This window comes from Corylus avellana, chromosome 2 (assembly GCF_965113065.1).
Source record: "Corylus avellana chromosome 2, dhCorAvel1.hap1.2, whole genome shotgun sequence".
Taxonomy (NCBI): domain Eukaryota; kingdom Viridiplantae; phylum Streptophyta; class Magnoliopsida; order Fagales; family Betulaceae; genus Corylus; species Corylus avellana.
The window spans coordinates 20,879,082-20,951,170 of NC_142491.1; the positions used below are offsets into that span (position 1 = coordinate 20,879,082).

Consider the following 72,089-nt stretch of genomic DNA (forward strand, 5'->3'; position numbering starts at 1 on the left):
CAATTTGTGGCAGAGCTATCGGATGGCGTGGTCATGGGCGTGATTGGCTGAGCGTGCTGGCGTGTGGTTGAATGGGCAGAAAACTTTGGTGGGGTGTTGAGGTGCGTGAAGTTCCAGTTTTGGTAGATTCTATCCGATTTGGAGCAAGCGGTGGAATATTTGGTGGATGGCGTGGTTGACAGGCAGAAATTGTGGGTGGCACTTGGTGGCCAATGGCGGCGCGTGGAGGAGTTTGACAGTTGGATGTAGCAGAACAATGAGATTAATGTTGGAGAGAACACCCATAAACGTAATGATGTTTATTGAAGGCCACAAGAAAGTGGCTCTAATACCATGTTAAATTACCAGTTATCCTAAAAGCTTAAGCTTATAGGAAGAGGTAAATTTAGTCACATAATCATTACTTTAACACTCTCCTCATGTGTGGGCTCAAACTCCCTTTTAATAATTGAGGCCCAACACGTGGAATATTTAATTTAAATGGGGAGGGGTGAATTGATTGAATCAATGTTCAATCCATTAAATCACCAAAGCTCTTAAGCTGAACGACAACATTAATTTAAGTTTGACTCCCTTTGCTAGAAGTGGAATATTGTTTGACATAATGATGATGCGAAAATAAGTGGGAGCAATATAAAAAAAATAAACACAAAGAATTTACGGGTGGTTCGGTGTTAGACACCTACACCCACCACTCATAATACCTCTAAGGGCTATACTGTGCTCATTAACTTTTTTTTTTTTTTTTTATCTACAATACAAAAGGTCCCTTTTTATTGGGTAATGTCTAAATACAATTATAGTATGATTTGATTATAACCCCAATATTTGATTACAATCAGCCCATAAATAGAGAATATTTGATATTAACATAATTATGGAATATATGGAAAATATATACTGTATACTCTAACATCCCCCTCAAATTCAAGGTGGAAGATTCTGTAACCTTGAGTTTGAAATAAAAAACAATGATGACAGCGGTGGCGGAGGTCGGGAACAAGCCGTTGAAGGTGATGCTTACCGGAGGAGACAGCGGCTGGTGGGCGGCCAGTGACGGCGGCAGGTGGTGGCTGGTGAATGTAGATTAAAAAGGGCCGACAACGGTCCAAACTCTAGAAGGGGCAGACAACGGGTCTATGCTGACAATGAGCCAAACTTTAAAAAGAGGCCAACGAGAGGCTCGGGCTGACAATGAGCTAAACTTCAAAATGGTCGACTATGGCCAAAACTTAAAAAGGGACGACTTGGGCTAAAAAAAAAAAAAAAAAAAAAAAGAGCATACTTGGGCGGTTATTAGATTGGCGCACTGACCCTGACCGGAGCGTGGCACACATGATGTGGTCCACTTAGACCGGTTCTTTATTTATTTATTTATTTTTATTTTTTTTACAAAAAAAACTTAAATAAGGACTATCCTAAACCAAACTGCTAAATAGCTAGCATTTCTACACCAAAACTAGAATAGGAGAATAGCTATAACGGAATAGACTTATCCGGCAGAGGCAGTGGAGGCGCGTGAATCCTACGCGCACAGCGACAGGTGGTGCGTGGGAGCATGTGTAATGTCCATTTTGGTTGATCTAGGCGGCTCTGAAATTTGTTGCGTCTGATTTGTTGAATGGTGGGAACATCGAGGTGTTTGGATGAACTTGGAGGCACATGGCTGAATGGGTAGAAGGTGTGGGAGGCGCATGGTGGCCGGAGGCGGCGCGAGATAACTAGTGGTGACGCATGGAGGACCTTGGCACTTGGATGTAGTAGAACAATAGGAAACGTAAAGGACGTTGAAGGCCACAAGAAAGTGGTTGTGATACCATGTTGAAATATATATATATATATATATATAATGGAATATTTAATTTAAATGAGGATAAATTGACGGAGTCAATATTCGATCTCAGGACCTTTGACTTTGATAGCATGTTAAATTACCAATTATCCTATAACATAATAGATGATATCTCACCAGAAGCATATAGATATCCGGACTGCTGTTCCCAACCCACAACAGCATTCCTACTTCGCACACTAGGTTTATGGCCTTGAATTGAAGAGAATGCAGTTACACGCTTTTGGTTATTCTTCAGATTATAATCTTTCCAAATTCGGATATTTCCATGAGATGAAGCAGCAAGAAGTAAGCTGTCATCAAGCTCATTTACAAGGCAGAGCTTACTAATTCCTTTTTCAGGAAAATCATGATTATCAAAACTGTTGAGCAGGGTAGCATCCTTATAATTCCATACCCTGATCTGTTCATTCTCATCTGCAGCAATAACAATAGGGGAGAAAGGTTGGAGCAGTATTGTTTTGGAACCAGTTTCGACCTCATATCCTAGCTAACAATTGGATTATTAAGCTTGCTAATAGATGAGTGCTAGCATTTTGCTATGTGCTCCAACGCAAATTTCTCCCTCTCCTCTCTTCTAGCCTGTGTTTCTTCACTATCATCTGATACAATAAGAAGTGGCTTGGAGAAGTAGCCACAACTCCAATTGTAGATTGTTGATTGTGGAAGCAGACTGGGTTCTGAAGCCCCAGATGATCCCCCGGCACCACGAAGTGGGTCAGCTAGTCCTGTCTCTAGAGAATTCAACACATGAGGCCTGAACTCCAAAGAATAAACTCTTTGAATTCCCATTCCTACTAAATAATTATGTCGAAGAGGGCTGACAGAAGAAGTTTGAAAGGTTAAAGGCAAATGACTAGCATTCATCTCAAACCATGAAGATGATCAAGCTAATCCAACAAGAGGAGTTGGAGATGCTATTGTTGGTTCACCAAATTGAACACCACTACTGGACTTCAAAGGTTTTGCCACTACTTGCTCAATCCCTATAATGGACAGCACCCGTCGACCAAGACTCGCTATGCGTGGAGATGGATCCTTGGCTAATGTACACATAGCCAACACGTATTGTGAATACATAACATTGTCCAATGGTTTTGACCTTGAATGGTTAACAACCCCATTGCTGACACCATCATTCAATATTCCAGAATAAGAATGTAGAGATGAATCATCAGACAAAAGAGAACCATGCTTAATGCCTGAGTTCGCAAGAAGGCTGCTGGTGGAGACCCTTCCATCTCGAACCACTGATGGATTGTCATTGCTGACTCTCAACAAAGAACCAATCTGGGATGAAACAATATTTGCGTGCGGCTTGTACTGGTTTGAGTTACCATATCCACTACTGCTGCTGCTTATATGAGCAAAAGAAGGTAAATAGTTGAGCAGAGAATTAGGCAGAGGTTTCCAATATGCAGCAGCAATTGACTTGAGACATTTGTTGTGGCCGAAGGCAAAGTGAGACAGAGCCACAGCAACCTCTGCCTAATTCTCTGCTCAAATATATATGTTAAATATATTGTGGAGAGCGGAAGCTAACAATGGACTACATTGTATTATTCTTTTCTATATTATGATGATTACTTTGGCCTCTATATATAGAGAGGCTAAGAGTGATAAGCAAAAAACCCTAAACTAATTAAGGTATGGAATAAATCTAGAAAATAATATAAAATATTCTAACACCCCTCCTCAAACTCAAGGTGCAAGCCTGAGTTTGAGCTTGAGTTTGGGAAAAAAAAAGGGAAATTATGATTTTTTTTTTTTGTTTGGTCACTAGAAAATTCACTGAAGTGGTGGCCGGAGGCAAAGGACGGTGGCGGCGGCAGTAGGCTGATGGCTGGCTACTGGTGGACTTGGGCCAACTTGATGGAGTTGGGTCTTGAATTGGAGCCTTATAGGATAGGGTAGATTGAGCCGGTTTGATTGGGCCAAAATATGCCAAAACCAATGGACCATTGAATATGGTCTGACCCGAAATGATATGAATCAAGTCTGACCCGTTGAATTGGGTTGACTAATTTGGACTGCTTGGATAGATTCATTTGAACCCGATGACCCGGTTATAAACTGGTATTAGATCGGGTTTGGGTTGAGAAACCAAGTGGGCCGAACCGAATTTGAAACCCGTTGGATCGGGTTGAGGCCGTTCGAAACCGAGTTGACAAATTGGCTGGCTACATGGGCCAAAATGGCCGAAACCTGTGGACCGTTGAATGGGTCGGTCTGGCCCGTAAGAGATGATTCGGTTCTAACCCGTAGGATCGGGTCAAAAATATTGGATCCAGATGAGTATGATATATATTCGGATATGACATGTGGCAGAGGCTAGGGCTGACATGACAGCAAATCTAAAGGACACGTGGCAACAGGGAAGGAGGAGAAGAGTCTGGCGTGTGTGGTGCACGCGCCAAATGATGCGGCCATTCGCCACACATGCACCACATGCGCCAAACCCTAGCTAGGGTTTGGTGCACGTGAGGCGCTTGGATCACACGTGCCAGAAGGTGGCCGGCGCGTGGACCTGCGTGGGACGTGTTGCCGGCACGTGGAAGCGTGTGGAACACCATTGGAGGCGTGTGACTCTCGAACATAATGTTCTAGAGGCGCATGGAAGCCTAGATAGCTGAGATCTCTTTGGATTTGGACTAGGAGGAGTTGATCTATCGTCTTAAGTGACGGCCAGAGAAATACCGGAGAACGAAGACAAGCCGCTAAAAGAATCCGGTTAAGGGCCAAGCCAACACTCACAATGAGGCCGGAGAACGGAAACTAGCCATTAAAAATCTTGTGAAGAGCCAAACCTCATTGTGGCAAGATTTGCCAATGAATAGAGTCGTGGATCACAACAAAATTGGGAGATCGTCATACGATAATGCTAGAAAACACCATAGAAATGTGGTAAGACTTTTATTGAAAGCCACAGAAACAGAAACGTGGCTCTTATATACCATGTTAAATTACCAGTTATTCCAAAATCTTAAGCTGACAGGAAGAAGTAAATTTAATTACTTAATTATTACTTTAACACCCCCTTTACGTGTGGGTTCAAACTTCTTTTTAATAGGTGAGGCCCAACACGTGGAATATTTAATTCAAATGGGGGGGTGACTTGATAGAGTCAAGGTTCGATCCCAAGACCTTTGACTCTGATACTGTGTTAAATTACCAGTTATCCCAAAAGCTTAAGTTTGTCAACTGTTAAGCTTTTGGAATAACTGGTAATTTAACATGGTATCAGAGCCAAAGGTCCTGAAATCGAACTTTGACTCTTTCAATTCACCCCCATTTAAATTAAATATTTTACGTGTTAGGCCTCACCTATTAAAATGGAGTTTGGGCCCATACGTGAGGAGAAGTGTTAAAATAATGATGAAGTAATTAAATTTACATTTTTTTTTATCAACTTAAGTTTTTGGGACAAATGGTAATTTAACACCATATAAAATCATAATATTTGGAGAATAAATAAGGCAGTTTGCCAGTTTATAGTATAATGAATGTTCAACTATCAATAGACATGAAATATAATTTTACAATCAAAATCACGGTATACAAGAGAGTAATTCTGGAAGTCCCTCTTGTATTCTTTCCAGAATGATGTGGCTCTTAAAATTATCATTTGATCAAAATCTAATAATGAACAATCATAAGTCCAATGGTGATTTTAAGAGCCACATCATTCTTGGAGGGACAAAAGATGGGCTTGTAGCATTACTCGTGTACATGGTATCAATTTTACAATGAAAAATGCTTTAGGTAGCACAACTTTTACTAGAAGGTAATTTACAAATTCATGTGACAATTCAATTTGTAAGAAATTTACTATAAGGTCCTTTTAAATCATTAAGAATCACATGCTATTAAGAAAACATATACTCATGTGATAAACTCAAGGTTTTTGTAAGGAGTCGCACAACTGTTATCGTTCGATCGTCGTGGTGGTCATCGAATGACTCTCCACTGAGTTGTATTAGCTGCCGAGCCACGTCCATCTCCGACTCTAAGAAACCAAACCCTTTCTGGGTTCTTCTAGCTTTGCACGTTAACGCTGATTTTGCCATTATTTGCCGATTGAGAGAGAGAGAGAGAGATTGGGTATCATGCTTTACGTATATATATACACGAAGATAAGGCCTATTTGGGATTGCATTTGAGGAGCCTAAAAGTTTTTTTAATACTTAAAAAGTCCGTTTGAAGAAAAAAGTATTCGTTTGGTAAAGAAATTACAAGCGCTTTTAAGGATCCAAAAAGCCTAAAAAAGACCAAAACGCATTTTTGGCTAAAGCTTAAAAATGAAGCTTTTGCCTAAAAATGCTTTTTGACTTAAAAACTCTATTCCTCAAACACAATCTCAAATAAGCTTTAAGGGCCTGTTTAAGATTGCGTTTAAGGGGCTTAAAAGTGCTTTTAACACTCAAAAAGTCCGTTTGAAAAAAAAAATATTCGTTTGATAAAAAAATTAAAAGGACTTTTAAGGATCCAAAAAACTTAAAAATGGCCAAAACACACTTTTGGCAAAAACTTAAAAATGAAGCTTTTGTCCAAAAGCTCTTTTTGACTTGAAAACTTTATTTCTTAAATGCAATTTCAAACAGACTCTAAGTGTCAAGTTGGTTGGTTGTTGCTAGATAAGTTATCCGTAGTTAACAAGGAAAGAGGGAATTCTCTCTCTATATATGTATATTATTTTGTAATCTGCTGTACAATTTTTATTCAATTGAAATGAGTAACAGTCAAAATTAATCATTAATTTTTCTTTTTGCAATGCCTTTACTTATTCAAAATTTGATTTTCACTGACATGTTATCTCAATTATATAACAGTTATATAACAGTCTACAAAATAACATTATTATTATTATTATTATTTGGGTTTGGGCAAATTGAGAGGCTTATTTGGATAGATAACAGTAGGCTCACAAACATCATATACATGTCAATTGTCAAAGGTCTAATATGTTTTTTTTTTTTCGTCTAATATGGGTAATTAGGATAAATAATTGTAGTCCATTTTTCATAATTACTTTAGTGTTGAATAGTTAAGCCCCTTCTAGTAATAGTGAGGCCCATTTTAGTTGTCAGAGTTGTAAGCTAGCTAGCCTGGCTTGCTAGCTTGGCTGTTAAAATGGTTGGAAGCTGAGCCCAACCATTTGTTCAGAAATTAGGACAGCCCATTTGTTTTCCATTTTGTCCTTACATTTTCCATAAATGTAAGGACAGCCCATTTGTTTTACATTCAATCAGTCAATTTTCAGATTTCATTTCATTCAACCAAGTTCTTCATTCCTCATTTCATTTCTACAATCCAGATTACCATTTCCATAAAATCATTCAGAAATTATGAACAAAATGGAGATGTGTTACAGAATCAATTAATCAAAGCAAAGAGACATTATCCTTTTTCTTTCAGATATAAAAGGGAACCTCCAAATGAAAACAGCAATGAATAATTTAGCAACTTGAAAAGCTGTAAAACTTTGCTCTTGGAAGTCTATAAAGCTTATACATAATATACACATATTTTCTTCAGTCATACAGCATGATGAATACATTACACAGTAAATTCTCAAGCACAGAACCTCTGGGACCCAAATCTTCTGTAACACAAGATAAGGTTTTCAAACCAAAGAATTGAAATTTGTTTCTCAATATTCATTAAAAATAAAAAATAAAAATTGTTTCTCAAAGCTTCATCACTAATTTTCTTCTGGCTTTCCTGCACAGCAAGCCGATGTGCCAAGTCAGTATACAGGACTGCAAGTTTAGAAGCTACAGCTTGATAATCATAAAAATAAAGAGGTCTTTTGGATGTTAATAAAGAAAGCTTTTGTGCCCCAATTGTGTTCAGAGTTTGAATAAAATCATTATTGAAGGATATTAACTGTAAGACGTGTAAGTCATCTTTGCTGTGAGCAACCAGGACCCCCAGATTGAACCTTTGCTCAAATTCAGATTGTGTTGTATTTGCCTTCCAATTCTGTCATTGCCCTTTTCCATTAAAGCAACAAATTCACGATAATCGATCCTTCCGTCCTAAAACAACAAATATACAAAAGAACATCTGAGATTGGTCAACAAACTAAGAGCTCAAATAGATATAAAAAAGGAAATACATATTATTTGTAAGCTTTGACAAGCCATTCAAATTGTATTTGTTCAGTTTTAAAATTATATTAGAGTGCATGAACTTTTGTTGACAAAAGGTTCTCTGCTTAAAGAGAACAAAATGACTTACATTATCTTGATCAACATTTCTGATTGTATCTTCAATATCTTCAAGAGAAATACCACTCATGCTATGTTCTTCACAAGCCTGCTGGAGATCATCAATTGTAATGTAACCATTTCCATCCTTGTCAAAGTATTGAAATGCTGCAATAAGAAGTTCCCTGCCTTCTAGTTTGTTAAGAGGAATTGTTGCAGCTATAAACTTCCCATAGTTGATAGTCCCACTGTCGTCAACATCAACCTACACAGCTAAAATAACCCACATAAACAGAAAATAAGAAACCCACAAAACAATATTATAAGCACAATAATCCAATACAGCAATATCAACCATATATTACAATTTAATGTTTCTGTCCAATGTCCACCGATTTGCTGTTATGATAAAGGAAGAGACATCATAACTTCTTGAATTTCCCAATAAACTTTCAGACAATGCAAACATTATTGATTTCTAACCATGCAAATTTCCAATCAAAAGGCGCATTAAGTATGTTATGCAGAAATTGAGGGAGTCGACGTTCATCAAAAGTGGTACATACTTTGCACAAGTCTCCACCTTCAGAAAACCCCAACTAATATTAAAGAAGAACGTGACAAATAAGATACCTCAGCTCTAGTGCTACAATCACAAGTGCATACCATTAATGGAATGTGATTTTCAGGATCAACTTTAACCAAAGAATGATTTTCCAAGTCCCTCATCTAACATGACATCACCAACTTAATTGTCAATATAAATTACGAAATGATTATCCGAAACATAGAATTGATGTGGATTCCAATATCCTAAATTCAGCCGCAGACATGCAATATATCGGAACACAAATGAAACGATAGCATAGATACATTCAAGTTATGGACATAGGTCAACTAATTGAAACAAAAACAGAACTATTGAATCAAGAAGAAGAAAAAGAAGATGATGATGAAGAAGAAGACAAAGAAAATGAACAAAAAGAATTAGATGATGATGAAATACAAAACAAAGGCAATAAACAGATCACACAAGTATTAGCTATGAAACGAACTTCTTACGGCTTCCATGAGATGAAGTATTTCTGAATTCCTCAAGATAGAGCCATATCTTCGCAAACCAGCTTTCAGTTTATCAAATGTAATTTCACCACTGTTATCAGTATCCATCGCCTTAAAAATTTCTCTCAAACCGGCAAGCTCCTCCTCAGGAAGGCTTTCAGCTATTACCTGATAGCACAAAACAGAGACAAAAAAGTTCTGTCAATATGAATACTAGATTTGGTATTTAAAAAGAGCATGGAAAAACTCAACATCAAACATCAGTATGCTTTTCAAATAAACAGCTAAATTGGTGCAATCCTGTATCTAAAAGCGTACACACACAGCTAGCACACTCGGTGTGTGTGTGTGTGTGTGTGTGTGTTTTGTCCTTAATTATATTTTTATTCCCGAGTCATGCACCTGTACTTACCCATAAAGCCATCTTCTTTAACTTCTTCATTTCAGAGAACCGTTTTATACGAGAAAGTACAACTGGATCCGGTGCTCTATCAGGAGCAACTCCATCTTGACATATCCAAGGATGGCCTAAACAAACGCTTAAGAGAGATAAATCTCAATTCATCATGAAATTAGTTCAGATAACAAGTAAATGCAACCAGGCGCTTAAGAGAGATAAATCTCAATTCATCATGAAATTAGTTTAGATAACAAGTAAATGCAATCAGGTAGCAAACTACATTATTCTAATCTTTCAAAACTAGGAAAACTCTGAATCAGATGAAAGAAACATATTACAAATACCTATTCAAAAGCAGTAAGATGTAAATAAAAACAATAAATCACATATACTTGATTCAAACATATTACAAATACCTTATACAGTTCATTCAAACAGACTAAGGTTGCATTTATAAGTCTTTAAACATTGATTGCATAGTAGATCAACCTGCAAATCTACTTTACAAGGTCTAAAGTTCGCATAACACTGGAAAACACCCAAAATGTAGTGCCTCAGCAGCTTATACATTTTTTACAAAATGATGGTAATGCCTAGTAGTCATGCAGGATGTAATAGCAACATGGAAACACACATCAACAAAGGAAAAAATATCAGTTTAATGCATTCAGTCTACATTAGATTTCCAAATAATAGGGCAAGATCATGAAGAAAATGACAGAAAGGTTAAACATACATACAACTTCATGAGCAGTCAAACGTTCGGAAGGTTGAGAACATAACATTTTCCGGATTAGGTCCTTTGCACTGACAGATACACTAGGCCATGGGTTTGATTCTAAGTCAATATCTCCCATCAACACCACATCAAATATTCCCTGCTGTGTTTCTGAATTACAAAAAGATAAAGCCTTCAGCAAACACACACAAAATGAAATTTTCACTCGTTGGGGTAATATACCAAATCACACATACCTGCCCAAAATGGCGGCACATCACTTAGCAATATATACAGTATGACCCCTGCTGACCGTATGTCTGCTTCTGGCCCATAATGCCCATGGAGTACCTAGGGAGCGATGTAGCATGCGCTTGGAACCGTATAACAAGCACTTGGAGTCATATTCATGAAAACTTGGCCCTACAAATGAAGTGTTAGACTCAATAAAATTGTCTACAAGCAGGAAGCAGCAGCAATAACTTCACAAATTGACAATAAGTATCTTGTTAAGTCACCTGGTTTGAAGAAAGCAGAGCACCCAAAATCAACGGCTTTGAGAGAGGAATCATCATATCTGTCAAGCAACAAGTAGGTCTCAGGCTTTAGATGCCTAAGCATAACCCCAAACGATTGGCAAGCATCAACAACCTCTACAATGATCTTTCCCAATTCAGCAGCCTTCCTCTCCATGTAATGCCCCCTCTCGATGGTCTGGTCAAACAAGTCAACACCACTACAAAGCTCCATCACAATATGCACATCCAAGGGATCCTCATAAGCACCCATGATGGTCACAATATTCTTGTGGCCCGCCAAATGGTGCATTATCTGAATCTCCCTCCTCAGATCCTCCACACCCACCTCAGAAGTCAACTTCCCTTTTGAGATTGACTTACTGGCATACTCAATCCCCGTGGCAATGTCGATGCATAAATAAGTAGTTGCTAATCTTCCCCGTCGTAATTCATGACCAAACTCGTAAAGATCATGAACGTTAGCAGTCTTATGGCCCGACACATAATAAGCTTGGTTGTCAACGCCACGCTAATGATGGCTTCTTCCTTGGTGGGAATAATGGCAGGTGAGTTTTCATCGTTGGAGAAGTGTTGGGCAACAAGCTGCTGGGTATTCGAGCTAGAATTGGAGTGGTCGGGATGGGTGTTGCGCCGATAAGATTTCCCCTTGGTAGATTTGCAGATTCCCATGTATGGAAGATATTGTTCCAAACTTCCAAACGACACAGCCCTTGAATTGCTTACCCATCAGCAACTATATATGGAAAACAAATGTGACACCATATACCCATAAAATAAAATTTTGAGTAACCAAATTCTCAAAACTTTATTTTTCCGACGGTGAGAGATAACCCCCACACTGATCGATCTACAATCCTTGGCTAGTGAAGACGAGTAAATCTGAGTTTTAAAAACTAGATCTAGATCTAAAACAAAACCGCCAGAAACGGAGTTCGGAAGAGAGTACAAAAAAGACACCGAACACTGCTACCATGAGAAAGAGAGACAAGAACAAAAACAGGAAAGGGGAGGAGGGAAGAACAGCGAAGAGCCATTCATCCCTCCTTTGTTTTTTCTCGTCGTTGGTGTCTCACACTGATTTATAAACAATCAAATATTTTATTATTCTTTTAATGAACAAACTTCCTTCCATTTCTCATAAACATCATTTTCTTGTGCAAGTTTGTAACATGTGTTACAGCATGGTCCATTTTCGTATATTTTAAACTTTGAGCAGCGCATGTTGGCTTGTCCCAAGAAGCCATCACAGACTCATTTTATCATTGTAGGAGAGCTGCCGAAGTAGAAGCTTTCATAAGTGAATGATAATCGGCTGATAGGCTATGTGTGCAATAAAGTGTGGTTTTGCTATGTTCTCCACAAATCATAAACATTATATAGTCGACTTATAACAAGTAATTCAATACATGTTATAATAGAAACTAAATTTAGGATTCCAGAGAACCAAAAAAGACCATAATAGAAAATAAATCAAATATACAAGACACAAAGATTTAAGTGATTCGGCTTAACAAGCCTAAATTCACTGATAGAGGCGACTTGGAGGAAATTCACTATTAAAAGATAGAGTACAAAGAGTAACATGGAGAAAATCACTTAAAACCCCAAGTCTCAATACACCCAAATTTCACTCACACAAAAAAATAAAATAAAATAAAACAACAAAAGAAAGAAAAAACCAACAAAAGAGCAAACTCTCTTTTTCTCTAAGACACTACAAACTGTGAGAAAAATAACAGAATATATTCTAAGAGAGGTTGACCTCCTTGGCTGTTTGTTTGATCGTTTCTCTTCTTGAATAAAGAATCGTTTGGGAATGGTGACTGTGTGTAGGTAGGGCTGGCAAAACGGGTTGGCATGTCAAATTCGTGTCAACCCAAACACGAAACGTTGAAGTAAATGTGCCGAACACCCAAACCCGAACACGACACGACACGTGAACACGTTTAAACGTATATATACAAATTTGAGATTAAAATAAAAAATAATATATATATATATACGTGTCGACCCGCGGGTTGACATGACCCGACAGGTTTATTAAACGTGTCATAAACCCATTTATGACCCGAACCTGTTTAACCTAAACCCTAACCCTAAAATTACGTGTCGGGTTTGCGGGTCATGGGTTAAATTGCTAGCCCTATGTGTAGGTTGTCGGAGAACAACGCTTGGGCCCCACAAATCGGCAAAAATTAATGCTCTTTTAATAACATTAATAAAAAATAAGTAGATGGCGCCTCTAACAACAGAGAGCATAACACTCTCTTCTCTCTCCTCTAGAAATCTCCCAAGCTCCTCCTCGGCAACCTTGGACGGCTTCCTCCCCCCCCCTCCCTTTTCCCTCTATTTCCCTTTTCCTCCCTCCCCCTCCCTTTCTTGCTTCTTTAGAGGCCAAAATCGTCTCTTTAGAGATCCTATCCGCCTCCTCGGAGGCCTTATCTAACGCTTTAAGCGTTTTATCTCTATCCAAAAATTGCAACGCCCCATCCTCCACCGCAAAACCTCTGACCACCACCATCATCAGCTGCTCCAAGTTTGGGTTTCGCATTCTTCTTGAAAATTTTGGATATGTTTCTTTCAAAATCTGTTCTCTTGATTTCAGGAAGTCTCGGATGCTCACGAGCCACTCCACAGGGTTCCTGGCCGTCTCTGCCATTGTCTGCCACCAGCGTCCCCTCCATCCGGCCACCATGCGTCGAAGCGTGTTCAACACGTGCTGGAGCGTGAGGCATCTTTCTCGCCGCTCCACCTCCATCCACCACCTACGCCGGTCTCTTGGTTCCCTCATCGGCTCGTGGCCCTTTGCGTCTCCGACGTTGCTATTTTTTGGACATTTTACTCTGCTTTTCATCTTGTAGTTTTATTCTGTAACGTTGTTGTGTTGCTTTCTGTTAAACCCGATCCGGTTAGGCTTCAGACCCTTCGTAAGTGAAGTGGATCTTTTTTTCTTTTATTTTTGGAAACCTTTTTTTCCATTGTTACTGTGCATCTAAATCACCATGGCTTTTTTGAAAGTCTTTTTATATGCTTGATAGGGGTAGTCGTACTCCAGATGGTAGTATCCATCAGATTGCGCCGCAGCAAGGGTTTTCTTGGGCTACATTCGTAGATGACTTCCATCTTCACCTACTTTGAGGAGTTTGTAGTCTGTTTGGATTGGGTTAATTTGTCTAAGCTTGTTAGCTTTATGTGTCTGTCTTGTAACCTTTTTTCTGCTTTAATGGATTTCGGTTTGTTACAAAAAAAATAAAAAAATAAAAAAAAAGTAATTTTTACATATTTTAAAAATATGTCATTTTACTAGACTAATGCAAAAATTAGGCCCAAACCAGGATTTGAAGCTAATTATTGTCCACCAGGAGCATTTTCATTTAACTTTGTATTCTTTAGTTAAAATTTGGTTAAATGACTCACATTTTTAAGTTTAATTAGCAATTTTTTAAAAGCACCGCACAATAAACTCTCTAAATCTCACTCTATTCTATTTAAATATATTTTTCCCTCCATCTTTATTTTTTTTTATTCTTAAAAATACCCATGTAGAGAGAGAAAAAAGAGGGAGAGAAGGGAAATAAATATAAAAATGCGTGAAAATGAGATACGAAGGAAGATCATTTCTCTAAATATAAAGTATAAATATGACAAAAATTATAATAGAGAATATGAAGAGAGCTTAAGGAAATGAAAGTTTTAGCTAAAATATCGGTAAGAGAATAAATTCTATCAAGCTTTAGTGTAAACCCATTATTTTACATCCTCTAATAAAAGTTTGACACGGCAACTTGAAATATTAAATAGAATGAGCATGGAAACACCAAATCTCGCAATTAAACTCATAGATTCAGAGAAATAGAGATTAGCTTGCTAACTGGTTTGTAGTTAATTCATACAAACCATTCTAATAAAGTGACACGTGTCCCCAAAGCATGTGAGATGCACATATATTCCAATAGCATGTGTTTTTCATATGTTTTTTTAATAGCATTAATCAAAAAAAGAGAAAAAATTGTTGTCAATATTTTGCCCATATTTTCCTGTATCATCTTACAAATCAACCATTAGATTTGTGAACTTATGTCAATTGTATACCCTTCAAATCTAATAGTTGATCTATTGACTTTGTAAGAGAATATGAAAAAAAAAAAAATATGGGCAAATTATTGATACCAATCATTTCTCATAAAAAAGCATGTGATAATTACATGTTTTAAGGACACATGTTACTTTATTAGATTGATTTGTATAAATTAGCTACAAACCACTTTGTAGCTAATTTCTGTCCCTCAAAGAAGTATGTGAAACATCCAAACACAATCTTTTTCTTGTCTTTCTCTTTGTTGGAAATCTATGCCTCAATCTGTCTCTGCTATGAGAAAATGATTTCCGGTGGTGAAAACATCTAGATTAATTCAGGACATGCCCTTCGTGAGCTCGGCTACATACAAGAGCTCAAGCGTGATCCCCAATATTCTCCGTACCCCTTTTCTTAGTTTCTTTTCTTGTTCATTTGCTTTTGTTTGGCCTTTTTGTCCCCAATTCATACCAAAATATGAATTGGGTCAATGCGGTTAAGAGGAGAGGTGGGGACGCTGGTAGTGATGGAGGCTAAGAGGATAGGTGGGGATGCTGGGTCGTTAAAAGAGAAAATGCAGGAATTCAAAGCTTCAAAAATTTTCTTCCACGCTTCCAATAATTTTCTGGGTCACTAAACGAATTGTAGAGCAAGAGAGAGTAAGAAGAAATCACGAGTAAACCAAATTTTCTGGTAGATAAACCCGTTGAAAGCAGTCTTGAACTCCTTCAGAAAATTTGAGAGTATAAATTACCAAACCTCTTCCAGATAACTGCCCACAGCCTCATCAGCAATAGAAGGATCAACTATAAAATCAAAGAGTTCACGAATTGTCATAACAGCTGCACCATGTTTTTTTTAAAGAAATCCTGTTTAATTAACTCAGAAAAGAAAAACCTTAATTCTATGGTTTGTCTAAAATCCAATATTATTTTGGATTTAATCCAAGTTTTAGTTTTCCATTTCTACAATCTTTAATTTATTCCCAAGTTAAATGCCAAGATGTAGCGTCTCTCTCAGAGGCAAAAGCTTAAGGCAAGGCATTCACAGCCTACCCAAACTAATATACAGAAAGATTGTGCTTTTAAGAAGCAACAGCTTAAGGCAATAATTTCAGTCCCGTATGGATGAGAAGTAAGCTCCCATGCCTTATTTAAAATTCTGCCACAAGGAAGCATAACCACACATAAAATTCTGTAATAGCATTGTGAGCAGACATTTAAACAAGCCAAAAGTAACGAGTCCTCTCAGTAATCAGCACTCATGCTAGTTAAACAGGAAAGAAAAATAAAAATACCTACACCACAAAAACTCACATCCAATAGTTCTTCTATATATACAAACGTGAAACGTCTTAACCTGGTAAGGCGGCAACAATATTAATTATAGTTTCTATAGTCATTGACCAATGCAAATATCAAATTTCATTTCAAACTCATTACTCAAAAGCTCTAAAATTCTTACCCATTTTCGAAATAAAACAAAACAACCACCAATTGTAGATAAACAAACAAATCCAAACAAAAACCAAAGCAAACCCATTTAGGCAATTACATCATAAATAAAGAAAAATCTAATCGTCATATGTAAACATGTATAAATACCTTCTTCAACTCGGGGGGAATCGTCGGTGGTGTGACGTGGGTTGCGTTCAGTGGTGATGTCGTTCAGTGGGCGTCGCCGAGAAAGAGAGGAGTGTGGGAAAATGGGGCAGGTGAAATGGGTGGAGGTGGCTGCCCGAGCTGGTGCCGTGCCGTGGTGGGTGGGCTTCGCCGGTGCGTTCAGTGCCGGTGGTGGGCGGAGGCGGAAGGTGTGGGATGTGATGGGCGGAGGGGAGAGAGAGAGCAGAGTTTTCTGGTAGTTATGAAGGTGGGGTCCATTGTAAAAGGAAAATGAAGTTGGGTAACGGTGATAAGTGAGCAAGCCGGCGGCTTATATAAACTCGATTATTAAATGAAATGTATCATGAACACAAATCCTAACTTGAATATTCAACGAAACAATCTCAGCTCGATTCGATTAAGCTTGTATAAGTTAAGTAATACATAATTAATTATAAATCTCATGATTATTAAAATCTTAAATTTGTATTTATATTTAGGAGTTAGAAAATGAAAAATTTTAGACTCTTCGTGATCAAAGAGAGAAAGAGCAATTATTAAAAAGACTCCGATTCAATTAGAGCAGACCTAAACGAAATGAAGAAAAATCAAGCAAAAACTATTGAGAGAGATTGTAAAAGGCAAAAATTGTTGAAGAATCAAACATACCCAAACACTATTACTACCTATCTGGTGAGCGAGAGTGGGATAGTAGAAAATGAGAGTTTAGGTGAAAGATGTGCTATGACTGGTGAGGGAGATTGAGAGAGACGTTGAAAAAATATTTTTTTTGTAGGGGGCATTGTCCCAATGTAGTCTGAATACAATCTGTTAACTTGTCCCACATTGCTAAGAAAATATCAATCCCCAAGTTTGTTTATCTATAAAATGATGCATATCATCTCTCTTTGAAACCAAGTACTTTGTTGTATTGACTTACGCTACATACTCAACTAGTTAGGCTAAGCAAATGCTCATATGCAGGCTGGCTTCTTAAGCTATTTTTATTTTTTTTTATTTTTTTATTTTTTAAGAAAACATTAAATATAAGAACAGTTCGACTCGACTTATTATGAGTTCGTGGGAGTAAAGTCTAACCAATGACCCCAAAAATGAGTAAAGTGTAACCCTCGAAGGTGATCCCCTTCGAGGGAGTCAAGTGTAATTTATGACCCCAAAAATGATTCACGGAAAACATTGCATACTTTTACTTAGAGGTGTTTTTATGAGCGTGTTTAAGCGCTTGTCTCGTTCCCACTATCTGCAGACTGCAACGCTCCTCACCTCGCAGCCGGTCACCGGAGAGACAGCAGCGCAACGATCGTTTCACACGCTTGCACACCTCCACACCTCGTTTCCAGTCACCGGAGATACAGCACCGCACGCCGTTCAGACGGTCAGCGGCACTCCCCCGGAGCAACACTCTAACAATTAACATCGCACCACTCAACCACCGGAGTAGCGCCCGCTCTCCCACTGCACACTTCGACGGAGTTCCACACCTTGTTAGAGCAACCCAACCACCATGTTAGGGCAGCCAAACCACCGGACGCAGCACTACAGGAAACGACTGAGCAATAGCCCACTGCCACACACGGCATCGCAATCCTCCCACTGCACAGCGAAACCTCCCAAGAAAGAACCGCTCTGATAAAAGGTATTTATCGGCTTTTGTTCTTTTTCCAAGTTTTGCTGAGCATTATTTGTGCCCTTGGTGTTTCATTGACCATTGTTTTTGTTAGTTTCTGGTTTGGGTTATTATTTTTCTCTTTTTGTAGTCACCATTTGTTCAATCTTCTCATGAACCTAAATCATTTGCTTCTCGGTAGCCTCGCCTTTTGTACAAATTAAAGATGTCGTGGGTATATTTTTTCCTGTTGTTTTTGCTGGGTGATGAGAGGATATGAATGAAAAAAGAGTTTCTTAGTGGTCATAGATGCTGTGAAAACAACGTCGTTCGGAGGAAGGGCTTGCCCATGGCCACTCCCAACTCACCTTAGCATTTCTCTGCGTTTCTCTTTTTTGTTTTCATAGTCACCATTTGTTCAATCTTCTCATGAACCTAAATCATTTGCTTCTCGGTAGCCTCGCCTTTTGTACAAAAGATTTGATGGGTCTAGTTTTTCCTGTTGTTTTTGCTGGGTGATGAGAGGATCTGAATGAAAAAAGAGTTTCTTCGTTGTCATAGATGCTGTGAAAACAACGTCGATCAGAGGAAGGGTTTGCCCATGGCCACTGCCAACGCACCTTTGGCTTGGGGGGCGAGCCCCCAGCCTGCAGCCCCCGAGGCACATGATGGATCCTTCAGCCTGAGGGAGAGCCCATTACCACCCTCAACTCAAAAGGAAAAAATATATATATATTATATGTCCGCACGGGAGAGAAAGAGATTCGAACTAGTGATAAACGTATTATGAAACGTAATTTCCAACCGATTGAGTTAGTTCTTGGAGACAATTAATAACATAATTTATTAGCGGTTGATCGACCCTCGTTTATACTAAACTCTGCCTCTATTCTTGTCCTTGTAATGCATATTTTCAGGGCCGTGTCGTTTGGATACATGGGCATCCGCGAATCTATCAAGGGGAAATCTTATCGGCACAACGCCCATTCAGACAACTCCAGTTCCAGCTTGAATTCCCAGCAGCTTGTTGCCCAACATTTCTCCAAAGAAAACGACGAACATAAAAACTCACCTGCCATTACTCCCACCAAGGAAGAAGCCATCGTTAGCCGTTCTGAAAAGAGAAGTTCACTTCTGAGGCGGTTGCGCCGAATGTGGCAAACCACAAAAAGGTGGTTTTCATGAGGATCCCTAGCTTGGATGTGCAGACTGTGATGGAGACTACCACGGAGAGAAAGGTTGTTGAGGCTTGCCACTCGCTTGGGGTTATCCTTAGAAACCTAAAGCCTGAGAACTAGCTTGTTTTTTTTTACAAATATGATGAATCCTGTCTCAACAACGGCGTTTTAAGGTACAAATTAATATTTTAGTTCCTAATGTTGTCTGTGAGATGCAAGAAGAATTTTTATGTTTTAAGGTTGTATGTTTATCGTGCATGCATATATATGTAGTAAATCAAGCATAAATACATATAGACCTCCTTTAATTTTTTTTTCAACTTTAAAAATAGCAAAAAGAAGAAGAAAAAAAAAGCGAAAATAGTTTCCGGCCTGTTGAATTACCATCGGTATCGCGAAAGAGTGAACTAAATACAATATTACATATATTTATAAGGTGTTCATGCTCAGAAATTACTTATTGACAATTTATTTCTATATCCATCCTTCGTGGGGAAAAAAATAGATACATTTTTACTCTCAATTGATTATTACCCTTTTTATTTATTTATTTATTTATTTTTATAAATTTCTTCACTTGCTTTTGATATATTTATTGCACTAAACAAGAATGATTTTGACAATAAATCTAGGAAAATTCCTTCGTATCATCATTTACCCTTTTGATGATAAAAAAAAAAAAAAGCGAAGAAGAAGAAGAAGAGGTAAAAATGGTAGTTTATGAGATCAGTTGTATTTCTTCAAGTCGCCATTGAACATCTCCATCTTTGAGCTACGTGGACTCTGTTTACCTGCTGTCTCTCTCATTTTCACTAACTGGGTACTAGCTCCGTCTCTCGCCCTCCTTAACTTTTATGCATGTTTAGTTGTTTACGTGTTCGTGTTGACCTTTTCATTTCTTCTGTAATTTTTTCATTTTTCTGTTTCAAAATTTGATCTTTGGATATTCAGCTAGCAGGGTGATCAATGAATTCCTGTGGGTCTGTTTATTTTGTATTTTTCCTGGGAAAAAGATTTTGGTCTTTTGTTTGATCTTTGTCACCAACAAAATAACGCCGAGTTCATTTTGATATAATATTTGTGTTTTACTGCATATTTGTTGTGTTCATTTTTTTCAAGCTTCTTTATTTAGGATTAGGAGCTGATAAGTCTTTGATTTTGTCAGTGAATTGAGAGATTCTTGATTGTGCAATAGGCGGTGAAAGTCAGCGTAGGCGATTTGCGGGTTGTTTGGTGGGCATCCTTGAATCTTCCAAAAGGAAAGTTTCATTTAGGATTATGGGCTGGTTGAGTCTTTGATTTTGTCAGTGAATGAAGAGGTTCTTGATTGTGCAATAGGCGGTGAAAATCAGCGTGGGCGAATTGTGGGTTGTTTGGTGGGCATCCTTGAATCTTCCAAATGGAAATTTTTATTTAGGATTAGGGGCTGGTTGAGTCTTTGATTTTGTCAGTGAATGAAGAGGTTCTTGATTGTGCAATAGACGGTTAAAGTCGGCGTGGGCGAATTGTGGATTGTTTCGTGGGCATCCTTGAATCTTCCAAAAGGAAAATTTTATTTAGGATTAGGGGCTGGTTGAGTCTGAATTTCTCAGTGAATGAAGAGATTATTGATTGTGCAATAGGCAGTTAAGTGAGCGTGGGTTAATTGTGGGTTGTTTCATGGGCATCCTTGAATCTTCCAAAAGGAGATCTTTTCGGCTCAACCACTCCGTTTCTGAACACTCCAGTTCCAGCTTGAATTCACAGCAGCTTATTGCCCCAGAGATCTCCAAAGAAAACCCCAAAGATGAAAACGTACCTCACTTTTCTGACCAATCCAGTTCCAGCTTGAATTCCCAAGAGCTCATTGCCCCAGAGATCTCCAAAGAAAACCCCAAAGATGAAAACTTACCTGCCATAAATTCCCCCTCGAAAGAAGCCATCGTGAGCCGTGGAATTAATGACAAAGCTTATCATGTCTTGGGACACAAGACCGCTAACTTCCGTAAACTTTACGTGTTGGGTCGTGAATTACGACGGGAACTGCGTGGGAGTACTTATTTATGCATGGAGATTGCCACGGAGATTAAGTATTCCTGTAAGTTTATCTCAAAGAAGAAGTTGAATTCTGAGGAGGAAGTGGAGGATGTTAAGAGGGAGATTCAGATACTGCACCATTTAGCAGGTCACAAGAATATTGTGACCATCAAGGCTGCTTATGAGGATCTCTTGTATGTGTATATTGTGATGGAGCCTTGTGAAGGTGGTGAGTTGGTTGAATGGATCAACCAAAGGAGACGTTACAGTGAGAGAGAGGCTGCTGAATTAACAAAGATCATTGTGGGGGTTGTTGAGGATTGCCACTTGCTTGGGGTTATGCATAGAGATCTAAAGCCTGAGAACTTCTTGTTACTTGACAAAGATGATGATTTCTCTCTCAAAGCTGTTGATTTTGGGCTCGCTGTTTTCTTCGAACCAGGTAACTTAACATGCACCTGTACTTGTTTCTCTTTTAATTTTGATTTTTTAGATGAACTGGTTGCAATTTAAAGAAGTTAAAGCACCTGAATTAGTTCCTCTGTAATTAATTGGTTTGTTTTTTGAAATTATTCAGGTCCTAATGTTGTACCTTAAATGCAATGAAGCATTTTTACGCTTTAAGGTTGTATGTTTTTGTTCATGCCTATCTGGTAAATGTGAACAAAATGTGGAGACATATTTTATAATAAATAACTTGCAAGGTAATTTGTCAATTTTGTGAAGTTAATGCTGTTGCTTTTAGATAATGATTAAAGAGCTAGAATACATTTCTTGAGGCGTAAAGGGAGATACTAAAACTTTATTTGGCTTGCTACTTCAGCCCAAGTTTTCACTGATATGGCTGGAAGCAGACATTACATGGCTCCCGAGGTAATCGACAGGCGTTATGGGCCAGAAGCAGAGGTATGGACAGCAGGGGCCATACTATATAAATTGCTAAGTGGTGTGCCTCCACTTTGTGCAGGTATCTATGATTTGGTATGCTGTTGCAATGAGTGAAAGTTCCATTGTGTGTGCATATGCTGAAAGCTTTACATGTTAACAATTCAGAAACAGAACAGGGAGTATTTGATGCAGTGTTGAAGGGACATATTGACTTTGAATCAGACCCATGGCCCCAAATATCTGGCAGTGCAAAGGACCTTATCCGGAAAATGCTATGTTCTCGGCCTTCAGAATGTTTGACTGCTCATGAAGTTTTATGTATGTTTGATATGCTTCCTGTCATTTTCATCATGACCTTATGCAATTATTTGAACCATCTAATGTAGACTGAAAGAATTAAACTGCTCTGTTTTCCCTTTGTTGATGTTCATTTTCCATGATGCTATTACCTCATGCATGACTAATAGGCATTACGATCATTTTGTAAAACATGTATAAGCTACCAAGGCACTACATTGTAGGTGTTTTCCAGTGTTACAAAAACTTAAGACTTCTGTAAATAGATTTTCAGGTTGATCTACTATGCATTCAATGTTACTCAGCTTATAAATGCTACGTTATATTCTCCTTTTAAATAGGGATTTGTAATATGTTCTTTCATCAGTGTTTTGCTAGTTTTGGAAATTAGAATAATAAAAAAACTTCTCAAGTGAGAATTTACCATACTTGTTAATGTAGCTTGCTACCTTGTTGCCTTGTTATTTGAACAAATTTCAAGATCGAATTGAGATTTATCTTTCTTAGTTGTTTGCTTAGGCCATCCTTGGATACGTCAAAATGGAGTTGCTCCTGATACAGCACCGGATCCAGCTGTACTTTCTCGTCTAAAACAGTTCTCAGCAATGAATAAGTTTAAGAAGGCAGCTTTACGGGTAAGTACTAGTGCATGACATAGAAATAAAAAGATAAAGGACACACAGAGAGAGAGAGAGAGAGAGAGAGAGAGTGTGTGTATTATGAGTTTGAATAAACGTTTAGATGCTACATATCAGTTTGGCTGTTTAGTTGAGAAGCATACTGATGTTTGATATTGACTTTTGCTATGCTTCTTTTAATAGCAGATCTAGTATTCATATTGATGGAACTTTTATGTCTCTGTTTTGTGCTATTAGGTAATAGCTGAAAGACTTTCTGAGGAAGAGATTGCTGGTTTGAGAGAGATGTTTAAGGTGATGGATACTGATAACAGTGGTGGAATTACGTATTATGAACTGAAAGCTGGTCTGCAAAGATATGGCTCTGTCTTGAAGGATACAGAAATACTTGGTCTTTTGGAAGCCGTAAGACGTTTGTTTCATATCTAGTACTTGATTTGCTGGTGTTTATTGTGTTTGTTTTGTACTTCCATCATCATCTAATTCTTTCTGTTCATTTTCTTCATCTTCTTCTTCACCATCATGTTCTTTTTCTTCTTCTTGATTCAATAGTTTTCTTTTTCTTTTTGTTTCAATTGGCTATTCTATGTTCATTATAACTTGAATGCATGTTTGCTATCACTTCATTTCAGTTCAGATATATTGCATGTGGCTGAATTAGGGTATTGGGAACCACATTAATTCTGTGTTTTTGATGATCAAAATACGTCGTTTATATTTATAAATAAATTTGTGTTGTCATGTTATATTAGGAACTTGGAAAATAAAAACTTGGGTAAAGTTAATCCTGAAATGAAATTCCTTTCATGTTTTGCACTCTTGCTTGAAGCACTAGAACTCATGTACTTTATTTGTCACGCTCTACTTTAATATTGTTGGGGTTTTCTAAAGGTGAAGGTTCCTGTATCGTATACTCTGTGACAATATTCTATATTGTTATGAGTGCACTTGTGAGTGTTAAGTTCCACATTGAGAGAGTATAAAAATAAAAAATAAAAAAAGTAGTTAATATACCTAAGGGGACTCAAAACCCATTAGTTTAGGCTTTTGGGCTAGAGTGGTATTCAAATATGTATATTAATACACTCTTGGTAAAAACTCTCAAACCGTTTATCTTCCCAACAAATGGTATCAGAGCCATGGTTTGCTTCATGGGATGGGTGTTTGGACGCGTCTGGTTTAGAGTTGTGTCCGCTTCCGCAACTCTTGACGCGGGACACTCTTGGAAATGTAAAAAGACTCACAACCGAGGAAAAGTTCAAATATGTATGTTAATGCACTCTTGGTAAAAACTTTCAAACCGTTTATCTCCCCAACATATATGAATATTTTTATTTAAGAAACATTAAATAGAGGATTTTTTCCCATCCACTTTGTAAGATAGTTGCCGGAGTAATGGGCCATTTTTCATGCAAAGGTTAGCATATTTGTTGCTCCTTTTGAGGAAATGTGTTGTCAATGAGGAAGTTGGGATCATGGGAAAATTTTTATCATACTTGGTGCTCCTTTTGATTTGGAATTTACATATTCAGAAGCTAATATGTTTGTATTGTTTGTAAATATTTTTGGAAAATTAAGAAGTTTTGTTGTCTCTTCCTTTATCATAATAGATAATTGGTGGACATTGGACAAAATTATTATCCTTTATGATACAAGAATCCCTTAATTACTAATTTTCAAGGATAATTGAAGTTTCATACAGGGTTGCCATTGCCGTATATGATTATTATGCTCATAGCATTGTTTGTTGGGTTCATTACATTCTGTTTATCTGAGCAATTTTAATTGTGTTCCTGCTGATTTAGGCAACAGTGGGACCATCAACTATGGTCCCTTAATTCTTATAGTTTATCATTGAACTTTAATATGGGGTTGTCATTGCCATACTGGATTATCGTGCTCACGATGTTATTTCATGAATTCATTATGTTCTGTTTACCTGAGCTATTGTAGCTATGTGCAGACTGATGTGGACTATAGTGGCACTATCGAATATGTGGAATTTATAACTGCAACAGTTCATCTTAGCAAACTAGAATGTGAGGAAAATCTCATTGCAGCATTTCAATATTTCAACAAGGATGGAAATGGTTACATCACAGTTGATGAGCTCCAGCAAGCTTGTCCGGAACATAACATGACTGTTGCTTATCTTGAGCATATTGAAGATATAATCAGAGATGTTGATCAAGATAATGTAAGTCATCTGAATTTGTTCCTCTTAATCAGAGAACTTTATGTCAACAAACGTTTATGCACTCTAATATAATTATCTTTGAATGATTTTTAAACTTGAACCAATAAGTTTTAAATGGCCTGTCAAAGCTTTTAAATTTGTATTTCCTTTTCCAAATTCAATTGGAGTACTTGTCTGAGTGATTGGATTCTGTCCATATATGCAATTGAATCTCTCTCTCTCTCTCTCTCTCATTTTTTACCATTTTGTACCATTGTGCAACATGCTCTTGAAGTGGAGGGACCTTCTCTTTATCTTTTAGTTTTTTCATTATCCATTATTGTATGGGAATCCCTTAGTTACTTCTTTTAAATGATCATTGAAGTGCAATATGGGGTTGACATTTCCCTATTGGATTATTATGCTTGTAATGTCATTTCATGTGTTCTTTTTACCTGATCTATGTTAGCTGTGTGCAGGCTGATGTGGACAACAGTGGGACTATCGACTATGGGGAATTTATAGCTGCAACAGTTCATCTTAACAAACTTGAACGTGAGGAACATCTTGTTGCAGCATTTCGATACTTTGACAAGGACGGAAGCGGTTATATTACAGTTGATGAGCTCCAGCAAGCCTGTACTGAACATAATATGACTGATGTCTTTCTTGAAGATATAATCAGAGAAGTTGATCAAGATAATGTAAGTCATCTGAATTTGTTCCCCTTCAAGCTGATAATCCTCTGTTGGGAAGTATTTGTGCACTTTAATATAATTGTCTCTAAATGATTTTAAATCTTGTACGAATAAGCTTTAAATATCTTCTTTGCAGCATCTTATCAAAAAAATATCTTGTCAAAGCTTATAAATCTCGCCTATGTTTTTTAAAATATTTGTTTTTTGTCTTTTGTTATGTTCTGAGAACAAAAAAGATTATTAAACAATCAAAAACGCAAAATACTCAAAATTGTTTTTACCTTTATGTGACGTCATAATACTTTTTCAAATCAAAAACAAAAAACATCCCCTAAAACACATTAACAAACATACCCATGGGTTTCTTTTTTGAGGTCAATTTAAGTGTTCACCTGAAAGTGTGGATGCTATGCATATAAGCGATTGAATCTCTCTTTCTATGCCATTGTGCATTAGATCATAGGACAATAAATGTTAATTTTCTCATCTGGATTCTCCTTTCAAAAGTCTATATATCAACAACTTTTTGAGGTTGGGTTTATAAGTCTTCTGTCTACAGCACATATTATACAACTAAATTGGGATGCCAATTTCGTATGAACATTTAAATATGCCAATTATACAACTAAATTGGCATATTTCACTTGATTTTTTCCTTTTTTGTTAGCCTTTCTCCTTTGTCCTCTCTCCTATTGATTTTTTTTTTTTTTTTTCCGGGCTTTCCTATTTGTTTGTTGATCTTTTTGTTATGCTGTATATGCTGTGTTGTTTTAGGATGGAAGGATCGATTATGGTGAATTTGTTGCTATGATGCAAAAGGGCAATGCTGGAATTGGAAGACGAACTATGCGAAACAGTCTGAATTTGAGTATGAGAGATGGACCTGGTACTCATTAGCTCCCAGCAAGCACATCGTGTACAGGTACTTCCTGCTTTGTGTATCTGAGCTGTTTCCCTTTTCCAGTTCTTTCAAAGTATCATGAAACTTGATGGATCCTTCAGTTGTCCTAGGACAACATCACATGCTTAGTGATTATAGTTGAGTTTTAAAGGCAAAATAAACTCAGCTATAAGGGTGTTCAACCGCATGCTTACTGAATTGTTAATTGGCAGGTTGTACAGCAACGCCAGAAGAAAAATTAGTAATGAAGCATTGAGAAGCAATTTTGGCTCCTAATCAGTTCCCAGAGAAGATTATTCTGTGCTTGAGCATTTATTGAGTGATATGCCTTTATCATGCTGTATGACTGAAGAAAATATTTATAAGCTTTGTAGACTTCAAAGTGTGAAGTGTTACAGCTCTTTCAAGTTGCTAAATTATTGGTTGCTGTTTTCATTTGGGGGTTTCTGATTATATTTGAAAGAAAAGGGATTTGATCTCTGGATAATGTCTCTTTATTGAGTTTTGGTTGCTTCCAGTTAATCAAATCACTGGAAATATCCTTTTTTTTTTTTTTTTTTATTAAAAAAAAAAAAAAAAAAACAGTATAAATGGGATGATTGAAGAACTCTAGACGACCTCCAATGATTTTTTCACTATAGGGAAGCCAAAATCCTCTTTACTTCAGGCCTTGCCTTGCTCTTGAGGATGTAAATTGAATGTCTTTTGGGTGTGGTATTGGGCAAATTGAGAGGCTTATTTGGCTGTGTTTGATAAAGGTTTTTCTTCTCCTTTTTGTTTTTTCTTTTCTAAACAAAAATATTAACAAATAAACCAAAAACACAACGCTCAAAAACACTTGAAACTACTATTATCTTTATGATACATAGTAATGTATTTTCAAACAAAAAAAATAAAAAACATCATCCGAAAGGTAGTAATAAATGATGCCATTATTTTGCAGCAGTAATGATTGGCTTTTTGTAGAGCTCTCTTTCTGAAACAGGACACGAACAGAGTGGGTTCGTCCAAGGTAGGGACAGCAAAAGAACCTGGGATTATGCAATCTCAAATTGATAATGGCGGGTGCAAAAGAGAAAGAAGAAACTGGGGGGTTGAAGATGTGCAGGTGGTGTGATGGAGCTGAAGATGTAGTGGACTTCATTGTTAAAAGAAATAGGGTTAAAGTGCATAATTGATACATGTGGTTTGCTCTTTATGAGAAAAGTACTTCGGGTTTTAAAAAGTGACAAAATTAAAACATGTACTTGTCAAGTTTGAAAAAAAATATTGTACATTGATATTTTCGTTTACGTACTACTATTTAGAAACTTAATAAAATTTTGCCATGTGCATAAAAAGTCATCCAAAACTAATAAAATGTTGTAAAAAAAAAAATCTAATAAAAGAGGTTATAAAAATAAAAGCAAAACATAAAAAATAAAAACGAAAGTGGTGAAAAAGGAAGGGGTCTTCACCCATGGAGTGGTGGGTCCAGCCACCCGTGAAGGCCTTTTTGAGGGTGGCTGGAAGCCCCTAGAAACTCCCACAAGGTGGTTGGACCCTCTCCCTTTCCCACCCCACCGGCAGCCTAGGTGGTGGAGAGCTCTCTCCCCTCTCTCACCCTTTTTTATTTTATTTTTTATTTTTTTTATTTTTTTTTAAGTATTAGTTTTTGTTTTCTTGAGTTTTTTTTATTAGGAGTCAAGGTGAGGTGACATTTTGTACACAACAGTATTTTATTGGCCTCAAATACCTTTCTAAACACGTGGCAAAAATTCATTAAATTTTTAAATGACAAATGGATGGAGGTATCAAATTTATAAACTTGTAAGTATATGTATCAAGTATTCATTTAACCCTAAAAAAAAAAAAAAAACTACATGAGTCTTAATGAGGCTTTAATACCACATGTTAAATATTTTGTTGAATATATTATGGAGAACGGAAGAAAGAGAGCGGAAGCATATAGGAGTACATCTCTTTTATATTGACAATAATATGATATTGATAGATTATTACAGAGGCCTCTATATATAAAGGGGCTATGAGTGATAAACAAGAAACCCTAGATTAAACCCTAGAATATATAAGGCAACATAATAGAATAATATAAAATATTCTAACATCCTCACTCAAACTTAAGGTGCAAGGGGAAAAGAAAGGGAAACAAAAATGTTTTTTTTTTTTTTTGAGTCCATCGGAAAAGTCGCTGGAGAGGTGACCGGAGTTGGGCGGTTGGTGGTGGTTGACGGAGGGCGGCGGCGGCGGCAGCTGGGCCCAAAACGTTGGGCTTGAACTTAGATGAGAGCCTTATAGGCTAGATTAGATTGTGCCGGTTTGATTGGGCCAAAACAGGCCAAAACCTATGGACTATTGAATATAGTCCGACTAGAAAATGATATGACCCGGGTCTAACCCAGTGAACTGGGTTGACTCTTTGGTTCATGTTGTAGGAATTGACCCGGTTGGACCGGTTTAGAACCCGATGACCCGGTTCGAAACCGGTTTTGGATCGGGGTGGAGATGCCTTGGATGAATCCAAAATTGACCCGGTTGGACTGGTTTAGAACCCAATGACCCGGTTAGAACCGGTTTTGGTTAGTATACCTAAGTGGACCCAAGCCCATTAACTTAAACTTTTGGGCTAGAAGTGGTGTCCTAATATATATATTAATTTACTCTTGTTTGACTCCCCTTTGGTGTTTCTCTCCCCAACAATGCTTTTAAGATAACTAGTAATTTAACATGGTATCAGAGCCAAAGGTTCTGAAATCGAACTTTGACTTCGTCAATTCACCCCCATTTAAATTAAATATTCTATGTGTTGGGCCTTATCTATTAACAGGGGGTTCTAAACCCGATGACCCGGTTAGAAACCGGTTTTGGATCGGGTTGGAGATGCCTTGGATGGATCCGAAATTGACTCGGTTGGACCAATTTAGAACTCGATGACCTGGTTAGAACCGGTTTTGGATCGGGTTGGAGATACCTTGGATGGAAGAGGTAAATTAAATATTCTATGAGTTTGATTTTTTTTTTTTTTTTTTTGGATTTGACATGTGGTAGGGGCTAGGGCTGACGTGGCGGCATCTTTGGAGAACACGTGGCAATAGGGAAGGAGGAGAAGAGTTTGGTGTGTGTGGTGCACGCGTCAGACGCCGCGGTCACGCCGCGCGTGCACCACACGCGCCAACCCTAGCTAGGGTTTTCTGGTGCGTGAGGTGCGCGCATTAGACGCGCCAGGAGATGGCCGGTGCGTGGACACGCGTGGGAGGTGCAGCCGGCGCATGGTGAGACCCTCCCAGCGCATGGACACCATTGGAGGCGCATGAGGGTGTGTGGAAGTATGGACGATTGAGATCTCTTCGGACCTAGACTCGGAGGCATTTGATTTGTTGTCTAAAGAGGAGCGTGTAGCTCCGGTAAGGGCAGCGGCGGCGTGTGGAGGCGTGGGCAAAAATTGGCAGAAGCACGTGGCAGTGCGTTGGTGGGCCGATGGCGGCGGATCTTCCACAGATCTATAGATCTGTGCCTCGCAAGTATGAATCTGAGTTTAATTTTCCCAAATGAGGCTGCGATGAAGGCGTGGAAGAGATTTTGAGCGGATGGCTACTTGGCAGTGCGCGGATGGCTAGAAAAGGGAGTTCGCTGGAGGGAGCACCAGAAAACGTCAAAGATGTTTATTGTAGGCCATAGAAAATGGCTCTGATTCCATCTTAAATCACTAGTTGAAATAATGAGGATGCAAAAATTATAGGGGAAGCAATATAGAATACCCCTAAGGACTACATTATACTCATTAACTTTTTTTGTCTACAATACAAATATAGTAATCAAAGCTCTTTGATTTGATTACAATCCCAATATTTGATTACAATCAGCCCATAAATAGAGAATATTTGATATCAACGTAATTATGGAATATACGGAAAATATATTATAATATTTTTCGTATATTCTAACATTCTCTCAAACTCAATGTGGAATATTTTAGAACCTTGAGTTTGAAATCTGAAACAATGATGATGGCGGTGGCAGAGGCCGGGAACAAGCCATAGATGGTGGCGACTGATGGAGGAGATAGAGGCTAGTGGACGGCAGCAGGTGGCTGGTGAATGCATATTCAAAAGGGCCGACAATGGGCCAAACTCCGAAAGGGGCCAACAACAGGTCAGGGCTGACAATGAGCCAAACTTCAAAAGGGATTGACGCCGGGCCAAAATAAAACGACGGGCCAAAAATAAAAAGAAAATGAGCCCACTTGGGCGGTTATTAGATCGGCGCACCGAACTTGACAGTAGCGAGGTGCATGTGATGTGGTCACTTGGACCCTTTTTTTTTTTTTTTTGGAGATTTGATCCAGTGCTGGCGAGAGCAGTATAAGACTTGTAAGCTTAACTAATCTGGTGTGGGCGAGCGAATGTATGGGAAAGTTAAGTGCACTGCACAAGCAGAAATCCTGTGTGACGCACGCAAGAGAAAAACCATGGAGTCACAATGCGATCCAGTGTAACTAAACACATGTGAAGCCGTGGGCTGGGATTTGGTGTGATTCGTCTGTAGGTGGATCCTAGAATTGTGATTCAGTGTGGCATGCAAAACAAACACCCGGCGTGAGTGCAAGCTTGTGTGGCTGGTAGTAAATAACTCCAAACATTGTACATGGTGGGGAAGGAAGTGGCCGGAATTTGGAGATGATCTGCACAGTGCGGCTGATGTGACCAGTAGATGGCGGTGGAGGCTTGGTTTCTGAGATCTAACTCTTGGCGGCTACTTGGACAGCTGTGGACAGGGAGATTTGTGGTGGTGAACCGTGGATAGCTGGCAGTGCCACGGCTGCTCTTGGAGTGGCTGGCAACAGTGGAAGGAGACCAGAGGGACTCGATCGGTTCGTGGAAGGGACAAAGGCCGGCAGTGGCTTTCTCTGTAAGTGACGGACGGCAGCGGTTATGCATGGATGAACGGGCAAGCGGTATAGATGGTAGGTTCTCGGCATGGATAGGCAGATCGGTTGCTTCTGGTCCAGGATCTTGGATCCTCTTCTATAAACAACGACTGAGACGGCGTGTGGGATGCTGGTGTGGCGCGTGGAACACATGGTTTTATTGCAGAAATTTCAGGTAGCGTGTGAGGGTGCGTGAATGGATGTACAATGGATTTCACAGCAGATCTAGACCAATTTGTAGCAGAGCTATCGGATGGCGTGGTCATGGGCGTGATTGGCTGAGCGTGCTGGCGTGTGGTTGAATGGGCAGAAAACTTTGGTGGGGTGTTGAGGTGCGTGAAGTTCCAGTTTTGGTAGATTCTATCCGATTTGGAGCAAGCGGTGGAATATTTGGTGGATGGCGTGGTTGACAGGCAGAAATTGTGGGTGGCACTTGGTGGCCAATGGCGGCGCGTGGAGGAGTTTGACAGTTGGATGTAGCAGAACAATGAGATTAATGTTGGAGAGAACACCCATAAACGTAATGATGTTTATTGAAGGCCACAAGAAAGTGGCTCTAATACCATGTTAAATTACCAGTTATCCTAAAAGCTTAAGCTTATAGGAAGAGGTAAATTTAGTCACATAATCATTACTTTAACACTCTCCTCATGTGTGGGCTCAAACTCCCTTTTAATAATTGAGGCCCAACACGTGGAATATTTAATTTAAATGGGGAGGGGTGAATTGATTGAATCAATGTTCAATCCATTAAATCACCAAAGCTCTTAAGCTGAACGACAACATTAATTTAAGTTTGACTCCCTTTGCTAGAAGTGGAATATTGTTTGACATAATGATGATGCGAAAATAAGTGGGAGCAATATAAAAAAAATAAACACAAAGAATTTACGGGTGGTTCGGTGTTAGACACCTACACCCACCACTCATAATACCTCTAAGGGCTATACTGTGCTCATTAACTTTTTTTTTTTTTTTTTTTTATCTACAATACAAAAGGTCCCTATTTATTGGGTAATGTCTAAATACAATTATAGTATGATTTGATTATAACCCCAATATTTGATTACAATCAGCCCATAAATAGAGAATATTTGATATTAACATAATTATGGAATATATGGAAAATATATACTGTATACTCTAACATCCCCCTCAAATTCAAGGTGGAAGATTCTGTAACCTTGAGTTTGAAATAAAAAACAATGATGACAGCGGTGGCGGAGGCCGGGAACAAGCCGTTGAAGGTGATGCTTACCGGAGGAGACAGCGGCTGGTGGGCGGCCAGTGACGGCGGCAGGTGGTGGCTGGTGAATGTAGATTAAAAAGGGCCGACAACGGTCCAAACTCTAGAAGGGGCAGACAACGGGTCTATGCTGACAATGAGCCAAACTTTAAAAAGAGGCCAACGAGAGGCTCGGGCTGACAATGAGCTAAACTTCAAAATGGCTGACTATGGCCAAAACTTAAAAAGGGACGACTTGGGCTAAAAAAAAAGAAAAAAAAAGAGCATACTTGGGCGGTTATTAGATTGGCGCACTGAACCTGACCGGAGCGTGGCACACATGATGTGGTCCACTTAGACCGGTTCTTTATTTATTTATTTATTTTTATTTTTTTTACAAAAAAAACTTAAATAAGGACTATCCTAAACCAAACTGCTAAATAGCTAGCATTTCTACACCAAAACTAGAATAGGAGAATAGCTATAACGGAATAGACTTATCCGGCAGAGGCAGTGGAGGCGCGTGAATCCTACGCGCATAGCGACAGGTGGTGCGTGGGAGCATGTGCAATGTCCATTTTGGTTGATCTAGGCGGCTCTGAAATTTGTTGCGTCTGATTTGTTGAATGATGGGAACATCGAGGTGTTTGGATGAACTTGGAGGCACATGGCTAAATGGGTAGAAGGTGTGGGAGGCGCATGGTGGCCGGAGGCGGCGCGAGATAACTAGTGGTGACGCATGGAGGACCTTGGCACTTGGATGTAGTAGAACAATAGGAAACGTCAAGGACGTTGAAGGCCACAAGAAAGTGGTTGTGATACCATGTTGAAATATATATATATATATATATATATATATATATAATGGAATATTTAATTTAAATGGGGATAAATTGACGGAGTCAATGTTCGATCTCAGGACCTTTGACTTTGATAGCATGTTAAATTACCAGTTATCCTATAACATAATAGATGATATCTCACCAGAAGCATATAGATATCCGGATTGCTGTTCCCAACCCACAACAGCATTCCTACTTCGCACACTAGGTTTATGGCCTTGAATTGAAGAGAATGCAGTTACACGCTTTTGGTTATTCTTCAGATTATAATCTTTCCAAATTCGGATATTTCCATGAGATGAAGCAGCAAGAAGTAAGCTGTCATCAAGCTCATTTACAAGGCAGAGCTTACTAATTCCTTTTTCAGGAAAATCATGATTATCAAAACTGTTGAGCAGGGTAGCATCCTTATAATTCCATACCCTGATCTGTTCACTCTCATCTGCAGCAATAACAATAGGGGAGAAAGGTTGGAGCAGTATTGTTTTGGAACCAGTTTCGACCTCATATCCTAGCTAACAATTGGATTATTAAGCTTGCTAATAGATGAGTGCTAGCATTTTGCTATGTGCTCCAACGCAAATTTCTCCCTCTCCTCTCTTCTAGCCTGTGTTTCTTCACTATCATCTGATACAATAAGAAGTGGCTTGGAGAAGTAGCCACAACTCCAATTGTAGATTGTTGATTGTGGAAGCAGACTGGGTTCTGAAGCCCCAGATGATCCCCCGGCACCACGAAGTGGGTCAGCTAGTCCTGTCTCTAGAGAATTCAACACATGAGGCCTGAACTCCAAAGAATAAACTCTTTGAATTCCCATTCCTACTAAATAATTATGTCGAAGAGGGCTGACAGAAGAAGTTTGAAAGGTTAAAGGCAAATGACTAGCATTCATCTCAAACCATGAAGATGATCGAGCTAATCCAACAAGAGGAGGTGGAGATGCTATTGTTGGTTCACCAAATTGAACACCACTACTGGACTTCAAAGGTTTTGCCACTACTTGCTCAATCCCTATAATGGACAGCACCCGTCGACCAAGACTCGCTATGCGTGGAGATGGATCCTTGGCTAATGTACACATAGCCAACACGTATTGTGAATACATAACATTGTCCAATGGTTTTGACCTTGAATGGTTAACAACCCCATTGCTGACACCATCATTCAATATTCCAGAATCAGAATGTAGAGATGAATCATCAGACAAAAGAGAACCATGCTTAATGCCTGAGTTCGCAAGAAGGCTGCTGGTGGAGACCCTTCCATCTCGAACCACTGATGGATTGTCATTGCTGACTCTCAACAAAGAACCAATCTGGGATGAAACAATATTTGCGTGCGGCTTGTACTGGTTTGAGTTACCATATCCACTACTGCTGCTGCTTATATGAGCAAAAGAAGGTAAATAGTTGAGCAGAGAATTAGGCAGAGGTTTCCAATATGCAGCAGCAATTGACTTGAGACATTTGTTGTGGCCGAAGGCAAAGTGAGACAGAGCCACAGCAACCTCTGCCTAATTCTCTGCTCAAATATATATGTTAAATATATTGTGGAGAGCGGAAGAAAGAGAGAGAAGAGAGAGCGGAAGCTAACAATGGACTACATTGTATTATTCTTTTCTATATTATGATGATTACTTTGGCCTCTATATATAGAGAGGCTAAGAGTGATAAGCAAAAAACCTTAAACTAATTAAGGTATGGAATAAACCTAGAAAATAATATAAAATATTCTAACACCCCTCCTCAAACTCAAGGTGCAAGCCTGAGTTTGAGCTTGAGTTTGGGAAAAAGAAAGGGAAATTATGATTTTTTTTTTTTTGTTTGGTCACTAGAAAATTCACTGAAGTGGTGGCCGGAGGCAAAGGACGGTGGCGGCGGCAGTAGGCTGATGGCTGGCTACTGGTGGACTTGGGCCAACTTGATGGAGTTGGGTCTTGAATTGGAGCCTTATTGGATAGGGTAGATTGAGCCGGTTTGATTGGGCCAAAATATGCCAAAACCAATGGACCATTGAATATGGTCTGACCCGAAATGATATGAATCAAGTCTAACCCGTTGAATTGGGTTGACTAATTTGGACTGCTTGGATAGATTCATTTGAACCCGATGACCCGGTTATAAACTGGTATTAGATCGGGTTTGGTGACTTGGATGGATCCGGTTTGGGTTGAGAAACCAAGTGGGCCGAACCGAATTTGAAACCCGTTGGATCGGGTTGAGGCCGTTCGAAACCGAGTTGACAAATTGGCTGGCTACATGGGCCAAAATGGCCGAAACCTGTGGACCGTTGAATGGGTCGGTCTGGCCCGTAAGAGATGATTCGGTTCTAACCCGTAGGATCGGGTCAAAAATATTGGATCCAGATGAGTATGATATATATTCGGATATGACATGTGGCAGAGGCTAGGGCTGACATGACAGCAAATCTAAAGGACACGTGGCAACAGGGAAGGAGGAGAAGAGTCTGGCGTGTGTGGTGCACGCGCCAAATGATGCGGCCATTCGCCACACATGCACCACATGCGCCAAACCCTAACTAGGGTTTGGTGCACGTGAGGCGCTTGGATCACACGTGCCAGAAGGTGGCCGGCGCGTGGACCTGCGTGGGACGTGTTGCCGGCACGTGGAAGCGTGTGGAACACCATTGGAGGTGTGTGACTCTCGAACATAATGTTCTAGAGGCGCATGGAAGCCTAGACAGCTGAGATCTCTTTGGATTTGGACTAGGAGGAGTTGATCTATCGTCTTAAGTGACGGCCAGAGAAATACCGGAGAACGAAGACAAGCCGCTAAAAGAATCCGGTTAAGGGCCAAGCCAACACTCACAATGAGGCCGGAGAACGGAAACTAGCCATTAAAAATCCTGTGAAGAGCCAAACCTCATTGTGGCAAGATTTGCCAATGAATAGAGTCGTGGATCACAACAAAATTGGGAGATCGTCATACGATAATGCTAGAAAACACCATAGAAATGTGGTAAGACTTTTATTGAAAGCCACAGAAACAGAAACGTGGCTCTTATATACCATGTTAAATTACCAGTTATTCCAAAATCTTAAGTTGACAGGAAGAAGTAAATTTAATTACTTAATTATTACTTTAACACCCCCTTTACGTGTGGGTTCAAACTTATTTTTAATAGGTGAGGCCCAACACGTGGAATATTTAATTCAAATGGGGGGGGTGACTTGATAGAGTCAAGGTTCGATCTCAAGACCTTTGACTCTGATACTGTGTTAAATTACCAGTTATCCCAAAAGCTTAAGTTTGTCAACTATTAAGCTTTTGGAATAACTGGTAATTTAACATGGTATCAGAGCCAAAGGTCCTGAAATCGAACTTTGACTCTTTCAATTCACTCCCATTTAAATTAAATATTTTACGTGTTAGGCCTCACCTATTAAAATGGAGTTTGGGCCCATACGTGAGGAGAAGTGTTAAAATAATGATGAAGTAATTAAATTTACATTTTTTTTTATCAGCTTAAGTTTTTAGGACAAATGGTAATTTAACACCATATAAAATCATAATATTTGGAGAATAAATAAGGCAGTTTGCCAGTTTATAGTATAATGAATGTTCAACTATCAATAGACATGAAATATAATTTTACAATCAAAATCACGGTATATAAGAGAGTAATTCTGGAAGTCCCTCTTGTATTCTTTCCAGAATGATGTGGCTCTTAAAATTATCATTTGATCAAAATCTAATAATGAACAATCATAAGTCCAATGGTGATTTAAAGAGCCACATCATTCTTGGAGGGACAAAAGATGGGCTTGTAGCATTACTCGTGTACATGGTATCAATTTTACAATGAAAAATGCTTTAGGTAGCACAACTTTTACTAGAAGGTAATTTACAAATTCATGTGACAATTCAATTTGTAAGAAATTTACTATAAGGTCCTTTTAAATCATTAAGAATCACATGCTATTAAGAAAACATATACTCATGTGATAAACTCAAGGTTTTTGTAAGGAGTCGCACAACTGTTATCGTTGTTATCGTTCGATCGTCGTGGTGGTCATCGAATGACTCTCCACTGAGTTGTATTAGCTGCCGAGCCACGTCCATCTCCGACTCTAAGAAACCAAACCCTTTCTGGGTTCTTCTAGCTTTGCACGTTAACGCTGATTTTGCCATTATTTGCCGATTGAGAGAGAGAGAGAGAGATTGGGTATCATGCTTTACGTATATATATACACGAAGATAAGGCCTATTTGAGATTGCATTTGAGGAGCCTAAAAGTTTTTTTAATACTTAAAAAGTCCGTTTGAAGAAAAAAGTATTCGTTTGGTAAAGAAATTACAAGCGCTTTTAAGGATCCAAAAAGCCTAAAAAAGACCAAAACGCATTTTTGGCTAAAGCTTAAAAATGAAGCTTTTGCCTAAAAATGCTTTTTGACTTAAAAACTCTATTCCTCAAACACAATCTCAAATAAGCTTTAAGGGCCTGTTTAAGATTGCGTTTGAGGGGCTTAAAAGTGCTTTTAACATTCAAAAAGTCCGTTTGAAAAAAAAAAGTATTCGTTTGATAAAAAAATTAAAAGGACTTTTAAGGATCCAAAAAACCTAAAAATGGCCAAAACACACTTTTGGCAAAAACTTAAAAATGAAGCTTTTGTCCAAAAGCTCTTTTTGACTTGAAAACTTTATTTCTCAAATGCAATTTCAAACAGACTCTAAGTGTCAAGTTGGTTGGTTGTTGCTGGATAAGTTATCCGTAGTTAACAAGGAAAGAGGGAATTCTCTCTCTATATATGTATATTATTTTGTAATCTGCTGTACAATTTTTATTCAATTGAAATGAGTAACAGTCAAAATTAATCATTAATTTTTCTTTTTGCAATGCCTTTACTTATTCAAAATTTGATTTTCACTGACATGTTATCTCAATTATATAACAGTTATATAACAGTCTACAAAATAACATTATTATTATTATTATTATTATTTGGGTTTGGGCAAATTGAGAGGCTTATTTGGATAGATAACAGTAGGCTCACAAACATCATATACATGTCAATTGTCAAAGGTCTAATATGTTTTTTTTTTTCCGTCTAATATGGGTAATTAGGATAAATAATTGTAGTCCATTTTTCATAATTACTTTAGTGTTGAATAGTTAAGCCCCTTCTAGTAATAGTGAGGCCCATTTTAGTTGTCAGAGTTGTAAGCTAGCTAGCCTGGCTTGCTAGCCTGGCTTGCTAGCTTGGCTGTTAAAATGGTTGGAAGCTGAGCCCAACCATTTGTTCAGAAATTAGGACAGCCCATTTGTTTTCCATTTTGTCCTTACATTTTCCATAAATGTAAGGACAGCCCATTTGTTTTACATTCAATCAGTCAATTTTCAGATTTCATTTCATTCAACCAAGTTCTTCATTCCTCATTTCATTTCTACAATCCAGATTACCATTTCCATAAAATCATTCAGAAATTATGAACAAAATGGAGATGTGTTACAGAATCAATTAATCAAAGCAAAGAGACATTATCCTTTTTCTTTCACATATAAAAGGGAACCTCCAAATGAAAACAGCAATGAATAATTTAGCAACTTGAAAAGCTGTAAAACTTTGCTCTTGGAAGTCTATAAAGCTTATACATAATATACACATATTTTCTTCAGTCATACAGCATGATGAATACATTACACAGTAAATTCTCAAGCACAGAACCTCTGGGACCCAAATCTTCTGTAACACAAGATAAGGTTTTCAAACCAAAGAATTGAAATTGTTTCTCAATATTCATTAAAAATAAAAAATAAAAATTGTTTCTCAAAGCTTCATCACTAATTTTCTTCTGGCTTTCCTGCACAGCAAGCCGATGTGCCAAGTCAGTATACAGGACTGCAAGTTTAGAAGCTACAGCTTGATAATCATAAAAATAAAGAGGTCTTTTGGATGTTAATAAAGAAAGCTTTTGTGCCCCAATTGTGTTCAGAGTTTGAATAAAATCATTATTGAAGGATATTAACTGTAAGACGTGTAAGTCATCTCTGCTGTGAGCAACCAGGACCCCCAGATTGAACCTTTGCTCAAATTCAGATTGTGTTGTATTTGCCTTCCAATTCTGTCATTGCCCTTTTCCATTAAAGCAACAAATTCACGATAATCGATCCTTCCGTCCTAAAACAACAAATATACAAAAGAACATCTGAGATTGGTCAACAAACTAAGAGCTCAAATAGATATAAAAAAGGAAATACATATTATTTGTAAGCTTTGACAAGCCATTCAAATTGTATTTGTTCAGGTTTAAAATTATATTAGAGTGCATGAACTTTTGTTGACAAAAGGTTCTCTGCTTAAAGAGAACAAAATGACTTACATTATCTTGATCCACATTTCTGATTGTATCTTCAATATCTTCAAGAGAAATACCACTCATGCTATGTTCTTCACAAGCCTGCTGGAGATCATCAATTGTAATGTAACCATTTCCATCCTTGTCAAAGTATTGAAATGCTGCAATAAGAAGTTCCCTGCCTTCTAGTTTGTTAAGAGGAATTGTTGCAGCTATAAATTTCCCATAGTTGATAGTCCCACTGTCGTCAACATCAACCTACACAGCTAAAATAACCCACATAAATAGAAAATAAGAAACCCACAAAACAATATTATAAGCACAATAATCCAATACAGCAATATCAACCATATATTACAATTTAATGTTTCTGTCCAATGTCCACCGATTTGCTGTTATGATAAAGGAAGAGACATCATAACTTCTTGAATTTCCCAATAAACTTTCAGACAATGCAAACATTATTGATTTCTAACCATGCAAATTTCCAATCAAAAGGCGCATTAAGTATGTTATGCAGAAATTGAGGGAGTCGACGTTCATCAAAAGTGGTACATACTTTGCACAAGTCTCCACCTTCAGAAAACCCCAACTAATATTAAAGAAGAACGTGACAAATAAGATACCTCAGCTCTAGTGCTACAATCACAAGTGCATACCATTAATGGAATGTGATTTTCAGGATCAACTTTAACCAAAGAATGATTTTCCAAGTCCCTCATCTAACATGACATCACCAACTTAATTGTCAATATAAATTACGAAATGATTATCCGAAACATAGAATTGATGTGGATTCCAATATCCTAAATTCAGCCGCAGACATGCAATATATCGGAACACAAATGAAACGATAGCATAGATACATTCAAGTTATGGACATAGGTCAACTAATTGAAACAAAAACAGAACTATTGAATCAAGAAGAAGAAAAAGAAGATGATGATGAAGAAGAAGACAAAGAAAATGAACAAAAAGAATTAGATGATGATGAAATACAAAACAAAGGCAATAAACAGATCACACAAGTATTAGCTATGAAACGAACTTCTTACGGCTTCCATGAGATGAAGTATTTCTGAATTCCTCAAGATAGAGCCATATCTTCGCAAACCAGCTTTCAGTTTATCAAATGTAATTTCACCACTGTTATCAGTATCCATCGCCTTAAAAATTTCTCTCAAACCGGCAAGCTCCTCCTCAGGAAGGCTTTCAGCTATTACCTGATAGCACAAAACAGAGACAAAAAAGTTCTGTCAATATGAATACTAGATTTGGTATTTAAAAAGAGCATGGAAAAACTCAACATCAAACATCAGTATGCTTTTCAAATAAACAGCTAAATTGGTGCAATCCTGTATCTAAAAGTGTACACACACAGCTAGCACACTCGGTGTGTGTGTGTGTTTTGTCCTTAATTATATTTTTATTCCCGAGTCATGCACCTGTACTTACCCATAAAGCCATCTTCTTTAACTTCTTCATTTCAGAGAACCGTTTTATACGAGAAAGTACAACTGGATCCGGTGCTCTATCAGGAGCAACTCCATCTTGACATATCCAAGGATGGCCTAAACAAACGCTTAAGAGAGATAAATCTCAATTCATCATGAAATTAGTTCAGATAACAAGTAAATGCAACCAGGCGCTTAAGAGAGATAAATCTCAATTCATCATGAAATTAGTTTAGATAACAAGTAAATGCAACCAGGTAGCAAACTACATTATTCTAATCTTTCAAAACTAGGAAAACTCTGAATCAGATGAAAGAAACATATTACAAATACCTATTCAAAAGCAGTAAGATGTAAATAAAAACAATAAATCACATATACTTGATTCAAACATATTACAAATACCTTATACAGTTCATTCAAACAGACTAAGGTTGCATTTATAAGTCTTTAAACATTGATTGCATAGTAGATCAACCTGCAAATCTACTTTACAAGGTCTAAAGTTCGCATAACACTGGAAAACACCCAAAATGTAGTGCCTCAGCAGCTTATACATTTTTTACAAAATGATGGTAATGCCTAGTAGTCATGCAGGATGTAATAGCAACATGGAAACACACATCAACAAAGGAAAAAATATCAGTTTAATGCATTCAGTCTACATTAGATTTCCAAATAATAGGGCAAGATCATGAAGAAAATGACAGAAAGGTTAAACATACATACAACTTCATGAGCAGTCAAACGTTCTGAAGGTTGAGAACATAACATTTTCCGGATTAGGTCCTTTGCACTGACAGATACACTAGGCCATGGGTTTGATTCTAAGTCAATATCTCCCATCAACACCACATCAAATATTCCCTGCTGTGTTTCTGAATTACAAAAAGATAAAGCCTTCAGCAAACACACACAAAATGAAATTTTCACTCGTTGGGGTAATATACCAAATCACACATACCTGCCCAAAATGGCGGCACATCACTTAGCAATATATACAGTATGACCCCTGCTGACCGTATGTCTGCTTCTGGCCCATAATGCCCATGGAGTACCTAGGGAGCGATGTAGCATGCGCTTGGAACCGTATAACAAGCACTTGGAGTCATATTCATGAAAACTTGGCCCTACAAATGAAGTGTTAGACTCAATAAAATTGTCTACAAGCAGGAAGCAGCAGCAATAACTTCACAAATTGACAATAAGTATCTTGTTAAGTCACCTGGTTTGAAGAAAGCAGAGCACCCAAAATCAACGGCTTTGAGAGAGGAATCATCATATCTGTCAAGCAACAAGTAGGTCTCAGGCTTTAGATGCCTAAGCATAACCCCAAACGATTGGCAAGCATCAACAACCTCTACAATGATCTTTCCCAATTCAGCAGCCTTCCTCTCCATGTAATGCCCCCTCTTGATGGTCTGGTCAAACAAGTCAACACCACTACAAAGCTCCATCACAATATGCACATCCAAGGGATCCTCATAAGCACCCATGATGGTCACAATATTCTTGTGGCCCGCCAAATGGTGCATTATCTGAATCTCCCTCCTCAGATCCTCCACACCCACCTCAGAAGTCAACTTCCCTTTTGAGATTGACTTACTGGCATACTCAATCCCCGTGGCAATGTCGATGCATAAATAAGTAGTTGCTAATCTTCCCCGTCGTAATTCATGACCAAACTCGTAAAGATCATGAACGTTAGCAGTCTTATGGCCCGACACATAATAAGCTTGGTTGTCAACGCCACGCTAATGATGGCTTCTTCCTTGGTGGGAATAATGGCAGGTGAGTTTTCATCGTTGGAGAAGTGTTGGGCAACAAGCTGCTGGGTATTCGAGCTAGAATTGGAGTGGTCGGGATGGGTGTTGCGCCGATAAGATTTCCCCTTGGTAGATTTGCAGATTCCCATGTATGGAAGATATTGTTCCAAACTTCCAAACGACACAGCCCTTGAATTGCTTACCCATCAGCAACTATATATGGAAAACAAATGTGACACCATATACCCATAAAATAAAATTTTGAGTAACCAAATTCTCAAAACTTTATTTTTCCGACGGTGAGAGATAACCCCCACACCGATCGATCTACAATCCTTGGCTAGTGAAGACGAGTAAATCTGAGTTTTAAAAACTAGATCTAGATCTAAAACAAAACCGCCAGAAACGGAGTTTGGAAGAGAGTACAAAAAAGACACCGAACACTGCTACCATGAGAAAGAGAGACAAGAACAAAAACAGGAAAGGGGAGGAGGGAAGAACAGCGAAGAGCCATTCATCCCTCCTTTGTGTTTTCTCGTCGTTGGTGTCTCACACTGATTTATAAACAATCAAATATTTTATTATTCTTTTAATGAACAAACTTCCTTCCATTTCTCATAAACATCATTTTCTTGTGCAAGTTTGTAACACGTGTTACAGCATGGTCCATTTTCGTATATTTTAAACCTTGAGCAGCGCATGTTGGCTTGTCCCAAGAAGCCATCACAGACTCATTTTATCATTGTAGGAGAGCTGCCGAAGTAGAAGCTTTCATAAGTGAATGATAATCGGCTGATAGGCTATGTGTGCAATAAAGTGTGGTTTTGCTATGTTCTCCACAAATCATAAACATTATATAGTCGACTTATAACAAGTAATTCAATACATGTTATAATAGAAAATAAATTTAGGATTCCAGAGAACCAAAAAAGACCATAATAGAAAATAAATCAAATATACAAGACACAAAGATTTAAGTGATTCGGCTTAACAAGCCTAAATTCACTGATAGAGGCGACTTGGAGGAAATTCACTATTAAAAGATAGAGTACAAAGAGTAACATGGAGAAAATCACTTAAAACCCCAAGTCTCAATACACCCAAATTTCACTCACACAAAAAAATAAAATAAAATAAAACAACAAAAGAAAGAAAAAACCAACAAAAGAGCAAACTCTCTTTTTCTCTAAGACACTACAAACTGTGAGAAAAATAACAGAATATATTCTAAGAGAGGTTGACCTCCTTGGCTGTTTGTTTGATCGTTTCTCTTCTTGAATAAAGAATCGTTTGGGAATGGTGACTGTGTGTAGGTAGGGCTGGCAAAAAGGGTTGGCATGTCAAATTCATGTCAACCCAAACACGAAACGTTGAAGTAAATGTGCCGAACACCCAAACCCGAACACGACACGACACGTGAACACGTTTAAACGTATATATACAAATTTGAGATTAAAATAAAAAATAATATATATATATACGTGTCGACCCGCGGGTTGACATGACCCGACAGGTTTATTAAACGTGTCATAAACCCATTTATGACCCGAACCTGTTTAACCTAAACCCTAACCCTAAAATTACGTGTCGGGTTTGCGGGTCATGGGTTAAATTGCTAGCCCTATGTGTAGGTGTGTAGGTTGTCGGAGAACAACGCTTGGGCCCCACAAATCGGCAAAAATTAATGCTCTTTTAATAACATTAATAAAAAATAAGTAGATGGCGCCTCTAACAACAGAGAGCATAACACTCTCTTCTCTCTCCTCTAGAAATCTCCCAAGCTCCTCCTCGGCAGCCTTGGACGGCTTCCTCCCCCCCCTCCCTTTTCCCTCTATTTCCCTTTTCCTCCCTCCCCCTCCCTTTCTTGCTTCTTTAGAGGCCAAAATCGTCTCTTTAGAGATCCTATCCGCCTCCTCGGAGGCCTTATCTAACGCTTTAAGCGTTTTATCTCTATCCAAAAATTGCAACGCCCCATCCTCCACCGCAAAACCTCTGACCACCACCATCATCAGCTGCTCCAAGTTTGGGTTTCGCATTCTTCTTGAAAATTTTGGATATGTTTCTTTCAAAATCTGTTCTCTTGATTTCAGGAAGTCTCGGATGCTCACGAGCCACTCCACAGGGTTCCTGGCCGTCTCTGCCATTGTCTGCCACCAGCGTCCCCCCCATCCGGCCACCATGCGTCGAAGCGTGTTCAACACGTGCTGGAGCGTGAGGCATCTTTCTCGCCGCTCCACCTCCATCCACCACCTACGCCGGTCTCTTGGTTCCCTCATCGGCTCGTGGCCCTTTGCGTCTCCGACGTTGCTATTTTTTGGACATTTTACTCTGCTTTTCATCTTGTAGTTTTATTCTGTAACGTTGTTGTGTTGCTTTCTGTTAAACCCGATCCGGTTAGGCTTCAGACCCTTCGTAAGTGAAGTGGATCTTTTTTTCTTTTATTTTTGGAAACCTTTTTTTCCATTGTTACTGTGCATCTAAATCACCATGGCTTTTTTGAAAGTCTTTTTATATGCTTGATAGGGGTAGTCGTACTCCAGATGGTAGTATCCATCAGATTGCGCCGCAGCAAGGGTTTTCTTGGGCTACATTCGTAGATGACTTCCATCTTCACCTACTTTGAGAAGTTTGTAGTCTGTTTGGATTGGGTTAATTTGTCTAAGCTTGTTAGCTTTATGTGTCTGTCCTGTAACCTTTTTTCTGCTTTAATGGATTTCGGTTTGTTACCAAAAAAATAAAAAAATAAAAAAAAAGTAATTTTTACATATTTTAAAAATATGTCATTTTACTAGACTAATGCAAAAATTAGGCCCAAACCAGGATTTGAAGCTAATTATTGTCCACCAGGAGCATTTTCATTTAACTTTGTAATCTTTAGTTAAAATTTGGTTAAATGACTCACATTTTTAAGTTTAATTAGCAATTTTTTAAAAGCACCGCACAATAAACTCTCTAAATCTCACTCTATTCTATTTAAATATATTTTTCCCTCCATCTTTATTTTTTTTTATTCTTAAAAATTCCCATGTAGAGAGAGAAAAAAGAGGGAGAGAAGGGAAATAAATATAAAAATGCGTGAAAATGAGATACGAAGGAAGATCATTTCTCTAAATATAAAGTATAAATATGACAAAAATTATAATAGAGAATATGAAGAGAGCTTAAGGAAATGAAAGTTTTAGCTAAAATATCGGTAAGAGAATAAATTCTATCAAGCTTTAGTGTAAACCCATTATTTTACATCCTCTAATAAAAGTTTGACACGGCAACTTGAAATATTAAATAGAATGAGCATGGAAACACCAAATCTCGCAATTAAACTCATAGATTCAGAGAAATAGAGATTAGCTTGCTAACTGGTTTGTAGTTAATTCATACAAACCATTCTAATAAAGTGACACGTGTCCCCAAAGCATGTGAGATGCACATATATTTCAATAGCATGTGTTTTTCATATGTTTTTTTAATAGCATTAATCAAAAAAAGAGAAAAAATTGTTGTCAATATTTTGCCCATATTTTCCTGTATCATCTTACAAATCAACCATTAGATTTGTGAACTTATGTCAATTGTATACCCTACAAATCTAATAGTTGATCTATTGACTTTGTAAGAGAATATGAAAAAAAAAAAAATATGGGCAAATTATTGATACCAATCATTTCTCATAAAAAAGCATGTGATAATTACATGTTTTAAGGACACATGTTACTTTATTAGATTGATTTGTATAAATTAGCTACAAACCACTTTGTAGCTAATTTCTGTCCCTCAAAGAAGTATGTGAAACATCCAAACACAATCTTTTTCTTGTCTTTCTCTTTATTGGAAATCTATGCCTCGATCTGTCTCTGCTATGAGAAAATGATTTCCGGTGGTGAAAACATCTAGATTAATTCAGGACATGCCCTTCGTGAGCTCGGCTACATACAAGAGCTCAAGCGTGATCCCCAATATTCTCCGTACCCCTTTTCTTAGTTTCTTTTCTTGTTCCTTTGCTTTTGTTTGGCCTTTTTGTCCCCAATTCATACCAAAATATGAATTGGGTCAATGCGGTTAAGAGGAGAGGTGGGGACGCTGGTAGTGATGGAGGCTAAGAGGATAGGTGGGGATGCTGGGTCGTTAAAAGAGAAAATGCAGGAATTCAAAGCTTCAAAAATTTTCTTCCACGCTTCCAATAATTTTCTGGGTCACTAAACGAATTGTAGAGCAAGAGAGAGTAAGAAGAAATCACGAGTAAACCAAATTTTCTGGTAGATAAACCCGTTGAAAGCAGTCTTGAACTCCTTCAGAAAATTTGAGAGTATAAATTACCAAACCTCTTCCAGATAACTGCCCACAGCCTCATCAGCAATAGAAGGATCAACTATAAAATCAAAGAGTTCACGAATTGTCATAACAGCTGCACCATGTTTTTTTTAAAGAAATCCTGTTTAATTAACTCAGAAAAGAAAAACCTTAATTCTATGGTTTGTCTAAAATCCAATATTATTTTGGATTTAATCCAAGTTTTAGTTTTCCATTTCTACAATCTTTAATTTATTCCCAAGTTAAATGCCAAGATGTAGCGTCTCTCTCAGAGGCAAAAGCTTAAGGCAAGGCATTCACAGCCTACCCAAACTAATATACAGAAAGATTGTGCTTTTAAGAAGCAACAGCTTAAGGCAATAATTTCAGTCCCGTATGGATGAGAAGTAAGCTCCCATGCCTTATTTAAAATTCTGCCACAAGGAAGCATAACCACACATAAAATTCTGTAATAGCATTGTGAGCAGACATTTAAACAAGCCAAAAGTAACGAGTCCTCTCAGTAATCAGCACTCATGCTAGTTAAACAGGAAAGATAAATAAAAATACCTACACCACAAAAACTCACATCCAATAGTTCTTCTATATATACAAACGTGAAACGTCTTAACCTGGTAAGGCGGCAACAATATTAATTATAGTTTCTATAGTCATTGACCAATGCAAAAATCAAATTTCATTTCAAACTCATTACTTAAAAGCTCTAAAATTCTTACCCATTTTCGAAATAAAACAAAACAACCACCAATTGTAGATAAACAAACAAATCCAAACAAAAACCAAAGCAAACCCATTTAGGCAATTACATCATAAATAAAGAAAAATCTAATCCTCATATGTAAACATGTATAAATACCTTCTTCAACTCGGGGGGAATCGTCGGTGGTGTGACGTGGGTTGCGTTCAGTGGTGATGTCGTTCAGTGGGCGTCGCCGAGAAAGAGAGGAGTGTGGGAAAATGGGGCAGGTGAAATGGCTGGAGGTGGCTGCCCGAGCTGGTGCCGTGCCGTGGTGGGTGGGCTTCGCCGGTGCGTTCAGTGCCGGTGGTGGGCGGAGGCGGAAGGTGTGGGATGTGATGGGCGGAGGGGAGAGAGAGAGCAGAGTTTTCTGGTAGTTATGAAGGTGGGGTCCATTGTAAAAGGAAAATGAAGTTTGGGTAACGGTGTTAAGTGAGCAAGCTGGCGGCTTATATAAACTCGATTATTAAATGAAATGTATCACGAACACAAATCCTAAATTGAATATTCAACGAAACAATCTCAGTAACACATAATTAATTATAAATCTCATGATTATTAAAATCTTAAATTTGTATTTATATTTAGGAGTTAGAAAATGAAAAATTTTAGACTCTTCGTGATCAAAGAGAGAAAGAGCAATTATTAAAAAGACTCCGATTCAATTAGAGCAGACCTAAACGAAATGAAGAAGAATCAAGTAAAAACTATTGAGAGAGATTGCAAAAGGCAAAAACTGTTGAAGAATCAAACATACCCAAACACTATTACTACCTATCTGGTGAGCGAGAGTGGGATAGTAGGAAATGAGAGTTTAGGTGAAAGATGTGCTATGACTGGTGAGGGAGATTGAGAGAGACGTTGAAAAAATATTTTTTTTGTAGGGGGCATTGTCTCAATGTAGTCTGAATACAATCTGTTAACTTGTCCCACATTGCTAAGAAAATATCAATCCCCAAGTTTGTTTATCTATAAAAGGATGCATATCATCTCTCTTTGAAACCAAGTACTTTGTTGTATTGACTTACGCTCCATACTCAACTAGTTAGGCTAAACAAATGTTCATATGCAGGCTGGCTTCTTAAGCTATTTTTTTTTTTTTTTTTTTTTTTTTTAAGAAAACATTAAATATAAGAATAGTTCGACTCGACTTATTATGAGTCTGATGAGGGAGTGTAACCAATGACCCCAAAAATGAGTAAAGTGTAACTCTCGAAGGTGATCCCCTTCGAGGGAGTAAAGTGTAATTTATGACCCCAAAAATGATTCACGGAAAACATTGCATACTTTTACTTAGAGGTGTTTTTATGAGCGTGTTTAAGCGCTTGTCTCGTTCCCACTATCTGCAGACTGCAACGCTCCTCACCTCGCAGCCGGTCACCGGAGAGACAGCAGCGCAACGGTCGTTTCACACGCTTGCACACCTCCACACCTCGTTTCCAGTCACCGGAGATACAGCACCGCACGCCGTTCAGACGGTCAGCGGCACTCCCCCGGAGCAACACTATAACAATTAACATCGCACCACTCAACCACCGGAGTAGCGCCCGCTCTCCCACTGCACACTTCGACGGAGTTCCACACCTTGTTAGAGCAACCCAACCACCATGTTAGGGCAGCCCAACCACCGGACGCAGCACTACAGGAAACGACTGAGCAATAGCCCACTGCCACACACGGCATCGCAATCCTCCCACTGCACAGCGAAACCTCCCAAGAAAGAACCGCTCTGATAAAAGGTATTTATCGGCTTTTGTTCTTTTTCCAAGTTTTGCTGAGCATTATTTGTGCCCTTGGTGTTTCATTGACCATTGTTTTTGTTAGTTTCTGGTTTGGGTTATTATTTTTCTCTTTTTGTAGTCACCATTTGTTCAATCTTCTCATGAACCTAAATCATTTGCTTCTCGGTAGCCTCGCCTTTTGTACAAATTAAAGATGTCGTGGGTATATTTTTTCCTGTTGTTTTTGCTGGGTGATGAGAGGATATGAATGAAAAAAGAGTTTCTTAGTGGTCATAGATGCTGTGAAAACAACGTCGTTCGGAGGAAGGGCTTGCCCATGGCCACTCCCAACTCACCTTAGCATTTCTCTGCGTTTCTCTTTTTTGTTTTCATAGTCACCATTTGTTCAATCTTCTCATGAACCTAAATCATTTGCTTCTCGGTAGCCTCGCCTTTTGTACAAAAGATTTGATGGGTCTAGTTTTTCCTGTTGTTTTTGCTGGGTGATGAGAGGATCTGAATGAAAAAAGAGTTTCTTCGTTGTCATAGATGCTGTGAAAACAACGTCGATCAGAGGAAGGGTTTGCCCATGGCCACTGCCAACGCACCTTTGGCTTGGGGGGCGAGCCCCCAGCCTGCAGCCCCCGAGGCACATGATGGATCCTTCAGCCTGAGGGAGAGCCCATTACCACCCTCAACTCAAAAGGAAAAAATATATATATATTATATGTCCGCACGGGAGAGAAAGAGATTCGAACTAGTGATAAACGTATTATGAAACGTAATTTCCAACCGATTGAGTTAGTTCTTGGAGACAATTAATAACATAATTTATTAGCGGTTGATCGACCCTCGTTTATACTAAACTCTGCCTCTATTCTTGTCCTTGTAATGCATATTTTCAGGGCCGTGTCGTTTGGATACATGGGCATCCGCGAATCTATCAAGGGGAAATCTTATCGGCACAACGCCCATTCAGACAACTCCAGTTCCAGCTTGAATTCCCAGCAGCTTGTTGCCCAACATTTCTCCAAAGAAAACGACGAACATAAAAACTCACCTGCCATTACTCCCACCAAGGAAGAAGCCATCGTTAGCCGTTCTGAAAAGAGAAGTTCACTTCTGAGGCGGTTGCGCCGAATGTGGCAAACCACAAAAAGGTGGTTTTCATGAGGATCCCTAGCTTGGATGTGCAGACTGTGATGGAGACTACCACGGAGAGAAAGGTTGTTGAGGCTTGCCACTCGCTTGGGGTTATCCTTAGAAACCTAAAGCCTGAGAACTAGCTTGTTTTTTTTTACAAATATGATGAATCCTGTCTCAACAACGGCGTTTTAAGGTACAAATTAATATTTTAGTTCCTAATGTTGTCTGTGAGATGCAAGAAGAATTTTTATGTTTTAAGGTTGTATGTTTATCGTGCATGCATATATATGTAGTAAATCAAGCATAAATACATATAGACCTCCTTTAATTTTTTTTTCAACTTTAAAAATAGCAAAAAGAAGAAGAAAAAAAAAGCGAAAATAGTTTCCGGCCTGTTGAATTACCATCGGTATCGCGAAAGAGTGAACTAAATACAATATTACATATATTTATAAGGTGTTCATGCTCAGAAATTACTTATTGACAATTTATTTCTATATCCATCCTTCGTGGGGAAAAAAATAGATACATTTTTACTCTCAATTGATTATTACCCTTTTTATTTATTTATTTATTTATTTTTATAAATTTCTTCACTTGCTTTTGATATATTTATTGCACTAAACAAGAATGATTTTGACAATAAATCTAGGAAAATTCCTTCGTATCATCATTTACCCTTTTGATGATAAAAAAAAAAAAAAGCGAAGAAGAAGAAGAAGAGGTAAAAATGGTAGTTTATGAGATCAGTTGTATTTCTTCAAGTCGCCATTGAACATCTCCATCTTTGAGCTACGTGGACTCTGTTTACCTGCTGTCTCTCTCATTTTCACTAACTGGGTACTAGCTCCGTCTCTCGCCCTCCTTAACTTTTATGCATGTTTAGTTGTTTACGTGTTCGTGTTGACCTTTTCATTTCTTCTGTAATTTTTTCATTTTTCTGTTTCAAAATTTGATCTTTGGATATTCAGCTAGCAGGGTGATCAATGAATTCCTGTGGGTCTGTTTATTTTGTATTTTTCCTGGGAAAAAGATTTTGGTCTTTTGTTTGATCTTTGTCACCAACAAAATAACGCCGAGTTCATTTTGATATAATATTTGTGTTTTACTGCATATTTGTTGTGTTCATTTTTTTCAAGCTTCTTTATTTAGGATTAGGAGCTGATAAGTCTTTGATTTTGTCAGTGAATTGAGAGATTCTTGATTGTGCAATAGGCGGTGAAAGTCAGCGTAGGCGATTTGCGGGTTGTTTGGTGGGCATCCTTGAATCTTCCAAAAGGAAAGTTTCATTTAGGATTATGGGCTGGTTGAGTCTTTGATTTTGTCAGTGAATGAAGAGGTTCTTGATTGTGCAATAGGCGGTGAAAATCAGCGTGGGCGAATTGTGGGTTGTTTGGTGGGCATCCTTGAATCTTCCAAATGGAAATTTTTATTTAGGATTAGGGGCTGGTTGAGTCTTTGATTTTGTCAGTGAATGAAGAGGTTCTTGATTGTGCAATAGACGGTTAAAGTCGGCGTGGGCGAATTGTGGATTGTTTCGTGGGCATCCTTGAATCTTCCAAAAGGAAAATTTTATTTAGGATTAGGGGCTGGTTGAGTCTGAATTTCTCAGTGAATGAAGAGATTATTGATTGTGCAATAGGCAGTTAAGTGAGCGTGGGTTAATTGTGGGTTGTTTCATGGGCATCCTTGAATCTTCCAAAAGGAGATCTTTTCGGCTCAACCACTCCGTTTCTGAACACTCCAGTTCCAGCTTGAATTCACAGCAGCTTATTGCCCCAGAGATCTCCAAAGAAAACCCCAAAGATGAAAACGTACCTCACTTTTCTGACCAATCCAGTTCCAGCTTGAATTCCCAAGAGCTCATTGCCCCAGAGATCTCCAAAGAAAACCCCAAAGATGAAAACTTACCTGCCATAAATTCCCCCTCGAAAGAAGCCATCGTGAGCCGTGGAATTAATGACAAAGCTTATCATGTCTTGGGACACAAGACCGCTAACTTCCGTAAACTTTACGTGTTGGGTCGTGAATTACGACGGGAACTGCGTGGGAGTACTTATTTATGCATGGAGATTGCCACGGAGATTAAGTATTCCTGTAAGTTTATCTCAAAGAAGAAGTTGAATTCTGAGGAGGAAGTGGAGGATGTTAAGAGGGAGATTCAGATACTGCACCATTTAGCAGGTCACAAGAATATTGTGACCATCAAGGCTGCTTATGAGGATCTCTTGTATGTGTATATTGTGATGGAGCCTTGTGAAGGTGGTGAGTTGGTTGAATGGATCAACCAAAGGAGACGTTACAGTGAGAGAGAGGCTGCTGAATTAACAAAGATCATTGTGGGGGTTGTTGAGGATTGCCACTTGCTTGGGGTTATGCATAGAGATCTAAAGCCTGAGAACTTCTTGTTACTTGACAAAGATGATGATTTCTCTCTCAAAGCTGTTGATTTTGGGCTCGCTGTTTTCTTCGAACCAGGTAACTTAACATGCACCTGTACTTGTTTCTCTTTTAATTTTGATTTTTTAGATGAACTGGTTGCAATTTAAAGAAGTTAAAGCACCTGAATTAGTTCCTCTGTAATTAATTGGTTTGTTTTTTGAAATTATTCAGGTCCTAATGTTGTACCTTAAATGCAATGAAGCATTTTTACGCTTTAAGGTTGTATGTTTTTGTTCATGCCTATCTGGTAAATGTGAACAAAATGTGGAGACATATTTTATAATAAATAACTTGCAAGGTAATTTGTCAATTTTGTGAAGTTAATGCTGTTGCTTTTAGATAATGATTAAAGAGCTAGAATACATTTCTTGAGGCGTAAAGGGAGATACTAAAACTTTATTTGGCTTGCTACTTCAGCCCAAGTTTTCACTGATATGGCTGGAAGCAGACATTACATGGCTCCCGAGGTAATCGACAGGCGTTATGGGCCAGAAGCAGAGGTATGGACAGCAGGGGCCATACTATATAAATTGCTAAGTGGTGTGCCTCCACTTTGTGCAGGTATCTATGATTTGGTATGCTGTTGCAATGAGTGAAAGTTCCATTGTGTGTGCATATGCTGAAAGCTTTACATGTTAACAATTCAGAAACAGAACAGGGAGTATTTGATGCAGTGTTGAAGGGACATATTGACTTTGAATCAGACCCATGGCCCCAAATATCTGGCAGTGCAAAGGACCTTATCCGGAAAATGCTATGTTCTCGGCCTTCAGAATGTTTGACTGCTCATGAAGTTTTATGTATGTTTGATATGCTTCCTGTCATTTTCATCATGACCTTATGCAATTATTTGAACCATCTAATGTAGACTGAAAGAATTAAACTGCTCTGTTTTCCCTTTGTTGATGTTCATTTTCCATGATGCTATTACCTCATGCATGACTAATAGGCATTACGATCATTTTGTAAAACATGTATAAGCTACCAAGGCACTACATTGTAGGTGTTTTCCAGTGTTACAAAAACTTAAGACTTCTGTAAATAGATTTTCAGGTTGATCTACTATGCATTCAATGTTACTCAGCTTATAAATGCTACGTTATATTCTCCTTTTAAATAGGGATTTGTAATATGTTCTTTCATCAGTGTTTTGCTAGTTTTGGAAATTAGAATAATAAAAAAACTTCTCAAGTGAGAATTTACCATACTTGTTAATGTAGCTTGCTACCTTGTTGCCTTGTTATTTGAACAAATTTCAAGATCGAATTGAGATTTATCTTTCTTAGTTGTTTGCTTAGGCCATCCTTGGATACGTCAAAATGGAGTTGCTCCTGATACAGCACCGGATCCAGCTGTACTTTCTCGTCTAAAACAGTTCTCAGCAATGAATAAGTTTAAGAAGGCAGCTTTACGGGTAAGTACTAGTGCATGACATAGAAATAAAAAGATAAAGGACACACAGAGAGAGAGAGAGAGAGAGAGAGAGAGTGTGTGTATTATGAGTTTGAATAAACGTTTAGATGCTACATATCAGTTTGGCTGTTTAGTTGAGAAGCATACTGATGTTTGATATTGACTTTTGCTATGCTTCTTTTAATAGCAGATCTAGTATTCATATTGATGGAACTTTTATGTCTCTGTTTTGTGCTATTAGGTAATAGCTGAAAGACTTTCTGAGGAAGAGATTGCTGGTTTGAGAGAGATGTTTAAGGTGATGGATACTGATAACAGTGGTGGAATTACGTATTATGAACTGAAAGCTGGTCTGCAAAGATATGGCTCTGTCTTGAAGGATACAGAAATACTTGGTCTTTTGGAAGCCGTAAGACGTTTGTTTCATATCTAGTACTTGATTTGCTGGTGTTTATTGTGTTTGTTTTGTACTTCCATCATCATCTAATTCTTTCTGTTCATTTTCTTCATCTTCTTCTTCACCATCATGTTCTTTTTCTTCTTCTTGATTCAATAGTTTTCTTTTTCTTTTTGTTTCAATTGGCTATTCTATGTTCATTATAACTTGAATGCATGTTTGCTATCACTTCATTTCAGTTCAGATATATTGCATGTGGCTGAATTAGGGTATTGGGAACCACATTAATTCTGTGTTTTTGATGATCAAAATACGTCGTTTATATTTATAAATAAATTTGTGTTGTCATGTTATATTAGGAACTTGGAAAATAAAAACTTGGGTAAAGTTAATCCTGAAATGAAATTCCTTTCATGTTTTGCACTCTTGCTTGAAGCACTAGAACTCATGTACTTTATTTGTCACGCTCTACTTTAATATTGTTGGGGTTTTCTAAAGGTGAAGGTTCCTGTATCGTATACTCTGTGACAATATTCTATATTGTTATGAGTGCACTTGTGAGTGTTAAGTTCCACATTGAGAGAGTATAAAAATAAAAAATAAAAAAAGTAGTTAATATACCTAAGGGGACTCAAAACCCATTAGTTTAGGCTTTTGGGCTAGAGTGGTATTCAAATATGTATATTAATACACTCTTGGTAAAAACTCTCAAACCGTTTATCTTCCCAACAAATGGTATCAGAGCCATGGTTTGCTTCATGGGATGGGTGTTTGGACGCGTCTGGTTTAGAGTTGTGTCCGCTTCCGCAACTCTTGACGCGGGACACTCTTGGAAATGTAAAAAGACTCACAACCGAGGAAAAGTTCAAATATGTATGTTAATGCACTCTTGGTAAAAACTTTCAAACCGTTTATCTCCCCAACATATATGAATATTTTTATTTAAGAAACATTAAATAGAGGATTTTTTCCCATCCACTTTGTAAGATAGTTGCCGGAGTAATGGGCCATTTTTCATGCAAAGGTTAGCATATTTGTTGCTCCTTTTGAGGAAATGTGTTGTCAATGAGGAAGTTGGGATCATGGGAAAATTTTTATCATACTTGGTGCTCCTTTTGATTTGGAATTTACATATTCAGAAGCTAATATGTTTGTATTGTTTGTAAATATTTTTGGAAAATTAAGAAGTTTTGTTGTCTCTTCCTTTATCATAATAGATAATTGGTGGACATTGGACAAAATTATTATCCTTTATGATACAAGAATCCCTTAATTACTAATTTTCAAGGATAATTGAAGTTTCATACAGGGTTGCCATTGCCGTATATGATTATTATGCTCATAGCATTGTTTGTTGGGTTCATTACATTCTGTTTATCTGAGCAATTTTAATTGTGTTCCTGCTGATTTAGGCAACAGTGGGACCATCAACTATGGTCCCTTAATTCTTATAGTTTATCATTGAACTTTAATATGGGGTTGTCATTGCCATACTGGATTATCGTGCTCACGATGTTATTTCATGAATTCATTATGTTCTGTTTACCTGAGCTATTGTAGCTATGTGCAGACTGATGTGGACTATAGTGGCACTATCGAATATGTGGAATTTATAACTGCAACAGTTCATCTTAGCAAACTAGAATGTGAGGAAAATCTCATTGCAGCATTTCAATATTTCAACAAGGATGGAAATGGTTACATCACAGTTGATGAGCTCCAGCAAGCTTGTCCGGAACATAACATGACTGTTGCTTATCTTGAGCATATTGAAGATATAATCAGAGATGTTGATCAAGATAATGTAAGTCATCTGAATTTGTTCCTCTTAATCAGAGAACTTTATGTCAACAAACGTTTATGCACTCTAATATAATTATCTTTGAATGATTTTTAAACTTGAACCAATAAGTTTTAAATGGCCTGTCAAAGCTTTTAAATTTGTATTTCCTTTTCCAAATTCAATTGGAGTACTTGTCTGAGTGATTGGATTCTGTCCATATATGCAATTGAATCTCTCTCTCTCTCTCTCTCTCATTTTTTACCATTTTGTACCATTGTGCAACATGCTCTTGAAGTGGAGGGACCTTCTCTTTATCTTTTAGTTTTTTCATTATCCATTATTGTATGGGAATCCCTTAGTTACTTCTTTTAAATGATCATTGAAGTGCAATATGGGGTTGACATTTCCCTATTGGATTATTATGCTTGTAATGTCATTTCATGTGTTCTTTTTACCTGATCTATGTTAGCTGTGTGCAGGCTGATGTGGACAACAGTGGGACTATCGACTATGGGGAATTTATAGCTGCAACAGTTCATCTTAACAAACTTGAACGTGAGGAACATCTTGTTGCAGCATTTCGATACTTTGACAAGGACGGAAGCGGTTATATTACAGTTGATGAGCTCCAGCAAGCCTGTACTGAACATAATATGACTGATGTCTTTCTTGAAGATATAATCAGAGAAGTTGATCAAGATAATGTAAGTCATCTGAATTTGTTCCCCTTCAAGCTGATAATCCTCTGTTGGGAAGTATTTGTGCACTTTAATATAATTGTCTCTAAATGATTTTAAATCTTGTACGAATAAGCTTTAAATATCTTCTTTGCAGCATCTTATCAAAAAAATATCTTGTCAAAGCTTATAAATCTCGCCTATGTTTTTTAAAATATTTGTTTTTTGTCTTTTGTTATGTTCTGAGAACAAAAAAGATTATTAAACAATCAAAAACGCAAAATACTCAAAATTGTTTTTACCTTTATGTGACGTCATAATACTTTTTCAAATCAAAAACAAAAAACATCCCCTAAAACACATTAACAAACATACCCATGGGTTTCTTTTTTGAGGTCAATTTAAGTGTTCACCTGAAAGTGTGGATGCTATGCATATAAGCGATTGAATCTCTCTTTCTATGCCATTGTGCATTAGATCATAGGACAATAAATGTTAATTTTCTCATCTGGATTCTCCTTTCAAAAGTCTATATATCAACAACTTTTTGAGGTTGGGTTTATAAGTCTTCTGTCTACAGCACATATTATACAACTAAATTGGGATGCCAATTTCGTATGAACATTTAAATATGCCAATTATACAACTAAATTGGCATATTTCACTTGATTTTTTCCTTTTTTGTTAGCCTTTCTCCTTTGTCCTCTCTCCTATTGATTTTTTTTTTTTTTTTTCCGGGCTTTCCTATTTGTTTGTTGATCTTTTTGTTATGCTGTATATGCTGTGTTGTTTTAGGATGGAAGGATCGATTATGGTGAATTTGTTGCTATGATGCAAAAGGGCAATGCTGGAATTGGAAGACGAACTATGCGAAACAGTCTGGTACTCATTAGCTCCAACAAGCACATCGAGTACAGGTACTTCCTGCTTTGTGTATCTGAGCTGTTTCCCTTTTCCAGTTCTTTCAAAGTATCATGAAACTTGATGGATCCTTCACTTGTCCTAGGACAACATCACATGCTTAGTGATTATAGTTGAGTTTTAAAGGCAAAATAAACTCATCTATAAGGGTGTTCAACCGCATGCTTACTGAATTGCAAATTGGCAGGTTGTACAGCAACGCCAGAAGAAAAATTAGTAATGAAGCATTGAGAAGCAATTTTGGCTCCTAATCAGTTCCCAGAGAAGATTATTCTGTGCTTGAGCATTTATTGAGTGATATGCCTTTATCATGCTGTATGACTGAAGAAAATATTTATAAGCTTTGTAGACTTCAAAGTGTGAAGTGTTACAGCTCTTTCAAGTTGCTAAATTATTGGTTGCTGTTTTCATTTGGGGGTTTCTGATTATATTTGAAAGAAAAGGGATTTGATCTCTGGATAATGTCTCTTTATTGAGTTTTGGTTGCTTCCAGTTAATCAAATCACTGTAAATATCCTTTTTTTTTATTAAAAAAAAAAAACAGTATAAATGGGATGATTGAAGAACTCTAGACGACCTCCAATGATTTTTTCACTATAGGGAAGCCAAAATCCTCTTTACTTCAGGCCTTGCCTTGCTCTTGAGGATGTAAATTGAATGTCTTTTGGGTGTGGTATTGGGCAAATTGAGATGCTTATTTGGCTTTGTTTGATAAAGTTTTTTCTTCTTTTTGTTTTTTCTTTTCTAAACAAAAATATTAACAAATAAACCAAAAACACAACGCTCAAAAACACTTGAAACTACTATTATCTTTATGATACATAGTAATGTTTTTTCAAACCAAAAAAATAAAAAACATCATCTGAAAGGTAATAATAAATGAAGCGGTTATTTTGCAGCAGTAATGATTGGCTTTTTGTAGAGTTCTCTTTCTGAAACAGGACACGAACAGAATGGGCTTGTCAAAGGTAGGGACAACAAAAGAACCTGGGATTATGCAATCTGAAATTGATAATGGCGGGTGCAAAAGAGAAAGAAGAAACTGGGGTTGAAGATGTGGAGGTGGTGTGATGGAGCTGAAGATGTAGTGGACTTCATTGTTAAAAGAAGGGTTAAAGTGCATAATTGATACATGTGGTTTGCTCTTTATGAGAAAAGTACTTCTGGTATTAAAAAGTGACATAATTGAAACATGTACTTTTCAAGTTTGAAATAAAATATTGTACGTCGATATTTTTGGTTATCTACTATTTAAAAACTTAATAAAATTTTGCTATGCGTATAAAAAGTTATCTAAGATTAATAAAATGTTGTCACGTGTAAAAAAATGTCACTTCAACTTAACATCTAATAAAAAAGGTTTTAAAAATAAAAACAAAAAATAAAAAATAAAAACGAAAGTGGTGAAAAAGGAAGGGGTCTTCACCCATGGAGTGGTGGGTCCAGCCATCTGTGAAGGCCTTTTTGAGGGTGGCTGGAAACCCCTAGAAACTCCCAAAGGGTGGTTGGACCCTCGCCCTTTCCCACCCCACCGGCAGCCTAGGTACACCCTTTTTTTTTTTTTTTTTTTTTTTTTTTTCTTTCTAAGTATTAGTTTTTGTTTTCTTAAGTTTCTTTTATTAGGAGTCAAGGTGAGGTGACATTTTGTACACAACAGTATTTTATTGGCCTCAAATACCTTTCTATATACGTGGCAAAAATTCATTTAATTTTTAAATGACAAATGGACGGAGGTATCAAGGAGGTATCAAATTTATAAACTTGTAAGTACATGTATCAAGTATTCATTTAAGCCTTAAAAAAACAAAAAAAACTACGTGAGTCTTAATGAGGCTTTAATACCACATGTTAAATATATTGTTGAATATATTGTGGAGAACGGAAGAAAGAGAGAGAGAAGAGAGAGCGGAAGCATATAGGAGTACATCTCTTCTATATTGATAACGATATGATATTGATATATTATTACAGAGGCTACTATATATAAAGGGGCTATGAGTGATAAATAAGAAACCCTAGATTAAACCCTAAAATATATAAGGCAACATAATAGAATAATATAAAATATTCTAACATCCTCACTCAAACTTAAGGTGCAAGGGAAAAGAAAGGGAAACAAAAATGATTTTTTTTTTGGGGGGGGTATGCCGGAAAAGTCGCCGGAGAGGTGATCGGAGTTGGGCGGCCGGTGGTGGTCGACGTAGGGCAGCGGCGGTAGCTGGCTGCTGGTGGCAACTGGGCCCAAAATGTTGTGCTTGAACTTGTAGAGAGCCTTATAGGCTAGATTAGATTGTGCTAGTTTGATTGGGCCGAAATAGGCCAAAACCCATGGACCATTGAATATGGCCTGACTCGAAAATGATATGACCTGGGTATAACCCAGTGAACTGGGTTGACTATTTAGATCGGGTTGTAGGAATTGACCCGGTTGGACCAGTTTAGAACCCGATGATCCAGTTCGAAACCGGTTTTGGATCGGGGTGGAGATGCCTTGGATGGATCTAGAATTGACCCGGTTAGATTGGTTTAGAACTCGATGACCCGATTAGAACCGGTTTTGGATCGGGTTGGAGATGCATTGGATGGATCCGAAATTGACCCGGTTGGACTGGTTTAGAACTTAATGACCTAATTAGAACCGGTTTTGGTTAATATACCTAAGTGGACCCAAGACCATTAGCTTAAACTTTTGGACTAGAAGTGGTGTCCTAATATATATATTAATTTACTCTTGTTTGACTCCCCTTTGGTGTTTCTCTCCCCAACAAGGCTTTTGGGATAACTAGTAATTTAACATGGTATTAAAACCAAAGGTCTTGAGATCAAACCTTGACTCCGTCAATTCACCCCCATTTAAATTAAATATTTCATGTATTGGGCATCACTTATTAACAGGAGGTTCTAATTTCTAAACCCGATGACCCAGTTAAAAACTGATTTTGGATCGGGTTGGAGATGCCTTGGATGGATCCAAAATTGACTCGGTTGGACCGGTTTAGAACCCGATGACCTGGTTAGAACTGGTTTTGGATTGGGTTATGCCTTGGATGGAAGAGGTAAATATTGGATTCGGATGAGTTTGAATTTCTTCTTCTTTTTTTTTTTTTGGATCTAACATTTGGCAGAGGCTAGGGCTGACGTGGCAGCATCTCTGGAGGAAACGTGGCAGTAGGGAAGGAGGAGAAGAGTCTGGTGCAAGTGGTGCACGCGCCAGACGCTGCGGTCCTTCGCCGCGCGTGCACCACACGCACCAAACTAGCTAGGGTTTTCTGGTGTGTGAGGCGCGCGCATTAGACGCGCCAGGAGATGGCCGGTGCGTGGGAGGTGCTACCGGCGCGTGGCGAGGCCCTCCTGACGCGTGGACACCATTGGAGGCGCATGAGGGCACGTGGAAGTATGGACGACTGAGATCTCTTCGGATCTAGACTCGGAGGCATCTGATCTGTCGTTTGAGGAGGAGTGTGTAGCTCCGGTAAGGGCAGCAGCACCGCATAGAGGCGCGGGTAGAAACTGGCGGAGGTGCGTGGTGGTGTGTTGGTAGGCCAATGGTGGCGGATCTTCCACAGATCTATAGATTTGTGCCTTGCAAGTATGAATCTGAGATTAATTTTCCCAAATGAGGCTGCGATGAAGGCGTGGTTGAGATTTTGAGCGGATGACCGCTTGGCGGCGCGCAGATGGCCGGAAAAGGGAGTTCACCGTAGGGAGCACTGAAAAACATTAAAGACGTTTATTGTAGGCCACAGAAAATGGCTTTGATACCATTTTAAATCATTAGTTGAAATAATGAGGATGCGAAAATTATAGAGGAAGCAATATAGAATACCCCTCAGGGCTACATTGTACTTATTAACTTTTTTTGTCTACAATACAAAGGTCTCTATTTATAGGGTAATGTCTAAATACAAGTATTGTAATCAAATCTCCTTGATTTGATTACAATCCCAATATTTGATTACAATCAGCCCATAAATAGAGAATATTTGATATCAATGTAATTATGGAATATACGGAAAATATATATTATATTTTTCGTATATTCTAACATTCCCACAAACTCAATGTGGAATATTCTTGAACCTTGAATTTGAAATCTGAAACAATGATGATGGCGATGGCGGAGGCCGGGAACAAGCCATAGATGGTGGTGGTTGGCGGAGGAGATAGAGGCTAGCGGGCGGCTAGCGACGGCGGCAGGTGGCTGGTGAATGCATATTCAAAAAGGCCGACAATGGGCCAAACTCTAAAATGGGCCGACAACAGGTCAGGGTTGACAATAAGCCAAACTTCAAAAGGGACCGACGTCGGGCCAAAATCCAAAAAGGGGATGACGACGGGCCAAAAATAAAAAGAAAATGAGCCCACTTGGGCAGTTATTAGATCGGCGCTCCGAACTTGAAAGACGCGAGGTGCGTGTGATGTGGTCACTTGGACTTTTTTTTTTGGGAGCTTGGATCCAGTGCTGGCGAGAGCATTATAAGACTTGTGAGCTTGCCTGATCTGGTGTGGGCGAGCGAGTGTATGGCAAGGTTAAGTGCACTACACAAGCAGAAATCCTGTGTGACGCGCGCAAGAGAAAAACCATGGAGTCACAAGGCTGCGATCCAGTGTGACTAAACACATGTGAAGCCGTGGGCTGGGATTTGGTGTGATGCATTTGTAGGTGGATCCTAGAATTGTGATTCAGTGTGGCGCGCAAAACAAACACCCGGGGTGAGTGCGAGCTTGTGTGGCTGGTAGTAAACAACACCAAACACTGTACATGGTGGGGAAGGAAGCAGCCGGAATTTGGAGATGATCGGCAGGCACAGTGCGACTAATGTGGCCGGTAGATGGCGGTGGAGGCTTGATGGCCAATGGCAGCGCGTGGAGGAGTTTGACAGTTGGATGTAGCGGAATAATGAGATTAATGTTGGAGAGAACACTCATAAATGTAATGACGATTATTGAAGGCCACAAAAAAGTGGCTCTGATACCATGTTAAATTACCAGTTATCTTAAAAGCTTAACCTTATAGAAAGAGGTAAATTTAGTCACTTAATTATTACTTTAACACTCCCTTCATGTGTGGGCTCAAACTCTCTTTTAATAGCTGAGGCCCAACACGTGGAATATTTAATTTAAACGGGGAGGGGTGAATTGATTGAATCAATGTTCGATCCATTAAATCACCAAAGCTCTTAAGCTGAACGACAACATTAATTTAAGTTTGACTCCCCTTGCTAGAAGTGGAATATTGTTTGACATAATGATGATGCGGAAATAAGCGGGAGCAGTATAGAAAAAATAAACACATAGAACTTACGGGTGATTCGATGTTAAACACCTACATCCACCACTTAGAATACCTTTAAGGGCTACATTGTGCTCATTAGCTTTTTTTGTCTACAATACAAAGGTCCCTATTTATAGGGTAATGTCTAAATACAAGTATAGTATGATTTGATTACAATTATCCCATAAATAGAGAATATTTGATATTAAGATAATTATGGAATATATGGAAAATATATATTGTATACTCCAACATCCCCCTCAAATTCAACGTGGAAGTCTATAACCTTGAGTTTGAAACCATAAACAATGATGACAGTAGTGGCGGAGGCCGGGAACGGGCTGTTGAAGGTGATGATTGCCGGAGGAGATAGCGGTTGGTGGGCGGCCAGCGACGGCGACAGGTGGTGGCTGGTGAATGTAGATTAAAAAGGGTCGACAACGGTCCAAACTCCAGAAGGGGCCGACAACGGGCTTATGCTGACAATGAGCCAAACTTCAAAGGGGCCAACGAGGGGCTAGGGCTGACAATGAGCTAAACTTCAAAATGGCTGACTATGGCCAAAACTTAAAAAGGGACGACTTGGGCCAAAAAAAAAAAAAATGAGCCCACTTGGGGCGGTTATCAGATCGGTGCATCGAACCTGACCGGAGCGTGGTGCGCATGATGTGGTACACTTAGACCCGGTTCTTTTTTTTCTTTTTTTTTTTTTTTTTTTTTTTAAAAAAAAAAAACGAAAAAACTTAAATAAGGGCTATCTTAAACCAAATTGCCAAATAGCTAGCATTTACAAAACTGGAATAGGAGAATACCTATAACGGAATAGACTTATCCGGCAGCAACAGCGGAGGCGCGTGAATCCTACGCGCACAGTGACAGGTGGTGCGTGGGAGCACGTATAGTGTCGATTTTGGCTGATCTAGGCGGCTATGAAATCCGTTGTGTCTGATGTGTTGAATGGTGGGAACATCGAGGTGTTTGGATGAACTTGGAGGCATGTGGCTGAATGGGTAGAAGGTGTCGGAGGCGCATGGTGGCCGGAGGCGGCGCGAGATGACTAGCGGTGACGCATGGAAGAGCATGGCACTTGGATGTAGCAGAACAATGGGAAACATCAACGACGTTGAAGGCCACAAAGTGGTTGTGATACCATGTTGAAATATATATATATATATAACATAGCTCTGATACCATGTTAAATCACCAGTTGTCCCAAAAGCATAAGCTGATAGGAAGAGATAAATTTAATCACTTAATCATTACTTTAACACTTCCCTTTACATGTGGGCTCAAACTCTATTTTTAATAAGTGATGCCCAACAAGTGAAATATTTAATTTAAATGGGGGTGAATTGACGGAGTCAAGGTTCGATCTCAGGACCTTTGGCTTTGATAGCATATTAAATTACCAGTTATCTCATAACATATGGATGATATCTCACCAGAAGCATATAGATATCCGGGCTGCTGTTGCCAATCAACAACAGCATTCATACTTCGCACGCCAGGTTTATGGCCTTGAATTGAAGAGAATGCAGTTACACGCTTTTGGTTATTCTTCAGATTATAATCTTTCCAAATTTGGATATTTCCATGAGATGAAGCAGCTAGAAGCAAGTTGTCATCAAGCTCATTTACACGGCAGAGCTTACTAATTCCTTTTCCATGAAAATCATGATTATCAAAACTGTTGAGCAGGGTAGCATCCTCATAATTCCATACCCTGATCCATTCACTCTCATCTGCAGCAATAACAATAGGGGAGAAAGGTTGGAGTAGTATTGTTTTGGAACCAGTTTCGAACCTCATATCCCATCTAGCAATTGGATTATTAAGCTTACTAATAGATGAGTGCTAGCATTTTGCTATGTGCTCCAACACAAATTTCTCCCTCTCCTCTCTTCTAGCCTGTATTTCTTCACTTTCATCTAATACAATAAAAAGTGGCTTGGAGAAGTAGCCACAACTCCAATTGTAGATTGTTGATTGTGGAAGCAGACTGTGTTATGAAGCCCCAGATGATCCCCTAGCCCCAAGAAGTGGGTCAGCTAATCCTATCTCTAGAGAATTCAACACATGAGGCCTGAACTCCAAAGAATAAACTCTTTGCATTCCCATTCCCACTAAATAATTAGGTTGAAGAGGGCTGACATGAGATGTTCGGAAGGTTAAAGGCAAATGACCAACATTCATCTCAAACTATGAAGATGACCGAGCTAATCCAACAAGAGGAGTTGGAGTTGCTATTGTCACCACTACTAGACTTCAAAGGTTTTGCCACTACTTGCTCAATCCCTATAATGGACAACACCCGTTGACCAAGACTCGCTATGTGTGGAGATGGATCCTTGGCTGATGTATACATAGCCAACACGCATTGTGAATACATAACATTGTCCAATGGTTCTGCCTTTGAATGGTTAACAACCCCATTGCTGACACCATCATTCAATATTCCAGAATCAAAATGTAGAGATGAATCATCAGACAAAAGAGAACCATGCATAATGCTTGAGTTTGTAAGAGGGCTGCTGGTGGAGACCCTTCCATCTCGAACCACTGATGGATTGTCATTGCTGACTCTCAATAAAGAACCAATCTGGGATGAAACAATATTTGCGTGTAGCGTGTATTGGTTTGAGTTACCATATCCACTACTGCTACTGCTTATATGAGCCAAAGAAGGTAAAGAGTTGAGCAGAGAATAGGCTGAGGTTTCTAATATGTAGCAGCAATTGACTTGAGATGTTTGTTGTGGCCGAAGGCAAAGTGAGACAGAGCCACAACAACCTCTGCCTAATTCTCTACTAAAATATATATGTTAAATATATTGTGGAGAGCGAAAGAAAGAAAGAGAAGAGAGAGAGCGGAAGCTGACAATGGACTACATTGTATTATTCTCTTCTCTATTATGATGATTACTTAGGCCTCTATATATATAGAGGTTAAGAGTGATAAGCAAGAAACCCTAGACTAATTAAGGTAGGAAATAAACCTAAAAAATAATATAAAATATTCTAAAACCCCCCTTAAACTCAAGGTGCAAGCTTTGAGTTTGGAAAAAAGAAAGGGAAATTATGATTTTTTTTTTTTTTTTTGTTTGGTCGCCAAAAAATTCACTGAAGTGGTGGCCAGAGGCGGAGGACAACGGCAGTGGCAGCAGGCTGATGGCTGGCTACTGGTGGACTTGGGCCAACTTGATGGAGTTGGGTCTTGAACTGGAGCCTTATAGGATAGGCTAGATTGGGCTGGTTTGATTGGGCCAAAATAGGCCAAAACCAATGGACCATTGAATATGGTTTGACTCGAAATAATATGAACTAGGTCTAACCCGTTGAATCGGGTTGACTAATTTGGATTGCTTGGATAGATTCATTTGAACCTGATGACCTGGTTTTAAACTGGTATTAGACCGGGTTTGGTGACTTGGATGGATCCGGTTTGGGTTGAGAAACCTAGTGGGTCGAACCGAATTTGAAACCCGCTGGGTCAGGTTGAGGCCGTTCGGAACCGAGTTGACAAATGGGCTGGCTACATGGGCCAAAATGGTCGAAACCTGTGGACTGTTGAATGGGTCGGTCTGGCCCGAAAGAGACGATTCGATTCTAACCCGTTGGATCTGATCAAAAATTTTGGATCCAGATGAGTATGATATATATATATATATATATATATATATATATATATATATATATATATATATACGGATTTGACACGTGGCAGAGGCTAGGGCTGACATGATAGCATATCTAGAGGACACGTGGCAGTAGGGAAGGAGGAGAAGAGTCTGGCGTGTGCACCGATGCAGCCACTCGCCGTGCGTGCACCACACGTGCCAAACCCTAGCTAGGATTTGGCGCTCGTGAGACACTTGGATCACACGCGCCAAAAGGTGGCCGGCGTGTGGACCCGCATGGGAGGTGCGGTCGGTGTATGGAAGTGTGTGGAACACCATTGGAGGCATGTGACTCTTGAACATAACGTCCCAGAGGCACGTGGAAGCATGAACGGCTGAGATCTCTTCAGATTTGGACTCGGAGGAGTTTGATCTATCGTCTTAAGTGGAGCGTGTAGCTCAGTCACGGTTGTGGCGGCGCGTAGAAGTGATTGACTGATGGACAAAACCTTCTGGTGGCGCATGGCAGCGCATTAATGGGTCGATACCGGCGAATCTTCCACAGATTTGTAGATCTGTGCCTCGCAAGCAAGAATCTGGGATTAATTTTCCCATATGAGGCTGCGATGAAGGCGTGAAAGAGATTTTGAGTGGATGACCGCTTGGCAGCGTGCGGACAATCGAAATATTGAGATTGCCGGAGGGAACGCCGGGAAATGTCAATGACATTTATTAGAGGCCACATGAAAGTGGCTTTGATACCATGTTGAAATATATATAAAATATAAAATACTAAAATATGAAAGAGAAAGAAAAGAGAGCGTGGAAGTGAAGAGAGACGTATGGGCTACATCTTGTATATTCACTATGTCAAACAATATTACATAACTCTTTATTTATAGAGAGACAATGAGTAGTGACCATGAAACCCTAAAGTAGACCTAAACTAATTAAGGAAGAGAATAAACCTTACAAGGAAATATAATAACGGAGAATAAAAATATTCTAACATAAAGAGAAATAACTTGTTAAGGAAAATATTAATAAACTTAATTTAGAAAATATAAAATATTCCAACATCCTCCCTCAAACTCAAGGTGTAAGCTTGAGTTTGAAAAATAGAAAAAATTAAAGGCATCCAAAGTCGATGGTTGGATTAAGGCAACGCTGGCGAGAAATGCTGAAAGTGACGGCTAGAGAAATACCGGAGAACGAAGACAAGCCGCTAAAAGAATCCGGTTAAGGGCCAAGAAAACACTGACAATGAGGCTGGAGAACGAAAACTAGCCGTTAAAAATCCTGTGAAGGGCCAAACCTCATTGTGCCAAGATTTACCAATGAATAGAGTCGTGGATATCAACAAAATTGGGAGATCGTCATAAGATAATGCTAGAAAACACCATAGAAATGTGGTAAGACTTTTATTGAAAGCCACAGAAACAGAAACGTGGCTCTCATATACCATGTTAAATTATCAATTATCCCAAAATCTTAAGCTGACAGAAAGAGATAAATTTAATTACTTAATTATTACTTTAACACCCCCCCTCACGTGTGGATTCAAACTCCTTTTTAATAGGTAAGGTACAACACGTGGAATATTTTATTTAAATAGGGGGTGATTTGACGGAGTCAAGGTTCGATCCCAGGACATTTGGCTATGATATCGTGTTAAATAACCAGTTATCCCAAAAGCTTAAGTTTGTCAACTATTAAGCTTTTGGGATAACTGGTAATTTAACATGGTATATATCAGAGCCAAAGGTCCTGAGATTGAACCTTGACTCCTTCAATTCACCCCCATTTAAATTAAATATTTCATGTGTTGAGCCTCACCTATTAAAATGGAGTTTGAGCCCACACGTGAGGGGAAGTGTTAAAATACTGATGAAGTGATTAAATTTACATTTTCCTATTAGCTTAAGCTTTTGAGACAAATGATAATTTAACACCACATAAAATCATAATATTTGGAGAATAAATAAGGCAGTTAGCCAGTTTATAGTATAATGCATGTTCAACTATCAATAGACATTAAATATAATTTTACAATCAAAATCACGGTGTATATGTGAGTAATTCTGAAAGTCCCTCTTGTATTCTTTCCAGAATAACGTGACTTTTAAAATTATCATTTGATCAAAATCTAATAATGAGCAATCACAAGTTCAATGGTGATTTTAAGAGCCACATCATTCTTGGAGGGACAGAAGATGGGCTTGTAGCATTTTTCGTGTACATGGTATCAATTTTACAATGAAAAATGCTTTAGGTAGCACAACTTTTATTACAAGGTAATTTACAAACTCACGTGACAATTCAATTTGTAAGAAATTTACTATAGGGTCCTTTTAAATCATTAAAAATCACATGCTATTAAGAAAACATATACTCATGTGATAAACTCAAGGTTTTTGTAAGGAGTTGCACAACTATTATCGTTGTTATCGTCCGATCGTCGTGGTGGTCATTGGATGACTCTCCATTGAGTTGTATTAGCTGCCGAGCCACATCCATCTCCGACTTAGAGAAACCAAACCCTTTCTGGGTGCTTCTAGCTTTGCATGCTAATTCTGATTTTGTCATTAATTGCCGAGAGAGAGAGAGAGAGAGAGAGAGAGATTGTGTATCATGCTTTACGTATATATATACACAAAGATAAGGCATGTTTGGGATTGCGTTTGAGGGGCCTAAAAGTGTTTTTAACATTCAAAAAGTCCGTTTGATGAAAAAAGTACTCATTTAGTAAAGAAATTAAAAGCGCTTTTAATGGTAAAAAAAGCCTAAAAATGATCAAAACACACTTTTGACTAAAGCTTAAAAATGAAGCTTTTGGTTAAAAGTGCTTTTTGGCTTAAAAACTCTATTTCTCAGACATATCTCAAACAAGCTCTAAGGGCCTGTTTGAGATTGCGTTTGAGGGGCCTAAAAGTGCGTTTAATACTCAAAAAGTCCGTTTGAAGAAAAAAGTACTCGTTTAGTAAAAAAATTAAAAGCGCTTTTAAGGGTTCAAAAAAATCAAAAAATGGCTAAAATGCACTTTTGGCAAAAACTTAAAAATAAAGCTTTTGTCCAAAAGCTTTTTTTGATTTAAAAGTTTTATTTTTCAAACGCAATCCCAAACAGGCTCTAAATGTCAAGGTTGGTTGGTTGTTGCTGGGTAAGTTATCCGTAGTTAACAGGGAAAGAGGAAATTCTCTCTCTCTCTCTCTCTCTCTCTCTATATATATATATATATATATGTATGTATATTATTTTGTAATCTACTGTACAATTTTTATTCAATTGAAATGAGCGACAGTTAAAATTAATCATTAATTTTTCTTTTTTCAATGCCCTTACTTATTTAAAAGTTGATTTTCACTAACACGTTATCTCAATTATATGACAGTTATATAACAGTCTACAAAATAACATTATTATTATTATTATTATTATTATTATTATTATTATTATTATTATTTGAGTTTGGGCAAATTGAGAGGCTTATTTGGATAGATAACAGTAGGCTCACAAACATTATATACATGTCAATTGTCAAAGGTCTAATATGTTTTTTTTTTTTCGTCTAATATGGTTAATTAGGATTAATAATTGTAGTCCATTTTTCATAATTAGTTTAGTGTTGAATAGTTAAGCCCATTCTAGTAATAGTGAGGCCCATTTTAGTTGTCAGCGTTGTAAGCTAGCTAGCCTGGCTTGCTAGCTTGGCTGTTAAAATGGTTGGAAGCTGAGCCCAACCATTTGTTCAGAAATTAGGACAGCCCATTTGTTTTCCATTTTGTGCTTACATTTTCCATAAATGTAAGGATAGCCCATTTGTTTTACATTCAATCAGTCAATTTTCAGATTTCATTTCATTCAACCAAGTTCTTCATTCCTCATTTCATTTCTACAATCCAGATTACCATTTCCGTAAAATCATTCAGAAATTAGGAACAAAATGGAGATGTGTTACAGAATCAATTAATCAAAGCAAAGAGACATTATCCTTTTTCTTTCACATATAAAAGGGAACTTCCAAATGAAAACAACAATGAATAATTTAGTATAATGGAAAATAATTTGATATGCTTGCTGCCTTGCCAAACGTTGGTTTAGGCTTTTGTATTTATAGAATAATTGTTTACATGAGATTACACTTGGTATGAAATTTAAATACTAAGTGATAAGATATACAAGGAGATAAGTTTAACAAGAAGTTGTTAGCTACATGATCTGCTGCAAGCTTTATCCAGAGATATTGTTT

The 72,089-nt window shown here is 38.2% G+C and overlaps 2 protein-coding genes and 5 pseudogenes across 4 annotated transcripts; 2 read left to right on the plus strand and 5 right to left on the minus strand.

The window, feature by feature from the left end:
- Nucleotides 1–1,943: 1,943 nt before the first annotated feature.
- Nucleotides 1,944–5,919, minus strand: LOC148587462 (regulatory-associated protein of TOR 1 pseudogene; annotated as a pseudogene).
- A 1,815-nt stretch (nt 5,920–7,734) lies between these two features.
- Nucleotides 7,735–16,733, minus strand: LOC148587463 (calcium-dependent protein kinase 26-like; annotated as a pseudogene). The gene is made up of 8 exons (XR_015911412.1): nt 16,460–16,733; nt 10,762–11,513; nt 10,499–10,665; nt 10,260–10,412; nt 9,536–9,651; nt 9,124–9,291; nt 8,093–8,326; nt 7,735–7,890 (listed from the first exon to the last, which is right to left on the minus strand). The product of XR_015911412.1 is annotated as a calcium-dependent protein kinase 26-like (transcript).
- A 2,286-nt stretch (nt 16,734–19,019) lies between these two features.
- Nucleotides 19,020–27,310, plus strand: LOC132169374 (calcium-dependent protein kinase 26-like). The gene is made up of 9 exons (XM_088512914.1): nt 19,020–19,110; nt 21,159–21,719; nt 22,101–22,244; nt 22,331–22,483; nt 22,982–23,097; nt 23,338–23,505; nt 25,756–25,980; nt 26,749–26,896; nt 27,088–27,310. The coding sequence occupies exons 1-8, from the start codon at nt 19,020–19,022 to the stop codon at nt 26,869–26,871; spliced, it is 1,581 nt and encodes a 526-aa protein (XP_088369040.1). The 3' UTR covers nt 26,872–26,896; nt 27,088–27,310.
- Nucleotides 27,311–33,985: 6,675 nt separating this feature from the next.
- On the minus strand, nt 33,986–38,020 carry LOC132169388 (regulatory-associated protein of TOR 1 pseudogene; annotated as a pseudogene).
- Nucleotides 38,021–39,443: 1,423 nt separating this feature from the next.
- On the minus strand, nt 39,444–45,228 carry LOC132183618 (calcium-dependent protein kinase 26-like; annotated as a pseudogene). The gene is made up of 7 exons (XR_015911594.1): nt 42,867–45,228; nt 42,604–42,770; nt 42,365–42,517; nt 41,641–41,756; nt 41,241–41,408; nt 40,210–40,443; nt 39,444–40,007 (listed from the first exon to the last, which is right to left on the minus strand). The product of XR_015911594.1 is annotated as a calcium-dependent protein kinase 26-like (transcript).
- A 5,866-nt stretch (nt 45,229–51,094) lies between these two features.
- Nucleotides 51,095–59,006, plus strand: LOC148587464 (calcium-dependent protein kinase 26-like). The gene is made up of 8 exons (XM_088512627.1): nt 51,095–51,227; nt 53,039–53,794; nt 54,176–54,319; nt 54,406–54,558; nt 55,057–55,172; nt 55,413–55,580; nt 57,139–57,372; nt 58,824–59,006. Exons 1-8 carry the CDS (start codon nt 51,095–51,097, stop codon nt 59,004–59,006), a joined length of 1,887 nt encoding a protein of 628 aa, XP_088368753.1.
- A 6,592-nt stretch (nt 59,007–65,598) lies between these two features.
- LOC132169383 (regulatory-associated protein of TOR 1 pseudogene) lies at nt 65,599–68,364 on the minus strand (annotated as a pseudogene).
- Nucleotides 68,365–72,089: the final 3,725 nt, after the last annotated feature.

What these genes read in the sequence shown, in the direction of transcription:
- LOC132169374 (XM_088512914.1), top strand. Translation starts at nt 19,020, where the DNA reads ATGGGCATCCGCGAATCTATCAAGGGGAAATCTTATCGGCACAACGCC. An exon ending in TGTGCCTCCACTTTGTGCAG is followed by an intron (nt 22,245 to 22,330) that starts GTATCTATGATT and finishes TTAACAATTCAG; the next exon opens with AAACAGAACAGGGAGTATTT. An exon ending in TTAAGAAGGCAGCTTTACGG is followed by an intron (nt 23,098 to 23,337) that starts GTAAGTACTAGT and finishes TTGTGCTATTAG; the next exon opens with GTAATAGCTGAAAGACTTTC.
- LOC148587464 (XM_088512627.1), top strand. Translation starts at nt 51,095, where the DNA reads ATGGGCATCCGCGAATCTATCAAGGGGAAATCTTATCGGCACAACGCC. An exon ending in GACTGCTCATGAAGTTTTAT is followed by an intron (nt 54,559 to 55,056) that starts GTATGTTTGATA and finishes TTGTTTGCTTAG; the next exon opens with GCCATCCTTGGATACGTCAA. An exon ending in TTAAGAAGGCAGCTTTACGG is followed by an intron (nt 55,173 to 55,412) that starts GTAAGTACTAGT and finishes TTGTGCTATTAG; the next exon opens with GTAATAGCTGAAAGACTTTC.